The sequence below is a fragment of the Hermetia illucens genome, chromosome 2 (assembly GCF_905115235.1).
Source record: "Hermetia illucens chromosome 2, iHerIll2.2.curated.20191125, whole genome shotgun sequence".
Lineage (NCBI taxonomy): Eukaryota > Metazoa > Arthropoda > Insecta > Diptera > Stratiomyidae > Hermetia > Hermetia illucens.
This window is the reverse complement of record NC_051850.1, coordinates 175,015,349-175,086,870: the sequence shown is the minus strand read 5'-3', so window position 1 is coordinate 175,086,870 and position 71,522 is coordinate 175,015,349. Positions and strand designations below refer to the sequence as shown.

General features: G+C 43.0%; 4 protein-coding genes across 5 annotated transcripts; 3 read left to right on the top strand and 1 right to left on the bottom strand.

Moving 5' to 3' along the window:
* Positions 1–20,593: 20,593 nt before the first annotated feature.
* On the bottom strand, positions 20,594–26,433 carry LOC119649679 (ubiquitin-conjugating enzyme E2 D2B-like). The gene is made up of 3 exons (XM_038051939.1): positions 26,274–26,433; positions 26,029–26,214; positions 20,594–20,958 (listed from the first exon to the last, which is right to left on the bottom strand). Exons 1-3 carry the CDS (start codon positions 26,347–26,349, stop codon positions 20,702–20,704), a joined length of 519 nt encoding a protein of 172 aa, XP_037907867.1. The 5' UTR covers positions 26,350–26,433; the 3' UTR covers positions 20,594–20,701.
* A 46-nt stretch (positions 26,434–26,479) lies between these two features.
* Positions 26,480–35,208, top strand: LOC119649678 (cylicin-1). The gene is made up of 2 exons (XM_038051938.1): positions 26,480–26,604; positions 33,594–35,208. The coding sequence occupies exon 2, from the start codon at positions 33,604–33,606 to the stop codon at positions 35,128–35,130; it is 1,527 nt and encodes a 508-aa protein (XP_037907866.1). The 5' UTR covers positions 26,480–26,604; positions 33,594–33,603; the 3' UTR covers positions 35,131–35,208.
* Positions 35,209–40,162: 4,954 nt separating this feature from the next.
* On the top strand, positions 40,163–41,205 carry LOC119650029 (transmembrane protein 70 homolog, mitochondrial). 2 transcript variants are annotated; one of them, XM_038052509.1, is made up of 3 exons: positions 40,163–40,728; positions 40,796–41,010; positions 41,064–41,205. In XM_038052509.1, exons 1-2 carry the CDS (start codon positions 40,267–40,269, stop codon positions 41,006–41,008), a joined length of 675 nt encoding a protein of 224 aa, XP_037908437.1. In that variant the 5' UTR covers positions 40,163–40,266; the 3' UTR covers positions 41,009–41,010; positions 41,064–41,205. The 2 variants fall into 2 exon arrangements, with proteins under 2 accessions (XP_037908437.1, XP_037908436.1); XM_038052508.1 differs by lacking the exon at positions 41,064–41,205 and having other exon boundaries at positions 40,796–41,058.
* LOC119650030 (ubiquitin-related modifier 1 homolog) lies at positions 41,147–41,788 on the top strand. Its single transcript, XM_038052510.1, has 5 exons — positions 41,147–41,227; positions 41,292–41,359; positions 41,415–41,496; positions 41,562–41,610; positions 41,676–41,788. Exons 1-5 carry the CDS (start codon positions 41,190–41,192, stop codon positions 41,742–41,744), a joined length of 306 nt encoding a protein of 101 aa, XP_037908438.1. The 5' UTR covers positions 41,147–41,189; the 3' UTR covers positions 41,745–41,788.
* The last annotated feature ends 29,734 nt before the right edge of the window (positions 41,789–71,522 follow it).

The following is a 71,522-nucleotide window of genomic DNA, read 5'->3' as shown; positions in this document are numbered from 1 at the left end:
CTTTCCAAACACCCTTCCTCACTCGCTATGCTGCGTAGTCTGAATGCGTTTGCTTAAGCATAGCTGTTAGAGGTCTTAAACTGTTTATGGATGCAGAAATCGGTGCCACCGGAATGGGGAATTATCCGTGTAGTTCCGATTCCAAAAAAAAAACAGAATGGCCTACCGCAAAGCAGCTGACTTAGTCCTGTTTTATTCAATATGTGTAATCCGTTTCGGTCTCAAATTGTATCACAATGTGGCCCATTAGAAACCTGAAAGAGAAAACAATAACTTCAGGATACGCAATACCTCTAAATCCTTTTCGTGTCAGCGCTGAATAAAAAAACGAACATGCCGAAATGTGGTATCACAACCATTCATCATCATCATCATCAACGGCGCAGCAACCGGTATCCGGTCTAGGCCTGCCTTAATAAGGAACACCAGACATCCCGGTTTTGCGCCGAGGTCCACCAATTCGATATCCCCAAAAGCTGTCTGGCGTCCTGGCCCACGCCATCGCTCCATCTTAGGCAGGGTCTGCCTCGTCTTCTTTTCACAACCATTGCAGAGCCAAAGTCAAATATACCGAACAAGTACTCGACCCGATCCCATCACCCTTATAAATTTTCTCAAAATCATCCTTATGACTTCCCATACTCGAAGATATGAAAGCGATGTTAAGAATCCAGAAGGACAACACAGCGCCGGGAATCTCCTGAATCCCAACTGAACTTCTGAAATGACGCTTCTTCTGCTCCAAATTAATATAGACTTATGGATGGAAGTCTTCTTGAAAATTGGGTCAAATACATAATGCATGATATCGATGCGACCGATTCCGCATTATAGCTAACAGCTTCAGAAAAGGGCACTGGCTCCAGTACTCTTCCAATTGACAGTTGAATATGTTCACGGATAAGTCTTTGATGACCCCTGTAGACCTTACTCCTTTAGATAGCTTGGCACGTAAAATTGAAGGCATCTCCAAAACATCAAGCCTTATGAGGAGCACTATCCGTCGAGATCGGGGGCTGTGTGACTCGGCTCAATGAATCGCATCCACGACCTCCATAACATCCACCATGGATCTCGCTGTTCTGAACCCGAAATGCCTTGGGAATAAGTCCCCGGTAGCGCGGATTGCTTCAGCGACTCTACTCCTGATGAGCTTTTTGAACACTTTTCCGGCCGTGTCAAGCATACATAGTGGTCGATAGCAAGCGTTGAACGCCTCAAGCAGCAAGTCTGGCCGTTGGCGGAACACCAGTTTGTAAACTTCCGCCAGGATATCATCAGAACTTGGCGCTTTCTTGTTTTTCATGGTGAGAGTCGATTTTTCGAGCTCTTTCATTGTGAAAAGGCGGCAATCCTCGATGCTTAACGCGCTATTGGCATCAACTCATACGGGATGTCTGGGGAATCATGCCCGTACAATGCGGTTCATCTGGTCAGTACTTAATATGCAGGGCTTCCGCAGAGCCCCGATTTTCCGAGTGACAAATTTATAGCTAAGTTCCCATGGGTCCTCATTCACCTCGTTGACCAGGTTTTGCCAGTCGTGAGCTTTGCTTTTATTTACCGCACTGCGGAGTCTTCTTTTTGCTGATCTATTTGCCTTTATGGCGCACAGCTCGTGGCTGGCGTGTAAACGTTGTATTAAACGGCGGATTTGATGACACTCCTTCCGTAGGGCGGCAATTTCTGTCGTCCACCAGTACATAGAAAGCTTATCACGGCTTGGGCCACATTGCGCCTCTGCCTGCTCCAAGAACTTCGACGAACTTCACGATGTTCACCTTTGCGACATTCCACATGCAGGGCGAGCGCCAAGCAAGTATCGTCAACCACTTCGAATTCGCAACCTGACCACCGATATTTCCAAAGATTCCGACGCAAGAGATGTCAAGGATGCTTCCTTCGCAGCTTAGGTGCTGAAACGTTGGCGTGGATCCGATGGGTAAAACTACGAGCCTGGTCCTCGCCGCCATTTCCAGGATCTTTTTCCTTCTGGAGTCTGGCTGTAGCATGTCCAATTTAAGAGTCCTACCAATAAAATCACCGCCTACCAGAATTCGCCCCTCTATCCTCGAAACGGCATCCTCCAGAGCATCAAGCCGGCGCTGAAGGTCCGGCACCGCCTCATTCGGGGTCAGGTAAACGCAAAATAAACCTTATTCCCAAATACCGAATCCAGGCAAACCCATTCCCTCGGCCTTGGGCAAGAACACGAAGTCGAACGTCGTTCCGAACCCAAATAGCAGCGGTACCCGATAAGTCGAGATTCCATGAAGCCGGGTCCCTGTTCCGGAATTGCTTGTTGATTAGCACTAGACCAGCCTTCACCTCTGCGTCTTAGTCTTAGTCTGGTGAGCGGTTGCACTTCGGTGCATATTAATTTGTAGAATGCGGATCATGCTATTCGCGCAGCAGCCCTTTCCAGTTCCGCCCTAAAGATTGGACACCGTCCCGAACCTGCAGCATGTGCAACACTCTCATCAGACGCGTCACAATCCCTACAGAGAACGTAAGTTTCGCTTTCATTGCAGGTCTTCGGTCGATGACTTACCTGACCGCATCTGCAGGGCTTTGCAGGTTTTAGACACCTGTAGCACTAGGTGGGGCTTATCCGGCTTCGTACTCTGCGTAGTATCCAACTAATTTATTTTGATTTTCCTACTGCTAACGAGTTTCCTCGCATATTGCTCGGGGACTTCCACCACGGCGAGTTTTTGGCCTGGAGCATTTACAGAAGTGATACCTATCCGGGCATTGGTTACCGCTGGACATTCACGTTTTATGGGCTCCTCCACTTCGACCTTTTCAGTCAAGATTTTGCATTTCTAGAGAACACATAGGCTCTAAACCAGAAACGAAAGAACGAGAACTCCTTGACAGCTTTACAGAACGTACTCTTGCTAGTCGTCTTGGGACCTCGTTCGGCGAGGGCGCCACCCTTCGTTTTTCGTATGGAAGACACTTCCACTACGTTATTTTCGGGTTTTATCCTGTAGCGATTTTACTAAGGAGTTCCGCAAATGTCTTGCTTTCGATCGGCCGGGCAGAGCCGACGAACTAGTCTTTTTTCGGTTCCTCGTCTTTTCTGTTACTGGCTTTTGGATTGTAGTCTCCTTGTTTTTGAATAGACGGGTCTTTGGCGGAGTAGCCAGTTGTTTCCTTTTATCCTTCTTCGCCTTTTTTTTGGGCTCTGGAAACTACTTAGATAAACTCTCCTTCAGGTACGTCTCTCTCTTTCCGCTTTTCCCCAGTTCACTTTGCAGAGGGCTATCTGCAACTAGTCCTCGAAATACCGGTATGTGAGGAAGAAAAAACTCACTATTTGGCATTAAATATAATTTTTTTTTTTTTCATTATAAAATAAGTCGGAAAAACGACACACACAACCGAGGAAATATCTGCGATCCGTTTAGCGTCAGCAGTGTTCTCAGCGGGAAGTGCGACTGATTCTGCATTCCAAGCGTCTTTCGCTGCTCTCCACGTTCGCCTGTAGAATGAAATGCGGTCCAGTGGTTCCTCCAGTTCCATCAACCTGTTTTTTGGCGTCTTTGATGACGTTCCTCTGGAGGAACGTTGACGACCGCATATGCTTCATCACTGCCGCGCATTTCCTGATGAGGCTTTCCTCTTCAGCTCTAGCTAGGACGGTCGACTGTACTGCTATTTGGGTCGCGTCTGAATCCGCGATTTTGACTAGACTTTTTTTCGGAGTGCACATTATGAAATGCATTATTTGAGCAAATTAATTCAGGAAGATGTCCGGCTAGCTGTTCGCATATTTACTGGTGGCAGTGAGATTTGTATCGTGATTTGACACATCGGGTATTTTAGCTTTCGCTGCGTCTTTCGCTGGTCGCTGGGGGTGCAGTCAGCTCTTCCTCCTTCCCTGCTATTTCGGCGATTTATGTAAGGGAGCAAATACCACTTTGCAGCTACTTCGACCACGCTCCTCCTAGGGCAAAGGTGAGATGGCATCTGACGAGTTGCCTCTGGCTTGGACGAAACCGAAAGTCACATAATTTTGCAACTTGAGTGCTTGCCTAAGGCTGAAGACTCCGTGAACCCCAAATAGTGGAAGTAAGTTGCTTTTCAACTGGTCCCGCCCGCCATGGCAGACTCAGGGCTCCCTCCATTTTTTGAACAAAATTGTAGTGTGGTTTCTCGTCAGACGGTATTCGTTTTCCACGTCTTTGCCAATTGGCTGAACCTCGGGTGTTGAAGTTAGTTCCCTGTTTTTTGTCTGGAGGCTCGCAACTGGTGTCCGTTTCTCGATAGTGAAGAACCGATGATTATTGAAGGGAACGTCTGGGAAATAGGTTCAGGTTATTTTGAGGATTGGCTTTGTAATTGTGACCTAAAGCGTCCTTACAGTTTAGTCCATTTTGTCGAACCGGCTGGTTACTTGCACCAGTGCCCCTTCTTGGACAATGTCGGAGGAGCTGACTGGCTCTTGCGTCGCGATGTGGTTGTTGGGTTTGACCTTTTTTTTTTACAGTCGTAGTAGTTCTGTCTTGTATAGACTGAATCCTCCTCGACAGCTCGACCCGGGCACAATAAATGTGCTTCAGATCCCTTACTTATATGCCAAAAACAGCCCCCCGAGTTCTCTTTTAATTTTGTATTTATAGTATCTATAGTTGCTATATGAGAGTAGGAGAAGTTTAAATATGTGCGCGTTCAAAGGTTTTATTAGGACGAAAATTAAAAACAATGGATACCAAACACTAATATAATCACAGATATATAGAATTAGAGGGAAACTATCAATTTTACGCTAGTGCTTAAGAAACCTTGTACCTAAATATGCTATGTAAACTATTATTCTTTGGAATTTATACTGCTAACTCTGAGACTTTCTTGCTAAATCTCCCAAACATTTGACCGGAGCATCTAAAAGATTTTAAATTCCATAATTGGCATTATACTGTGCAATAAAAGTTCCTTCAAAAATTGAACTAAATAACAAAAGTAAGGTGATTAACATACTTCAACCAAAACGAAAAAAAAAACAGTTATAATGAAAAAAGTAGATAAATGTGTAGATTTGAACAAAAAAGAAAAAATAGTAAATTTGAAACAACACAAAAAAAAAAACAAATATAAAAGACAATCATATTTAACTCTATCAAAGCAGAAACCTTAAAATAGCAAATTTGAAAATATAAAAATAATAGCATAGAAAAGATAGATGCACCTCATATGAGATAATATATTTTGCTATTAGTTGATAGTAGCAACTACCAGTTAATCGTATTTTTTTTTATTTTCCCGAATTCGGTATTATCACATATTTTTCATGAAGATCATGATCGGTATGATAGGCGTGGTTTTTGAACCTCTCGGTTTTTCTACTTCGGATATGAGTCCCTTTTCGTCGTGGATGTTTGTGTTCGTCTTTGTGCTGTCCCGCTGCTGAAGGCTTATCACTTACATATCATTAAGTGTGATGATAGTGAAAATGAAGCCAAGTCTCATTAAAAATGAAATGTTGAAAAATTGGCAAAAAGAGAAAAGAAACAGGAACATGTTCGGAAGAAGTTAGTCAAGCGCTTCTTTCAGTACTTCGTTCAACCAGTTTAAAAAATAACGCCAACTACATATGATACCCAGTTCTCAAACTGCAAACCACTTCCATTTCTTTTCAAATAAAATTTAAGTAATTTTGGGAATCATATACTATCCCTCCGAAAAGAAAGCCGATTTCACCTAATTAGAATAGAAAGACAATGAAAGTAGAAAATTTGGTGTAAATCTTATTATTATTACCGAAGTGGGAGTAGATACATGCTTGTATACCTTAGCAAAGTTTTGCTTATGCCTTCTGTTTGCGTTTTTTGCGGATACCTTACGACCTTATTTTGGATTTCTTTCATTAAATTATTTAGATTCAGAAGGTTCTTTCCATATTTGGAAAATAAAGAAAGCGAACATAATATATTAGGGATGTTATCTGTGCTAATATTCTAACTTATTTAAAAAAGATGTAATTATAAAACAGGTTGGTTTTCATCATGAAAATGTATACCATTTTCACAAAATACTAACACAAGAAGTAGAGGGGAATGAGGCTGGTCGACATTGTATTTTATCCAGGAGTCAGGATTCATGAGAGGGGGTTGGAAAGGAGGAGATTCGCCCGGGCACAATATTTTCTCGGGGACTCGAAATAGAAATTTTACTTTGGACACGTATAATTTTCATCCTGGGCCCCGTTTTCCACAAAATTTTCACCCAAGCCCGGGTTTTCCCTGTATGGCTCTGGCAAGAGTTCAATTATTTCGCATGTCAACAACCATTTTCTTTCTCCCATCCTTTTTTGCTTAAAAATTCGAAACTTCCTTGACCATAGATTGCGTTGATGGATTGTCGGAACCATAGTTAGTGCACCTATTTTCTACAGCTCACAAAGCAGTTATCAGACTGTTGCCAAAAAGTTTTGTCGTTTGATAAGAAAAACACCATTTTATCGTTTGAAATGTATTTTATTGTTCAATATATTCTTCGTCAACTTCAATGTTCTTGGTTCAGTGATCTTCTAAGTTACATATTCTATACCTGATGTGAGAATTTGGAAGACTCTCGAAATATGCTTCCATGATTGCTATTATCTGTTTGCTTAATGAAAATCATCTCCCACCAATGAATTGTTGAGATGTATGAACGACTGGGATTTTGAGACGGTTAAATTTGTTATAACAATTCGTACTTTATGATGGCGATGATGATTTTTTCGTAACGACTTTTTGACCTCTGTGAAAGGGTACATTGTCTTGATGATGAATGATTCGTTCTTCTGCTAACCAAATCTTTCCTTGTAAATTTTTATATCCAGCTGGAGCAAAAGGTTCTAAATTCAGTAACCCCTCTTTTTACTGTTCTCAATGAAAGCGAAGAGTCATTTTACACTTTTAACAATTGTTCATGAATTTGTTTTGATGCTACACTTTCTGAATCATCACAGAATATTTATTTTTTTTCCATTATGAAGAAAATACTTTGACACTTCCATTTTGAACAGCTGTAAATACATGAATGAGTAGAGAGATTTACATGACATTTGATCATCAAACAGTGGTACCATATTCAGAAATATGTTGTTCTTGTTTAGGTTTTAGTTGCCCCACGGCGTCCCGGCAGGCTAACAGAGCATGCAAAGTTCTCTGGTCCGGCCCGCGATGGTACGTGGTGTCGAGAATTAGCCAGGCTTTCGACCTATGCATGCCAGCTGTTACTTGGTTTTTGGGCACTGGACACTATGCTGCCAGACTCGGTGCAGGTTAGATAACCCATGTATGTTTCAATACGTTTTGTGTCAACACTTGCAAGCACAATTGTGTCGGAGCCTGTCCGAACAGGCATGAGACGTGTTACAAGCTTAGATTCAGCTAACTTTTTAATATGATTTTAGTTAGGCTTGCTTTCTAGATTTTGTATTATTGATAATAAGACGCAAAGTTACGTGATTTGTTTTATTTGAACACAATATTTTGCATTACTCATTCACATTAATCTTAACCAGGAAGATGAAATGGGGGATATATAGGATGGGTGGAATGAATTAAGAAGGGTGCTTTGGGATATTAATTGCCTTGTGGCTTGCAATTTTCACATTTTCTCTAAAAAAACAAGATAAAAGAAATATGAAATAAAACGTAAGAGAGTCACAGTCCTAAAGCTTGATTCTTGATTCTTTGAGGAAGCTGGTCAACTCCTCAATCTGGAGTTGGTTTCTTTCTTTAAAAAAAAACTCTCAGGGAGTTGAAAGACTCTTTCCAGCTGAATTTGTTCCTAGCCACACTGTTCCACTTACACTCAAAAATAAGTTAGTCTATTGTTTCCTGCGCGCCACACTTTAGACAATTGTCTTTGTTGATTTTGCCAAACTTCCGAAGGAAAAGTTTGCTGTAGACATGATTCGAGTAAACTTTATTGAAAGTTTTTATAATTGCCACACTATTTGTTGAGACGAAAACTGATATTTTGATGGGCAGTTCCGGAAAGATCGCCGCGAAATCTTTGCCTTTTATTCTCGAGGTTGCCTGGTATTCGTCTTGCCAGTCCTTGTTGATTTTATTCTGCACCAGTCATAGTACATCCTCAGCTACAAAGGACGAAACCATGGTACTTCCGCCGATTAGGGCTGCCTTTGCTGGTGAGTGTGCCATCTTGTTGAACATAATTTCACTTTTAGCTGAGCATCACAGTATCCCTATCTTCTCCAGGTTAGAATTCGCTATTCTTCTTCTTTTTCTTCAGCCTTTGTTCCGTTCACAAGCGGGGTCAGCTCGTCGTGATTGGTTTCGTCTTTTAGCTCTATCTATTATTTCCCAGACAATGGGATGTCTGATGTCTTGCTGCTCCAGAAGAGTGCAGGCTTTTTTGGAGTCTGTGATAGTTTTAATTAATCTTATTTTTGGATCTCTTCTTTGCCATTTGTGTGGCCATCTTTATCTCATCCAGTTCAGCAGAGAAGACCATCATTGCTTGCATCCAGGATGACTTAAGGATGGTCAGAGGCCACCGCATGGCATCAGTTTCATATAGGGCAAAACCCCTGTTCCTGGTTGTTTAGGATATTGTTTAGGGCCAGACCAAATGGGGAACGACCTACTCCCACGTTTTTTGGTCCCGGGATCCTTAGTTTGGGGGCATAGCACCCAAGCATTCAAAAATAAAAAAACAACGAAAAAGGACTAACGGTTTCGTCCAGGGCAGAGGCAACTCTTCAGATGCTGCCTCACCTGCCTGTTCCTGAGTTCGGTTACTTCATTTTGGATTTTAACTACCCAACCATTTCTGTTCCTATTCCTTCCCTGCCCTGACCTACTCAAGACCAACAGGTTTCCCACTCCCCTTGCCTCTTCATAGATCCTGAAGTTATTAAAGGCTTGCTGAAAATTCTTATAAGTTACCGATAGACTATTTTTAGCCATGGGATTGTCTATGACGAAACTATAGGAGGAGGGAGCAGATGTTTTGAGCCTTATCAGCTTCTTAGCGGCCAATAGCACCTTTCTGAACTTATTGCGGGGGGTTCGCCCGGCAGCACATGAACCACATGATACAATGAAGACTTTATTAAATTTAAGCATCTTTTCAATTGAGACCTATAACCGTGGCTATTCTGTTGTCCAGGTATTTGGGCATCAAAAGCGTGGAGGCAACAGCATAATCAAACACTGGTCACAGAATGGTCCTAAACAGTTTTATGGCTCTCTCAGGTTTCAAACTCCATGAGAAATCTGAGGCAAAGTTTACTATCCTCGAAGCCTGTTTCGCATTTATGATTGTATTATTGACACAATGACGAAATCTATGAGCGATACCATGACCGTCCGGTTGTGGATAAAATCCGGCTCAATAGGTTACGGTGGGCGGGTCACTTAATCCGTATGGATGAGGATGATCCCACCCGGAAAGTCTATAAGGGCAATATCTATGGTAGGAAAAGAAGACGAGGCAGACCCTGCCTAAGATGGAGCGATGGCGTGGGCCAGGACGCCAGACAGCTTTTAGGGATATCGAATTGGTGGACCTCGGCGCAAAACCGGGATGTCTGGAGTTCCTTATTAAGGCAGGCCTAGACCGGATACCGGTTGTTGCGCCGTTGATGATGATGATGATGATTATTGACGTGATCTTTCAGGGATAGGGATTTCGTAATTGTCCTCCGGTACTTGTTTTAGAGGGGATTAATGTACCAAACTTTACATGGTTTGCCATTATTTCTTCTAAAAGCAATAACGCTAGACTTATCTCTGTTCATTGGGAGTTTCAGAGTGTTACATTTATTCACAAAAAGGTCAACCTGTTTTTGTAGTAACCTATCCACCTGATCATCTTCTGTCCCCATAGCAAGGTTGTCAAAGTCATCTGCCTATTGGAAGATGTCAGTTGAGTCATTTAGTCTGGAGTGAAGCGAGCTTGTGTACAGATTGAAAAGTACCGGGCTTCCTTGGGGTGGGTCACTGTTTATCGAGCACGACCATTCATCCAACTTCAGCTCCTTGTATTCCAGAAAGCATAGGGCCCAAGAGTATATGTCAGATGGCACGTTTTGCTCTCTCATAGATTCGGCAAGAAGGAGTAGGTCCACTCTTTCGTGCGCTTTGCTGACGCCAAAGGAAACCGCTTTTACGACTCTACCCTTACTTTTGGGTACAGATATTTTCAGTAGCAGGTCGTTTAAGCACGTCGTTGTCGATTTACCTTTTCTGTATGCGCAGCAATGCTCTGCAAGCACGTTTTTTGTTTCTAGGAAGAAGGAAAGTCTTTCCTTGACCATACCGTTGACAAAAAAGTTTATTAGGGCGATAGGTCTGAACTTCATGGTATTGTTCAGATCAATGTTGTTTTTGGGTATTGGAATAATCTTGATTATCTTCCATTCTTGTGGTGGTTGAGGGACTCTCCAAGCCCCATTAAGCGAGGCTCAGAAACTGTAATTTGGTTTCTTTATTCGGCCAGTTTAGATAAGAGTAAAGTTTTTGAACCCCCTGATCTTTAGCCAGAACTGTTTGGTGTCGGTCTGGCTCGACATTTTTTCCGATAAGTTATCCCAGAAGTTTCTTTTTTCCCTCCTGATTTGCCCCTTCCATCGTTTAGTTTCCTATCTGGTCCTGAGGAAATTCTCGTAGTTTGGAATTTGCCTGAAAGCTCTCATCGTCTCCACTTTTTCTTAGGTAATTATTCCACCAGTCCTTGGGCCTTGTGGTTCACCTAACTTTGTATACCCCCAACTTGGTCGGCTCTTGTATTTGAACCGTGGAGTTCCTCAGGTCATCTTGGGGCTGTAGGTTCTGAATCAATTCGCTTAGTTTCAGGGTTAGCTACTCTGAAGACATTTTTACGCTTGACATTCAGTCTCTATATGAAGATAGGTTTATGATTGCTGTTTGAATAGGATGTGTCAAGTGTTTCCCAGTTCCAGGACGTGGTTACTGTATTTGGTCCGACACTGAAGACTTGTACACTCCGGCGTATGTTATAGTCGAGAAGGTGATCTCCCCATTATTCAGTGGTCTGAGGTTGTTATTACAGACGCTATTTATAAGGATGTTACATTTCGCCAAGTTAACCGAGTCTCCAAAGGCAATAGGTCTGGTATTGAGGTCTCCCATGATAATAACATTTTGCAGGTTGCAGAGAATATTCATGAGACTCGCAATCTGTTTCCTGAAATCTGCACTGGATACCTGGGAGGGGGGAATATATAATGGGTTTAAGATTTAGTGTTTCTGCAATCGGTATTTCATGTTCAGTGTCGAAATTGAGTTTTATAAAGGTTATTCCGTTGTATAAGGCGAGCGCCACTCCGCCATATCCATCACCTCTCAACCTGGACACTAAACAATATCCTGTTATAACCTTAGAAACCGCAATAAAGTGAATGTCATTGGTTTCTTGCGGGGACATTATGTCAATGTTGGTTAAATTGTAAAATCTAGTAGCCTCATCCTTACAGTTAGCTATGCTTTGCACGTTATGTTGCAAGATTCTTACCATCGGGGTTTTCCATGAATAGCATGTCGCTAGAGTTGTTCAACTTTTCTGTCATAACTCTGATGTACTGTATCCAGGTGCTCGTGGCTTCATACAGTTTGTTAAATACCAGCATCATTTTATGCATAAGTTTTTGATACTTAGATACTATAAGTTAGTTAGTTTAGTTTACTGGGGGTAGCCGTAGCTCCGAGCACTCAGGCCATTGTTAGGCCCATTATACTATCCCTGTAAATCGCCTATTCAATGGCTTCGCGCCTTCGGTGTTCGCAGGCTGTAGCGAATCTGAGAACATTCTCCAGAGGTAGAGAGTCTGCAGATTCTTCATTGACGAAAACCTTACCAAGGTGTCTTTGTCTGAGATCTGTGCAGGGCCATCTCTTTCTCCTCCTCACATTGGTTGCACATAGGCCGAAACCACCACCCCAATCTTCTCCATATTGAAGGAGCAGTGTCCCGTTAAAAGCCCTACTAGGGTTTCATGTCTCACTTATTAAGGGACAACAAAAATGCCGCTCTAGTGATCCTAGGCTCTTTCACAAGCATTTTCGCCTGCTGACAAGAGTCCAAATTTCTCCACTCGGCTGCGTGAGTCCTTGCAATTTCACCCTTCAGAATACACTTGACAGTAGATGGTCGGATTCCAAGAGCTGATTCTGGCCCCACCATTGTGGATTGAGACCCTCGGCGAGCCAGTCTGTCAGCCTCCTCATTATCGACGATGTTAGAGTGCCCCGGCACCCACATCAGGAATGTTTCGTTCAGTCGACCAAGTTTCAGCAGCACCTAATGACAACTCCACACCAACTGGCTTGATATGTCGTTGTTATTTAGTGCTAATAATGCCGCCCGATTGTTTTCGCGAAGACTTTTTGTCCTCCAGGGGCCACAGCAGGGTATCCATTACCAAGAGCCATAATAGTGGATAGTCCCGATAGCTGAGTGGTTAGAGCACAAGGCTTTCGTACGGAAGGTCACGGTTCAAATCTCGCTGGCGGCAGTAGGATTTGTATCGTGATTTGACGTCGGATACCAGTCGACTCAGCTGTGAATGAGTACCTGAGTCAAATGAGGGTAATAATCTCAGGCGAGCGTAATGCTGACCACATTGCCTCCTACAGTGTTCTGTAGTGTACCGTTACGGTCTTGAATGAAGTGCTCTAACACACTTCAAGGCCCAGATCCAATATGGATTGTTGTGCCAACGATTATTATTATAACAGTGGAGAGAGAACTCCTCCCTGTGGGCGGCCCCTTAGACATTCTGTTTCAATAGACTTCCCGTCGACCGATATGTGGACTTTTCTCCATTCTAGCATGTGAAGGATCCAACCGATCTACTAGTCTTTCTAGTCCTTTTAGTAGAAAAGATGTGGGGGGGGGGGGGGTTTCCCTGGCTTGAGAATGAATAACATCTTAACATCACGCCGGTTAATTGGAATATAAGCGTGTGCTAGGCATGCGCGATATATATTCCGAATGTGTAGACCCAGGGCATCCATTCCCTCTATTACTAGCGCAGGAATGATGCCATCCGGACCAGCAGACTTGTAACTATGGAACGAGTTAAATGCCCATTTCACTCGCTCCAGTGATACTACTTTGCATGCCAGATTCCAGTCTCTCGGTTGAGGGCTGTATGCACCTGTTGGCCCCGAGATTATATTTTGAATACTGCCTGGGAAGTGCACTTCAAGCAAATGGTTTGCCGTTTCTTCATCGCTTTCTGTCTACCTCCCGTTCTGTAAACGTAAATAACCCACTTTCTGGCTACGTTCTTTAACCAGGATTCGCTTCCCCTTTGAGGTTGCTTCAAGAGAGTTGGTCTCTTCGCAAAAGCGTCTCCATGATGATCGTTTAACCGATCTTATGCTCTTTTTTGGAGCCTTCTGTGTCTCTTTATAGCGATTCCAGCTAGCGTCTGAATCCCTCTTCAGAGCACGATTGAGGAGCATCCTTGTCGTTCTCCTCTGTTTTGCCAAATCCGAGTTCCACCATGGTGTTTTACCCTTCTTTGGCATCTTGAGTGGACAGCTTTCTTGGAAAACTTCTCTCATTCTAGTTGTGATCAACTGGGTTATCTCACCCAATTTGTTTTCCGCGGATTCCAAAATGGATCCATGCCCATTACGAAATCAATGCGTCTATGATCCGAGAGTGTGATATCGTTTGATACTCTCCGAAAAGAGTCGCGATATCAGGAGATGTTGCGGTGATGTTGATGACCTCTCGCCTGACCACGTTGAAGAAAGTGGGTTCATTACCCAAATTAAGGATCTGCAAATCGGTCCCTACTAGATACTCCACTAGTCTCCAGTAGGTGATGACTAAAACACAAGATTGATACACAAGGGAAGATCTCACTGGTATTTTTCACATCCGAACCCTGTTACGGTCTGATCGAGGGTCGTAGAAATATAAAACTACACTATCTCTTATCGAACGACAAACCCTATTGAACAGTCTAGCATGTCATCCAATCTACCAGGACAAAAAAGGAGCAGCATTTGATGAGTTGCTTCTGCTCGGGACGTAACCGCCAGCTACAATGAAAAAAAAACATATGAGCGTTGTACAGAGCAAGGGATCCATTAATCAAGAAAGATGTTGGAGGCATTTTTTTAGTAATTGTTCTGGTTCTGGAGTGGATACAGGATACTACCATCTAGATTCTCATCCCCCACCACCTACGTTATTCTTTCCTTAATCACATTAAGAATTTCCAATGATTGTCGGCAAATTTAAGTTAGACTGAGGCTCTGAAGAGGGGAAAGTAATTTTTTCATTTAGAATTATGCTCCACTTAGAGGTTGTATACCTCTAAGTGTGTACTGTAAAAAGGACAGCAGACTTCTTAAGAAAAGACCTATTTTTGGGGTAATAATTAAGATTGCTTGAATTTTCTAATATCTTATGGAAGAGTAGGCGTTGAATTTTAATAAATGGTACACAATCATAATTTATAGCTGCAACAAAGATATTTTCCGTGAATTTGTTTCTATTGAATCCAAGTTTACTATTATTTAAATCATTTTTGTATTGTTTGATATTATTTTGCCTATCAAACATTTTGGATTGAATTTTAAAAAATATCAACTCAAATTTTTTTTATTATACCTTTCCCCGATTTCATAATTCAAAACAACAAATATAAACAATCGCAAAGTATATAAAAGCTATTTCATCGCCAATCAACTCTTCTGTTTCGCATTATACAACCATACGAAAGTTTACAAACGAGGAAGCAATTCTATAGAACAAACTAAAAAATTAGTCGATAAAAGATGACAATTAAATTAAGGTCAAAGATTATATACCGGCCATACATTTACATATTATTTATTTATATTAAATGATACTATAAAGTAAATATTAGAAAGAAAAATTGAGGAAAGCGAACTAAAATTATTGAAATTATGAAAAAAAAAAGCTATTGCTGACAATGTTGTTTTCCACCTTCAACAAAATAATTATTGTTAATATTTATAAACGCTTGAAATTCTGAGAGAGAACAAAATACAAAATGAATTAAAATTGAATAACCCAATTTTGAAAATACAAAAAAGATGTAAGAAAACGATCATGAAAAAATCCAAAGTTTATTCAAATTGAAGAAAAGAGCATGTAAAAACCAACAAAAACAACAAAAAAAAGTAAATACGTGTACTATATACATACATTACTAAAATTTATTGTATAAATAGTATATGAGTCTAGTATGAACAAGAAAGGATACAAAAGGAGAACATATGAAACATGTTGCACATGTAATATTACTTATATATATTTAACTAACATAATACTGATTACATTAATCACGGTATATTGTATTTGGTGGAAGTATATTAATTAAATATACGTAAAGATATAGAAGAAATGTTTTAATAATTTCTTTATTGAAAGAGTTTTGCGTCCACTGAAGGAGCAGTCCTACGTGAGCACATCCTTTCCACTACTGGCCAATCCGGTGAAGTGCTGAGAAAGAGCTTTTGGACATTTGTCCGAGAAGCGGTGGTAATAAGATTCTCGGTTTGAATAGCATTTCCAATCGAGCCTTCAAACTCGCTGTTAAGACCAGACTCGGCTAGTTTATCAACCTATTTTAGGTATATACGGCAAAACCATTTTTTTTCGCTCTGTGAAAGAGGCAGAGTGCAGTATTGTTACTCCCATTCCCCCTTCTCTTCAGTGTTTTCTCCCTCGAGCCCTCCACCCTCTACACCTTTTATAACTACAGACTCCTCCGAATCTCTAGCCAGTCCTCTCCTTACGTCCTCCTTGGTTGAGTTCCTCAATGGTAATCTCGACCACAATGTCGGACCTGGCCCCGATTGGCTTCCTAATCTCTTCCTCCTTAACTGTAGAAAACAGATTTCCCTCCCCCTGTGTATAATCTACAACAAAAGTCTAGATGAATGCTACTTTCCCCGTCTCTGGAAAGAGGCCCTTATCATTCCTATCCTCAAGAGCGGAGACCCTTCTCTTGCTGTCAACTACCGCCCCATTTCTCTTCTCTCCTCTTGCTCCAAAATCCTAGAAAGATACATCAACGACTGGTTGACCGCGCACTTCGGTCACCTCTGTGAACTGTGCTCTCTTACAGTCCAACCTTGATAATTTAGCCCGTTGGTGTTCGGTCAACAAGCTAACACTGAATATCACCAAATGCCACTGGATGCGCTATTCCCTTAAATCCTCCCCAACATCCTTTTCCTATTCTCTCAGTGGACAACCCCTTTCACTACTGACCTCCTTCAAAGACCTGGGTGTAATATTCAACGATAAACTTCGTTTTAATTTCCACTTCGTTGACATCATCAATAGAGCTTCCAAAATGTCTGGTTTTATCCTACGTTCTTCCTCAGACTTTATCTCAATCCAACTCTCCTTAACACTCTTCAATTCTCTTGTCAAAAACATCTTTGAATATTGCTGTGTAATCTGGTCCCCCTCCCTCCCTCCCTCCGCACCCCTCCCTACAGCAACGCCGTATTTTCCTTGATATATGTACTCTTTTCAAACTCTGCAATTGCCTGATGGACTGCTCCGCCAACTCGGATATTACTTCCCGCATCGCCTCGTCTCAAAAAACACGTAGTGCGGACATTTTTGAGGTACCCTTCGCGGAGCTCGAGATTTACGTTCACTCTCCGATCCCGAGGTTTTGCTCGTCCTACAATAACCTACAGCTTGAGTCCTTTGACTCTATGTCCCTCTCTAGCTTTAAGCCATTCACTTGCTCCTCCCTCTAAGGACAATATGTAATAAGAAATTTGCTTTCTGTGTATTGTCCTCATTAAATAAATAAATAAATAAATTATCATGCTGCCTACTTCCCCTTATAGATCTCTAGAGAAAATACGAAAGAAGGTCATTTATGACACTTTTCACATAAAAATAGGGTGGGCTTATCGAAGCGGAATTTGTGTTTTCGCAAACCCCACTCTACGATTGACATCAAAGACGGGATATTTAAGCTAGCTTGGGACGCAATATTCTCCAGCAAATGTGCTACCATGACGTTGGACATTAATGCGATCAATTTAGTTAGTTAGATAAAGAGCCCATTGGCTAAAACGAATGTGCTAGTAACTTAACTGAGGTTGCCGAAAGTCACCTCTCAGAAATAGTCGTTTTGTACGACATGGATGGGGCATCCAAAGAGTACGTCGTTACCGCAGGCGTAGCGGAATGTGGAACCACATTTTGATTTTGACTCATAGCCTAGTTGTTCATTTTGAAAAATCGTGAGGAACGTCGAACCACCTTGCGAATTGAGAAAATTTGAACAAATATTCATGTAAAACGTTTATTTATGACTTCATAATGAAACTATATACGATTTTAATGAAAAATAGAAAGAAAAAATCGATGTTGTTTATGTGTACATATTGCAAGTGAGCAGCTCGATCACACTCGTTGCAATGAATCGTGTTGTTTCGGTTCTTCTTCTTTGCGAATTTTTTGCTGCAAATGATGCAGGAATTCACGTCTTCATCAGTCGTTGGTGGCTCTTGCTGATTCTTCTTTGGTGTAACTGAAGCCCGAATTTTTCGTTGCTTTGCTTGATTTACCCTTGCATCATGTTTTTGTTTCTGCGCTTCTTGCGCCTGTTATTAGCTTTTTGTTGCAAATTGCTTACCACTTCCGGCGATGTCAAAATGCTCCTTTGCATCAGCTTTTCGACCTCGATTTAACTTTTTGGCCGATTTAGCTTGTTTTGCTAGAGCAACAATTTTTAATGCATCATGTAGAGAAGCAGATGATATACCAGATGTTTTGTGTGCTTCAGATAATGAAGCTTCAAATGTTACAACTTCTTCGTTTGCAACAACATCACAAGAGGATAAAACCACAATACATTGTTAAGTTTCTTGGTCTTCGTCTTCATTATCGGATCGGTTTTCACCGCTTAACTGTGCAGCTATGAAGTCGACATCGGTGAAGGAGTGATGATTTAATGGGAAAACTCCTGATGCCTTGAAGCGGCACGTAATGAAGATCTAATGTAACGCCTACGTGGCTCTTTTTCCAGTCGTGATGTTTCCCAGCATACATTGTTTGCTGCTTACCAAACACTGAGATGCCCAATGGCTGCATTCGGTGTGTGCAGGGGGGGGGGGGGGGGCATGTCAATCACTTCAATTGATCAGTGGGAAGTATGATTATCCAATAGCAAGAGGGTTGATGGAATGGAATCCATACGGATAAAGTGACCCGTCCACCGTAACCTATTGAGCCGGATTTTATCCACAACTTGATGGTCATGGTATCGCTCATAGATTTCGTCGTTATGTAGGTTACGGAATCGTCCATCCTCATGTAGGCAGCCAAAAATTGTCCGGAGGATTCTTCTCTCGAACGCGGCCAAGAGTTCGCAATTTTTCTTGCTAAGAACCCAAGTTTCCGAGGAATACATGAGGACTGGAAAGATCAAAGTCTTGTACAGTAAGAGCTTTGACCCTATGGTGAGACGTTTCGAGCGGAACAGTTTTTGTAACAACCGAGCGCGGATTTCATCATCGTAGCTGATATCGGTTGTGATTTTCGACCTTAGATAGGAGAAATTATCAACGGTGTCAAAGTTGTAGTCTCCTATTTTTATTCTTTCCGTTTGACCAGTGCGTTGTTGGTTGGTTGGTTTTCGGTACTATTTTGTCTTGCCTTCATTGATGTGCAGCCCAAGATCTCGCGCGGAGCAGACCAGAGTGCTCATATAGGAATGCGAAACCAAGCGCTCGAAACCTCAATTAGAAGCACCTCCGGGTCATAGTGGGAATACTCACTGGTCACTGCAGACTAAACTATCGCAAGCTGGGGAGATCTACGGATACAATTCTGTGGATTCTGTGACGAGAGTGATGAAACCTGGAACGCAGTCCGGCACTAGTGAAAAGTAGGTTCAGGCACCATGGAGAATACTTAATACCAGATGCCAGGTTAAAACACTTGGAAGTAAGGAACATAATAGAGTTCATGTTCGTTATATATTTAAACAGCATTATATAGTTTATAGGTATACTCTAACCAGTAACGGCCACAATAGTGCCTTTAGGACGTTGTCCCTTGACAATATTATTATTATTAGAAGATGATTCATTAAAACCTTGTATACAGTAGTTAGCCGATACCCTGTCCCAATATAAGGCTGAAGTAACAGCGTTACAAGGGATGTGCTGGACCAGGACCGGTTTCCTAGACAAGAGCCATTACAGCATGTATTATAGTGGCCATGCAGTAAACCATGTGCTGGGAGTAGGTCAGTCAAAAAATGAAACTTGCTGTTACCGGCTTTGAAAACATAAGCGAACGGCTATACATTCTGCGCTAGCGAGGCAAATTTCGAATCATAAACCTCAATAATGCTCACGCCCCTACAAAGGAGACTGCACCCTCAAAGCTTGCCCCAGGTATGAAATAAAAATCATACTTGGAGATTTTAACAGCCAAGTAGTGACGGATCCCATATGCAAGCGATACAATGATTCCTATAGCTTACATAAAAATACCAATGATAACGGACTGCCGTTTATTCAATTAGCAGTATGACACGAAATGGTTGGTGGAAGTGCCTGGTTTGTGCGGGAAACAGTCCACAAACAAACAAACACTTTCTCACCTATCAGTCTTGATGAATGTCACAACATATAGGGGAGGGGGTATATGGCTACATATATACTTGGCCCCTGTCCCAAAAAAAAATTAGAACGGCTGTTTCGACGAAAAATTTAAGTTTGCACCGGATAATGTTGCGCTTTCAAAGAACGCGGGTATCCGCAGAGACCTATCACGAACTTTGTCAAGCGGAGAAGGGACTTTACAACCAATCAACTCGAAAAGTACAGGGAGGAATCCTAAAATATGATTTCCGGCTGAATCGGCTTGTTGGAGCGATGGGTTGAGTATTTTGATGAACTGCTAACAACCAGAATATCGGCGAGTTGAAGGTTCCGCCAACTGAAGACGACGGACATATTGGCCTTAATTCCAGGTAAATCAGCAATAGATCAGATTTTCTCTTGCGGCAAGAGATGTGCTGCGTGTTGTTGCTGTGTGAACTGTTGGAATATGACCATCTTCTCATTGACTTCAAAGTTATGATGGCATAGAGTAAAATTTTACACGAAATTGATAAGACTCACTAGGTTAACCCTGACTAATGTCGAGGCCAGGTAAAAGCAGCAGCATGACTCTCGAGACGATTCGGCATTAACAACGGTTTAAGACAAGTCGATGCCCTATCATGGGTCCTCCTTAACCTGGCCTTGAAAAAAGTGATCCGTGATGCTGAGGTAAACACGAGAGACACCATCCCCTTTAAGTCCATCCAACTACTGGCCTATGCTGACGATATCGACATCATGGGAGGAACAACTAGAGATATACGAACTGCCTTCATTCAAATTGAGTAGGTGCATGATGGGGTGCTGCACGAATCCGTAGCCTATATAACGACGTAATCTATAAGGATACCATGATCTTCTGGTTGTGGATAAGCTACAATTAAGTAATTTAAGGAACAACTACATTCAAAAGTCATGCCTCTATAATTTCCACGAGATGGTGGGGTGACCGGGCAATTAAAAGTGTATTTAATGACACATTCGAAGTGTAGATAAATTTATTTTCATAATATAACATTATAAGAAATATGCAATATCGAAGTCATCCTAAATTGCAAACAAATAAGCTCCCAAATTCAACTGTAGGTTTTTTTCTTCTTTACCTCAGGTTCACAGTCATCTGTCGCATATTTTTCAGTATATTCTCGTGCATTTTTATAGAATGTTTCTCTGTCGTGTTTGTAAACGTCGGCAATGTTGCTCTGTAACGGATCATCGGGATTTGGTGACGCTAGTAGCAGTTGAATGGATAGTAAAATGGATTCTAATGTTATCGCTGGATTGTAGGAACCATTTGGAGGTAGTCGCAGGATATCTAGGCATATTTTCCCAGCTGAAAAAGAAAAACAATTGCGTATTCACTCGTGAGCACAATGCAGTTGTAACAGTCCAAATTTTCAAGCATTTAAAAGCTCCTTTCATCCTAATAGAAACCTGCTTTGTGTTCATTTAGTTCTGAAAGTTTAATTAGGTTTTGAATTTTTGTTTTCAATTGCAAATATGTATAGTGACCTATATGCGTTCATCTAATAACTTTCTTTTTTGTGGAGGATGCTGAGAGTCCTGGGTCCGCACCCACCTGGTGACGGACCGGACCACTTTCTGTTGTGATGATCCCATATAAAATTATCATTTAGCACCTTTCTGCTACATAGATACATTTAAAGTGTTAACTTCATCGCAGAGCGATTTTCGATCATTGGAATGATGAAATTATCATGGCGTGCCCCTTGGAGCAGTAAACAGAAATTATGCAATTTATCGTCGGTCTAAGTTGCCCGTGTCCGTGTTTAGCCTTTTCTCGGAGGGAATTTCCAAGATGTGGAGGCTCTTGTAGGAATCTAGTCTCCTAACGTTCGTTCACTTCCTTCAAAATATTGGCGTTGTCCAACGACAAGTGATGTCCCTGCTCTATTATATGTCTGGTAACCGCCGACCATATGTGTGGGTTATTCTTATTTCTAGCGGATTCGTCCTCCTTTAAGTGTTCTAAGTGATGTGGACTAAGTCTTGTCACAGTTTGGGCAAGAAATCCTATAAATGCGGCTTTTTTCCGTACACTCTTTTTTGTCCTTGACTGATTGTAACCGGATCCTAAGTAGGTATCGTCTGCTGGTCAAGGTGACCCGGAATCCTCGTTTATGTAGCCGCCTATTGATGTTCTGCGTCCAACCTGAGTAGGTTAATGTTATCCATTGCCTAGGTTCTGTGTTCACCTCCTGAAAGAGTGTTGAAAGTGGCTGCCTTGAGTCCTGGCGTAGTTTGTTTTTGATCCCATTTTCGATGAGGTTCCGTTGTATCCGTTTTTCTTGACTGTTCCAGGATGAAGCTCATTTCTTTATTTTTTCTCTCCTCATTGAGCGGTGTTGTGACCATCCAGTGAATCATAAAGTTGTACGCCGCCATCTTATGGTGGAAATCGTGGTTTGAGGTGTATGTGATGGTTGTGTCTGAGTCGGTTTCCTGTAGATGTAGAATTCAAAATCCCCTCTTTCCCGGATTATTTTTAAGTTTAGGAACGGTATCTCCCCTTTCTTTGCGACTTCCATGGTGAAATCAATGTTCCTGTGTGCCCGGTTGAGAATCTTGGGGTAGTTCCTGCTTCTCCAGGTGCTCCATAAATACCTCGCATAGCAGCGATGAGAGGGGGTTGCCCATTGCTGTCTCGGAGGTTGTTTTTTAAAAAATTTTCCTGAATGTGAAAGAGGATTCACTCATGCACGTGAAGGCCAGTTTCTTATACAGTTTAGCCTTCTTCCTTCATTCAGATGAGTTTTCGTGTGTCGTGATCCATTCCTCGAACAAGTGTAGAGCTTCCTTCATCGGTACACTTGGGAACAGCGTTTTAACGTCAAAGGATACTAATATTTTATCACTTTGTATCCCCCCGATCTTGTTGAGCCTGGCAATGACTTTTCTGCCGTTTCCAACTGCTCGTTTTCTTGTTTTTAGGCCTAACCTTTTGACTTCTTCCAAGAGCCACTTCACAATATTTTGGGTCGGTGAATTCGTTGCTGTGATTATCTCCCTGACTTCGTTGCCTTCTTTATGTATCTCGGGGAAGCATTTGATTCTGGGCAGAGATGGGTTAGGCATTCCCAATTCGGCTGCTTTCTTAATAATGGGCTTGCATTCATCCAGCGCCTTTTCCACTCTTTTAACGAAGTCTGGCAGAGGGTCCTTCCTGATGACCAAGGCAATCTTTCATTTTAAGACTTCGGCTAACAAACTACCTCCTAATTCAAACCATTGCAAATATGTATAGTGACCTATATGCGTTCATCTACTAACTTTCTGTTGTGATGACCCCATATAAAGCTATCATCTAGTCCTTTCTGATACCTTGGTTGTCACCATAAATTGCCCGTTTGTGACAACGATACATTTAAAGTGTTAATTTCAGCCGTGATTCAAATCTTACTGGTGGCAGTGGAATTTGGATCGTGATATGACGTCGGATACCAGTCGACTCAGCCGTGAATGAGTACCTGAGTCAAATCAGGGTAATAATCTCGGGCGAGCGCAATGCTGACCACATTGCCTCCTACAGTGTACTGTAGTGTACCGTCACGGCCCCGAATGAAGTACTCTAATACACTTCAAGGCCCTGATCCAATTGGATTGTTGCGCCAACCATTATTATTTCCGAGTTGTCACAATCTCGGTAGATGTCGGATTTTACCTAATACTAGCACTAAGTGCCAAGCATTTAGGCTCGAACGATCCTACCTACTTAAAAACTAAAGGGGCGCTGGTGGTGGCCAGTGGTAGGTCAACGGGAGAATCCGTCGAGAACTCCCTGCAATATGGAGCACGTATGCAGAATGGTGTACTTCTGCATGGTTTGAACCAGATTGTGCCAAAGTCTCCGGACATTAAGGGAAGCCGTAAGGAATTTAGGTACAATATCTGTAGCTGACAATATTATGGGAACTACAACCACTCGCTCGAGACACCAAATTTCTTTGATTTCCGGAGCCAGTGGCTCATAGTTCACCATCTTCTCCACGTATTTCCGTTCGATGTTGCTGTTCTGGGGGATAGCAACATCAATTATCATACATACGCGGAGCGGCCCGTCTTGTCAACAAACAGTACGTCAGGCTTGTTGTGTGCAGTATGGCGATCAGTCAGAACTTTCCGGTCCCGATACATGCTGTAAGCAGAACTATCAAGTACTGCTTGTGGCTCATATCGGTAAACCGGACATGTTCCCGTGATCAGCCCATGCTTGTATGCAAGGGTTTGATGGATAACCTTACATACAGCATTATACCTGGCGATGTATTGCACCGGTGCCATAACAGTACAGTCAGAAATGAGATGGTCCAATGTCTCTAACGCCGAACCACACATTCTGCACTGGTCGTTCTCCACCTGTTCTTTCATGATGAGCTTTTTATAAGCTCGGGTGGCGACCACGCCGTCCTGAATGGCACACATAAACTCCTCCGTCTCAGTAAAGAGTTCTCCAGGACCCAGCCATTTGTTCGACAAATGGCTGCCAAAGACAATTCACGTGTTTACCGTGCATTGCCTTCGACTTCTATTCATCGATCCGCTCTTGGTCCGACGTCACCCCACTCAGAGGATTGAAAGATCGATCCTGCAAGTTAAGTGGAGTCAGTCTACAGTCTGCCTTACAGACAACCGCAGGCAAGGGACTCGCCTGCTCTTTCCTGTAAAAATAAGCGTGCAGCGGGTCGACTTGGCGATGATGATGTGTCGGCACGTCAACCACGCCCCTACTTCCAATGTCATGAGCCAGATTCATCCGCTTCACGGCAGACTTTGGATGATGCATTCGGAATTTGGACATAGTTGTCCATATCCGCCGCTGGACGTTTTTCAGATCGGTCTTCGTCCACGGCAATATTGCGAATGCATAAGCTAGTGAAGGGATAGCGAATACATTCAACGCGCTTATTTTTTTCTTCCCCGAGAGATGTGATTTCAGCACCAGCTTTACACGTCGCAGGAATTCGGACAGCAGAGCATCCTTCAGTTCACCAACTCGAGCATGGGTTCCTTGCAGAATTCCTAAGTACTTGTAGAAGTCTGTCTCGGTCATAGCTTCAATGTGGAGTGTGGAGGTCACCAATGCTATGTCCGGCATGTGGCTCGTGATGACCTTTGCGGATGGCTTCGATTCGACATTTGTCTAATCCAAATTCCATCCGAATATCACGGCTGAACATGCCTATTATTCGCAACAGACTTCTAAGATGGTCGTCAGTACCAGCATACAGCTTGATCTCATCTGAGTACATCAAGTGTGTCAGTTCGCGCTTAGCACGGAGGCCATTTTTATTGCAAAACCATGCCCTCTTGCATCATTCAGTAGCTATGAAAGGGGGTTCAGTGCCATGCGAAAGCAAAGGGGATTCAACGAATCCCCCTGGAAGATGCCTTTCCCTAAACGGATGGGATCTGAGGTATTGGCACCCTCAGATGTATGCACTGATAAGGTGGAATGCCACCCTTCCATAACTGTCGCTAAAAACTTTATTAGTTTCGGATAAATGAGATACAGTTGCAGGACATCGATTAGCCAGGTAGACAGGACCCTGTTGAAAGGCTTGGCATCATCGATATAGCAACTAAAGAGGTTTCTTTGGCCTCTTGTTGTTTGTATTACACATACCGAGTCGATAATGAGTTGCTCTTTGCAACGACTTGACCCAACTCGGCAGCCCTTCTGCTCTTCGGACAAAATGTTGTTGGTCTCGAGGTGCGCATTGATCGTTCCACTAATAATGGACGTTATGAATTTGTAGAGTGTTGGTAAGCAAGTAATCGGTCTTGTGCCTGCGGGGTCCTGCACCGTGTGCTTCTTAGGGATAAGGTAGGTAATCCCCGCAGTGAGGAAGGGTGGAAATTCCTCCGGTCGACTCATTACCTGGTTTGTGTTGTGTGCCAACCGACTGCGTACGCTGGTGAATTTCTTATACCAGAAATTCTGCACCCGGTCCAGACCAGGGACCTTCCAGCTCTTCGAGCTGTTTCTGGCTCGTCGAACTTCCTCTTCGGTAACATCCGCAAAAATCATGCCAGGCGTATTGGCATGGCGGAGATCCACTCACGATGCTGGGCGGGTAACCCCCAAAGTCCACCCCAATAATCATTTGCTTCCGTCACCGAAAACTGTACTGTCTGGACGCTCTGTTGGGATTCGTTGAGAATTGTTGAGTTGAGTTCGTTATTATTATTAATTTCAGCTCGGAACGATTACTGATCATTGAAATGATGAAATTATTGTGGCGTGCCCCTTGGAGCAGAATACAGAAATGATGCTTCATTCGAGAGATAAACAGGCAATGAATTGATTTTAATAATTTCAGTGAGATAATTTTTGCTAAGCGGTAGGCATGAAGAGAAAATTTGCATCATAAAAGTTACTCACCATTATCAATGTTTGGGTGGTAAATTGGTGTAATAAATTTTACCACAGGCGGTTGAAATGGATATTGTGCTGTGAATTCTATCGATACTTTGAATTTTCCCCGTTGATAGGATGAATCCTTGGGTCCTGGCACAATGGCCTGCAGCTTTGTAAAATCTCCTTCGTCAGCCGGCTTGCAGTCAATACCTTAAAGAAACAGTTTTAATTCTTCAGAGCAAAACATTATCAGATTTTTTTGATTTTACAATGAACTTCATAGGAAGCATTTAATCGTTTCAATTCCACTGGCACTCTTTTTGTTCGAATATCTGGTTTACTCATGTTTAATGAACTTTTGAAAAACAAATTTGACGTTTCAGTCACCTTCGCGCGCTGTCGTTATTATAGTCTTTTTCAGCAGTGATACTACTGGTATGACATCTGTGTCGCATGCGATATCAATGACACTCTTCTCATATGCGATTCCCACCCGGCGGCCTGCCGCTGTTTTGACAGATTTCCGAGCAGTACCACGTGTGGAAGGTGTTGTTGTCTGTCTTTGATATTTTTGCGGTGGATTTTCTTAAAGGAGATTTGGTGAGTTTTTAAATGCAATTTTGTCTAGTTTATGTGCTGTATTTCAACTTCGAAAATCTTCAAACTGATACGCAGAAGGTGGATGGCGTTCGTGAGGCGGGTTTCCACAAAACTCACTTCTCCTTGGAAGGTTAACATCATGTCCCCGCAGCCCTTGGAATTAAGCTATTTAAGTGATTTTGCGATCTATCTGGGTCTTTCTACTATCTTTTCACCGCCTTTTGTGGTTTCCCTTTACTTACGAGTCGAAAAGCGTTCTTGGAGTTGCTTATTTCGTTTTAGAAATTTCAAGAAGTTAGCATGCGCTTTACCCGCCATCCAGTCGTAGAGGAATTTGGGCAATTTGGGCAATATTCAACTCGTTGTGTGCTCCCAGTTCACTATTTTCATGTGATTTCTATTTTATATATTTTTGATGAAACCTTGCTTAAGTCAAATGGATGCCTTGTATGTTGTTGAACTCTGCTAATAACAGGAAGGCCACGCGGGGGGCATTGACCGCAGCCCATAAATCATTCGAAATGTTTTTTAGTGTTCGACTTCCCGCTCTCTTGCAAAGCCTACAATATGTGCTGATATGGCGGGACGCATCAATTACGAACCTTCCGACCAAGCTCTTCCTATAAAAAACTTTATGGAAAGTAGATCTGGGCTCCACAGGGGCCCTTTCGTGTTTCCCAATAGCCCTTCTATCTGTGTCTCTTCTTTCACATGATCATGAGCTGTGGTTTGGGTCACTATCTTGTTGAAAAATGAATCCATTGACTATAAATGTTTTCCGAGAAGAATAAAATTTGTCTTCTTGCCTTTCAATTTGTATCAAATCTCGATTTCCTTGGGTAGAGAAACCGCCAGAAGTATTTCTTGGTGACTAACAATTTGACGTCTTGATGCCTGTATGCGCTACGTCGTGAACCGCGTGGAACACTTCCTTGCGAAAGGTGGCCGGAATGTATGGCTGGGGTCGAAGATTGGCAACTCTTGAAATTTGTATGTGGGGTTGGATTTGAGGCTCTAAAGTACTGCGTCATCCTCCTGCGCCTTGGCGATAGCCGAGAAATCGAGTGAGGTGGGGATGTTAACCTCGGAGATACGTGACAAAGCGTCAGCAACTGTGTTGTCCTTGCTGGACACGTGCTGAATGTCAGACGTGAACTGGATTATAAAGCTCAAATGTCGAAGCTGACAAGGGGACGCTTTGTCGGGCTTTTGTTTCAAAGCATATGTGAGAGGCTTATGGTCCGTGAACGTTGTGAACGGCCTGCCTTCAAGGGAGAAGCGGAAGTACTTAATGCTCAAATACGCGGCGAGCAGTTCTCGATCGTAAGTGCTGTAGTTCCGTTGAGCGGGGTTTAACTGCCTGGAGAAGAAGCTCAACGGCTGCCAGACCTGATTCACCTTTTGGTGAAGAGCAGCACCTACTGCGATGTCAGAGGCATCAACAAAAACGACTAAGGGTGCATCTTGTCGAGGAAATGCCAATGGTGAAGCATCAGCCAGTTGCGGTCGGGATTTATCGAACGCGCGGACAGCCTCTTCAGACCAAACAATCTCTCGTGTGTCCTTTGTTTTGGGGCCAGACAAGTACGCGTTCAAAACGGACTGGTGATGGGCGGCCTTGGGCAGGAAACGACGGTAGAAGTTTAGCATGCCCAAGAACCTCCTCAACTCCCTCACTGTTTTCGGACGCGGGAAGCTTGTAATTGCTTGCACCTTGTCTGGGTCGGGCTGTATTCCTTCATGGGAAATGGAGTGGCCGAGGAATCTCACCTGTTTTTGAAGGAATTTGCAATTCTCAACGTTTAGGACTAAACCGGCCTCAAGGAGACGTTGAAAAATGCACTCGAGATGGGCTAAGTGCTCAGACTCTGAGGAAGAAGCGACCAAAACATCATCCAAATATACGAAACAGAAATCGAGGTTTCGGAGGACCGAATGGATGAACCTTTGAAAGGTTTGCGCCGTATTGCATAACCCGAAAGTCATCCGTATGAACTCGAAGAGTCAAAAGAAATTGACTAATGAACTATATTTTGAGTTAAATACAATTGAAACAATAAATTGCAAGACAACTCTCCGTCCTATCCCGACTGTTTTCTCGTACTGACTAAATACTGAATTTATTTTACAAATTTCATTATTTTTTTTGTTAACGACCTTTGGCTATCGAAAACGGACTATGATTTGCTTCTGGAATGTGCGCAGGCTTCTTGAAAACGGTAGCGAAGTTCCTCAGAATGCTCACTTTCTCCAGTTTGAGCGGGAATTCCAGCGATATAAACTGGATATTTTAGGACTAAGCAGAATAAGATGGTGGGACTCGGGAGAGTACTCCCCTCCCTCTTGCAGCAAAGTGTGCTTTTGTACTCTGGAGCCAAGAGGTAGCAGACGCGAATCTGGTGTCGGGTTGCTTTTGACGGTTGAATTGGAAGCCGTTTTCTGACAGACTGACAGAGAAGCATCACAATTGAACAATGCGGCACACCAGCAGAGACTTCCGATATAGTGGAGACGGATGTCTTCTTTAAGTAATTAAACACGGTTCAGGGAAAGCTTCCTAAAGGTGACATTGTGATCGTCATGGGTGATCTGAATGTCAAGGTGGGATCTGCCAACACTTTGTTCGGAAATGTGATGGGGAAGCATGGTCTTGCCGATCGTAACGGTAATGCTGCTTTCTGCAACTTCCAACGCCTCGTGATTAGTGGCACACTGTTCTAGCACACAGCCTGCCGTAAGATTAGTTGGGTTTGAACTGACCGATGCCGTAAAAGTAATCAAATCGACCATTTCGACATCAGCAGCAGGTTTAGAAGTTGCCTTCTAGATGTGCGTAACAAGAGAGGCGCTGACATCGGCCGCTTACGTTTGCTTGCGTGTTGCGTCCGCCACTTCTCGCAGGGTTGGGGAGCTGCGACCCCCTAAGTTCAACATCGATCGCTTGTACGACCCCGCTGTCGCTGGACAGTGCGATCTTGCTGATCAAACGGCAGATCTACTGAGTAACATGCCTGAAAATATCGATGAGCATTGGGCCACTGCACAGGTTGGCAGCCACGTTCTGAATGGGCGTCATAAGATCTGGCGGCCTGCGGAGTTTCGGAAGCGGATTGATGAACGGAAGGGGTTGAGGGTCTACTGATCGCTGCGAAGGCGGGCGTGACCCGCTCGAACTTTGATACCGAGCGAATTCCCGAGAAGTTTAGCGTAGTTTACGCCGTGGCAAGAGAGAATTTGGTATTGCGCTGGTAAGTAAGGTAAGCGGAAAATCCCGCAGATCGTAATGATTTCAGAACTATATACCGCATCACGAAAGAGCTTGCATATGGTCGCAATTCTTTCGATGGTCCTGTAAGGGACGTTAGCGGAGCTCATCCACGATGATGAACAACTGAAAGAACATTTCACCCTGGTCCTTAATCGTATTACATCCGGGGAGATTCTTCCTCTTGTGGATGAAATGGCTAGACACGGTAAAATGTGATACGGACTGTTCGTCCAAGCAGAAGAGAAATCATTTTGACCATCAATGCACTCAAACGGAGTGACACCGCTGGGCTTGACGGTCCCTCCGAGTTATTTATAGCTGCACCTGCAGATCTGCTGCTTCTATTCTTATGGAAATCATGAGAGTCCGAGACTTTCCCAGAGAGTGGAAGAAGTGGGTGATCGTTAAGATTCCAAAAAAGGGCACCCGCTTTGAGTGCGACAATTAAAGGTTTATCCGCATGCTTCCTGCCGTCGTAAAGATAATAGCTAAAATAGTCCTGAAACGCATCAAAAAGCATCTCGAAAGTTTGATCGACAGAGAGCAGGTTGATTTTCGTTGGGGATCCTCCTACATCAACCACATCAACACCATACGGATCATTTGGGAACAGTGCGCGAAATTTAAATCTTCGCTGTACTTGCTCTTCACGGATTTCGAGAAACCGCTCGATATCGTGAACAGGGAGGGGTATTCCGGAGAAGCCAATAGTTATTATCAGAGCGACATATGATGGCGCAAAATGTCATGTGCTGCAACGAGTAAAAATCTCGGAGGGTTTTGAAGTCCAAAACTGATTCCGCCAGAGTTGTATCCTGCCACCGATATTATTTCTTCTTGCTATCGGTGACGTTTCTTCGTGCTGTCCTTTCCGGAGGACGTGGAGAAATTCAATGGACAATGACATCATTCTTGAAATATCTTGACTACGCTGATGACATCTGTTTGCTTTCTCACTCACCGGGTCATGGACCTTGGCCAAATGGCTTTGGATGTGGAAACAGAGGAAAGTAGAGTCGGACTGAAGGTAAACACCAACAAAACCAAGGTTCTCAGTTTGACGGATCATCGCACCCTCAGTATCTGCATTAATGGGCAGAACATTAACAGCGCTAGATCCGCTTTCGCTGCCCTGCCTAAAGTCTGGAAATGCAGTTATTTCAATCCTAAGATTAAATTGAGATTGTTCTGGGCTAGTGTTATTTCTGTGTTGTTATATGGGAGTAGCTCATGGAAAGTGAACTCCACTGTTAACCAAAAGTTCCAAGCTTTCGTCAATACCTATCTGCGTCGTATCATCGGAGTACGCGGGCCGGACACTATTTCAAATGAACAGCTTGGCCGGCGCCCATCTTGGCACTCGTATGCTTCTGGCTGGCAATGTATGTATGCGGCAGGGTGTAGTATATAGTATATATGGTTTGGTCTTTTAAGTTTGTGGGGTATTGAGTCAAATGTCTTTTCTAGGTCATGGAAGCCAAAGCAGGATGAAATCGTGTTACATGTGCTGCGTCAAACGTGGTCTAGTTGATGGTAATTTTAACAATGTTGCGGATGGTTGTGAGGCATGCGCTCCAAAGTCTTCGTTGTATAGAATTTTCTGTTGAATTGCTTTAAGGCGACTAAACAGGATGGAAATCCGTAGGTCAGCAATTTACAAAATTCGAAACTTTTCTGCAATTGAAACGTCCACCGGATAGAGATTGATGCCAGGGTTACATACGACTTTTGGCTATCGGCTTATGATTGATTTCTAGGATATAGACACGCTCCTTGCTAACGGCATTGAGGGCTATCAAATGCTCCTTTTCTTCAATTTGCTCGGAAGTCTGGGCATCAGTAAAGTGAGATGGTGGGAATCTGAAGAATACTCTTCTCCTTCTTGTGGCGCTGTGCGTTTCTACTCTGGAAAGCCAAATGGTAGCAGATGTCATTCCGGAGCGAGACTATTGTTGACAACAATCACATCATGACCTAGAAGCCGGTGTCCTACAGAATTTTAACTACGGAACTCCGGTCCGGGCTAAAGAACATCACAATGAACTCCCCGTCTTGTTTGCATTAATGGTGGAAACCATTTCTACGATTCAGGTGCGCCAAAAATTCAATAACCCGATAGCTTACGATTAACATGAATAATTGAATTCTACCTACTAGGCTGTCTCCATAGTTTTTACGTTTGGATCTTGCATAGCCTCTGAGCACTTAGGCCGTGGTGGCCCATTGAACTGGACTGAATATCCCGGATTCGTTTATGCCTCGCAAGATATCCGTTAGTGGATCTGATACTACCCGTTGCAGCAGGATGTCTGATGTGTCCATAGGTGGGGCGTTCACATAGAAAATGCTTCGTGGATTTCGCTATTACAGCAGAGACACGTATGATCTTGTATAATTCTTAAACTATGGCCTGTCAGAATGACCACAATAACACTTCGGCAAGTCTTCCTGCTTTTCGGCATGATAAACTTTGCAGCATCCGAGATTTCATTTCTCTCTACATCACAGTGACTAGACCTGACTGACTGTAACAGATTCGGGGTCGATTGATGAACCTAAGGAGTTGTGGGCTGTTGGTTGTTGCGAACAGGAGTGGATGCGACACATTGGAGCTGTGATAAATGTTCAGACCAAACTCTCATCCTCTATTGCCCAATAACTCGCGATGATTGGGGTTTTAGAGTTCTGGCGTCTCGATCTCGTTGTTCTGAGTTCGACTTCCTGTCATTGTGGAGGTTTGTGTTTGACTTGCTGCTGTGAGCTTATCACTTGCGCAGCGTTAAGTGTGATGATAATGGAACTGAAGCAAAGCTTCAGTGTGTGGATGCTCTATACTCCGCCAAGGAGTTAACAGGAGATAAACACGAGGCTCTTTCAGCTTCCATGAGCCCTAGTTCAGCGGCTTTCCGTTAGTTTTGGATTTTCCAAAACGCTTCATTCTCTGTTGTCTCATATCCAGTATCGACCCCTGAGAGACTATGGCAGAGACACGGTGAAGTAGGAGTATGATTGCCGCTTCTTGCCTTCTATGGTAGTGACTTCGGTGTCTATCATCACATTTGTTGCACTGACAGTGGAGTGCCATTTACAGAACAAACTGCATATGAGATTGAGATCTTAAACTTTCAGTTTTTTCTAGCAATCTATCTGCAATTATTTCTTTTAGGTTGTTTCCCATACGATGAGAAAGGCATATTGGGCGACACGATGAGTAACCTCCAGGTTGTTGGTTTCCTTTTGGTAAGAAAGCCAACCTTTGCTGTTTCCATTTTTAGCGAACATCCTTTCATCGAGGCCTTTTTGTATGTTAGGTGGTTGTGAGTTTACACCTGGCGGTATCCTGATTTTGGACTTCTTTTCTTCTCGTTCGCACATTTCAGTTCACCAGCAAGGTTCGCGTGTGTGATCACTGCATGATCCCTTGGATGTGTGTGTGTGAGGTCTTGTGCTTAGAGGCAATCCAGCGTTTATTAGGTATGGTCCATCTGGCTATACATTAGATGTTCCTTTATATTCGGTTCATACGCAAGATCCGAAACGATTGTCTGCAAATCCGTTCAACTAACACCTATTATTGCTCGTTATCAAGGCCAGGCTTTATCCCCGACTTTTTTCACCTATCTTTTTCTTGATAATCAGCGAATAGCATTAATTATTCACTTTTTCTCTCTTGGTTCTATTGTGAAGTTGCAAGGCGACTCTTAACCTCTTTTTCTTCCAGATAAATCATAATGTCGTCGTCGGAAAGTGACTCAGATATCAGCCAAGACCAATATGAAGAAGAGGAGTCAGGGAGTCAGAAGTCGGAGTCAAGTGGGGACGACCAATCTCCTGAAGACGACCAAAGCAGCGAGGAAGAAAAACCAACCAAAAAGAAAGGAAAAGAGAAATCGGTAAAGGATAAGAAAAATAAAGAAGCATCGAAGAAAGCTAAAAAGCAAAAACCGCCAGTTCCCACCCAAACACCAGAAGAACGTATAAAGGAGAAATATAGTGCCAAGAAAGGCAAATGTTTGTGTCTTCGGTTTCCGAAAAGGGTTCCTGAAGACGTCAACTTGCTTGAGTCTAACGTGAAAGAACTTTGTGATCGAATCATTAAAGTCCATCGACCTAGGCAGCCTAGCACAAGAATTTGTCTGGTCGATTTCGCCACTCCGGAAGATTGCAAGAAAGCCTTCAAGCAACTAAAGAAAACTGAAGTTGATGGAAAGCGATTGTGCGTGACCGTTCCAAAAACCGATTCAGAAGATTTCATCGCAAAGTTAGTTGCACGTCGACAGAAAAAACTAGCACAGAAGCGGGCTCAGAAGAAGCTGAAGAAATCTGCAACAAAAACAGAAGGAAGAATCTTCACATCAACAATTATTGTTGGAAAAATCCCAGCCAGTGTGAGCGTTAATGAAGTTAAGGATCTATTCCCAAATGCCGTCGAGTTTAAATTCGTTTATGCTAAGAAACCAGGAGGACATAATTCAGCGGTTGTAACTCTTCCCACGCCCAAGGATGCAACGATTATTAAACGGAAGAAATTAGAAATTGGTGAAAATAAATTGAGTGTTGCATTTGTCGGTGCAGATCAAAAGAAAAAGAATAAGAAAAAGCAAAGCGCTGAGGAAGGTGAAGCAGGAACTTCGGAAAATGGTCAAGCAAATGAGGACGAATCCCATTCGAAGAAGGGTAAGAGAAAACTCAAGAAGGAAAAGTCAACATCAGACGATAACACGGTAGACGTTCCCGCTAAGAAGAAAAAGAAGGATTTAAAGAAAGTCAAGGAAGAAAACGATGAAGATTCGTCTCCAGCTAAGAAGAAAATTAAGCAAAAAAAGGCCGAAAAGGGCAAACGAGAAGCTGATGATTCATTTGTAGTGCAAGATCAGCCGCAGAAGCAGAACAAGAAAAATAAAAACAAAAACAAACATGAAAATTCGCCGATAAAACAGGAACACAAACAGCATAAATCGGACGGCTCCAAACAGAAGGACGACCAACAGGATGACCAGACAGTATCATTCAAAAAGTTCCAAGGCACCGCTTCTTTGAAGGATGATAACAAGAATTCATCTCCGAAGAAGAAACATCAGAACCAAAAGTTCAATAAGAAACACAATGAGAACACACACAAATTGGAAAATGGTGGCGGACCAGGAAAGTCTTTCAACAAGTTCAAAAATAAAGATAATAGTAAGAATAAATTTATTAACAAAGAGAAAAAACCCTTCAAGAAGGGTGGCTTTAAAAAACAAACTAATTCGGCGTAAGATTGAATAATTGTTTAATGTATGGATGAATGCGTACATTTGTTTTTAAGTTTATGAAATATATTATTTTTAATTAAATCGTTACTGTGTTTTCGTTAGTCCGATATTGTTAACCAGTCCCATTTTTGATGTACTAGCAGAAGCTAGTAAGTAAGTAATGTAAATAAAGATTTACCTGAACATCGAAGTCGATGATAAACGACCAAGAGGCAGACCGAAACAACGGTGGCTTGATACAGTGGATGGGGATCTAAAAGCCTCGAGATTGCATCCAGATCAGGCAGTTGATAGAGCCAAAAGGCCAAGGGTCACGACGAGCCGACCCCGCTTGTGAACGGGACAAAGGCTGAAGAAAAAGAAAATAAGGTACAGCTGTTTCGAAGGGTAACAGCTAAGTGTGGTAATATCAAACGTATCCTGATATTTTGCTAGTGTCCGGTTGCGCTACCTTAACGGCCAACAAAGCACCGAGAGATCCCAATTCAACAGCATAGTCTGGTCACTCGTAACCGAGTAAATGTTCACTGAGGAGAAAGCTTATCCATTTGACTATGCGTGAATATCTCCAAAAAAGTCAAATTTGAAATTGTTGAAAGCATTGGATTCATCGCACCTCAAGCGCTCGATTTTAGTTATAAAAGCAAAAGTAATAACTATTACAAACCCGGACAGTGAAAGAGACGAGAACCTTATTCGACTTTCCGAAATTTGGTGCGCCGCATGATCTAAGAAAACAAGAACTGCTCGGAAAAGGACCACTGCTAAGCAGGCAGAATTATTTGAACAAGCTTATTAGCGTCTCTAGAAAAATCAAGTTTACCGAAGAGCATTAGCGCCATTAGGCGAATGGGACTAATTTTTTTTTAGGTCAAAGTTGGCCCATCTTAACTCATCATTTCCATAAAATGACGTGAATTTAGATCAAGAGTGAATGAAAAATGTTTAAATCTTTACTCTTCCCACATTTGTTTCGGCACAATGAAATACAGCAAACCTGGTATCCTCCTAAGTAACAGACTAAGCTATCCTCCTTGCGACGCATCATGGCCAATTGATTGATGTGGTAGGATCAAGCTGGAATCACACGCTCAAAGGATTATTAACCACAGAGATAGACTCTAAGAAACAGGAGGAAAAAGAACGGCATATGCAGGATATCGTGCGAGGATTGCCCACGCACCAACATAGGGTAAACCAAGAAGCTTAATTAAGTAAAACGACGAAAGAGTTTATATACATATATGGTTACCATTCACCTCTTAATGGGGCATGGCGCGTCAACCACGCTCACGCGTCATCATTCACGGTTCATTGAAATTCGCTTCAACTATTTCTAGGTGTTTTCGCGAGGCTTGCATATTTCCTCTACTGCGCTACGACAATGCAACTGTGGCGACCCACTCGTTGGCTATTTTGGGAGAGTGGATTGCACTGCATGAAATAACCAGCAATGGAATTGTCGCCCCTCTTTAATGTGTTATCGATCCATTGCCACTCGACCTTATGAGCAACTGGGCCTATTTGCCGAAGAAGTTGCTCGTTCGAAACAGAATCAGACCTATGTATCCTGAAAGCATGTCGAAGATTTGGAGCTCTTGAGTAACAGTGATGATTGCTTTCCATGCACTACTTTCTCTACTCCTCCCTTAGAACACAGAAAGAACATTAGCAGAGAACGGTCTCAACTTAATCTTAGTTTAGGCAAGGCAGCGAAGACGGATCTAGCGCTATTAATGCGTCGACCGACCTCAAGTTCGCTACCACCATTGGGAGAAACCTTGCTTCCTAGATATACAAATTGATCAATGCCCTCGACGCTCTGCCCATTAAACCAGATAGGAAGAGTATGATGTCAGATCGAGAATCTTGTTTTTTTGTGTTTATCTTCAGTTTGACTCTCCATGCTTCTCTATTCACAGCAAACGAAAAAAAAAATTAATATCATTGGCGAAATGCAACCCAGACAGGTTTCGCATTGGACCTCAAATTCCTTCTAGATTTAACCTCGATGCAGCACGCTGAATTTTGTTGCTTTGATAATAGCTATTAGTTTCTCCGGAATGTCCTTCCTGCATAGAGCGCTTCAGATGCACTCCCTGCTCCACGGTATCGAAAGCTTTTTCGAAATCGATGAAGAACAGGTGCAGCAAAGATCTAAACTCCGTGCACTGTTCCAAAATGATCCTCAATTTGTTGATGTGGTGAACACAGGAGGATCCGGAGTGGAAACCAGCCTACTCTCTGTCGATCGAGCTTTCGAGATTTTCTTTAATACATTCCAGGATTATTTTAGCTATTATCTTTGCAACGGCAGGGAGCACGCAGACTCCTCTCCAATTGTCAAACCCAAAACGGGTGCCCTTCTTTGGAATCTTAACGATCATCCCCAATCATTGATCTTTTTAAAAAAAAACTGATTTTTTTTAAATTATGAGCATTTTAAACTTCAATCAAATTCAAACGCGCTGAAAAGTCCGCGCCATGTTACGTGACGTCACAATTCAAGTCAAAAAACTTCAGTTAATTTGGGCGGTGAAATGGCAGGAAGGACGATAAAATGTTGTTCCGTGCCTTGCTGTACAAACAGCTCTACAAAAATCCCGCTGAAAGTCAGTCAGGAGGATCACAATAACTTAAATTTCAATCTTAATTAATAATATATGACTGCGTTCGAATTTTGCGTCACTGTTATTCATTTTTCATGATTCAGTTAAAGAACTGCAGTTGCCAAATTGCAAAGAAAGCATATCTTGGCAAGGAGATAAATGAACCTAATACAAATAATATCAGATACCGCAGAATACCTAATCCGCCCAAGGTTTGAATCCTGCTCACTTTTACGCTGGCCCCTGTGAGTCAATTATTTAACAATATGTCGAAGATTTCCATTAATTTACACACTACAGAGAAGACTGCAGAGTCGGAAAAGGAGACCTTCTACGAGGCAATAGAACGAACCCTAGAAGCCTTTCCCGGGTATGATATCAAAATCATACTTGGGGATTTTAACAGCCAAGTAGGGACGGAACCCGTATTTAGGCGATACGTTGACTACCATAGCTTACATAAGGATACCAATGATAACGGATTGCGGATTAATCAGTTAGCAGTATAATACGAAATGGTTGTTGGAAGTAGTTCCCACAGAAAGCGGTTCATAAACAAACGTGGATTTCTTCAGGCAGGACCACTTTCAACCAAATTGACCACGTGTCGATCGAACGCCGCCACCTCTCAGCCTTAATAACGTCAGAACATAAAGAGGGCCAATATAGACTCGAATTACTATCTCGTTAGCATGATGTTCCGGGTTCGAATAACAACACCACCTAGAATCCTCTCTGACAATCAAGTGATAGTTAACACTGAAGCCATCCACAGCACAGCCCTCCGTTACATCTATAAGAGGAAATGGATGCCGCAATAACCGCAGTCAACATATAATAGTTCCTGAAGATGAAGCATCGACAAATGATTTTTACAATCACCTGAAGGGCGTTATGATAAATACGGCTACACACATACTTGACCCCGGCTGCAAAAAGAAGCGGAACGACTGGTTTGACGATGAATGTAAGTTAGTACCGGAACGGAAGGATGCCGCATACCGAGTAATGGTGCAATCTCAATGGACGCGCACACGCGCGGAGCCTTACAACCCTCGACAAAGAGGGAAATCTGATTTCCGACACAATGGGCATATTGAAGCGATGTGTTGAGTACTTTGATGAACTACTGAACAACAACAAGAAAAATTGGGAACTCTAGACTGCTTTCGAGAGAAGAATAGTCCGAAGAATTTTTGGGCCACCTACATGAGGATGGACGATTCCGTAGCCTTAATAACGATGAAATCTATGAGTGATACCATGATCGTCTGGTTGTGGATAAAATCCTGCTCAAAAATTTGCGGCACCTACTCCGTATGGATGAGGATGATCCAGCCCGGAAAATGTATAAGGCAATGTCTATGGTACAGAAAGAAGACAAGGCAGACCCTGCCTGAGATGGAGTGATGGTGTAGGTCAGGACGCCAGACAGCTTTTAGGGATATCGAATTGGTGGACCTCGGCGCAAAATCGGTCGTTTGTCTGGAGTTCCTTATTAAGGCAGGCCTACATCGGATACTGGTTGTTGCGCTGTTGATGATCATAATTAATAAATGAGCTTTCCGAATCGAGCTGTCGGACTACCAACGAAACACCTCTCTGTCATGAGAGAACTAGTCTGGCACCGTTTGATACACTATTTCGGGCTTTTTCAACACAAGGCTTAAACCATGAGCAGTCTCCATCCCGCTTACCCGTGGCGTCAATATGCCAAGTCTGCTTTGCGCCTGTTCAACAGTGCGTCCGGCAACCAGTGCCGCAACGTCGTCTGCATAACTGACCACACGCGACTCTTCAGGCTTACCGAGTCTCAGCAGGCTATCGTAGGAAGCGTTCGAAAGGTCCGGCCCTAGGACGGATCCCTGTGCTACTCTTGACGTGATTTGCATTTTTCTCTGTTCTTCTAGGGTCTCATAGAGCAGGGAGCGGTCTTTCAGATAATCCCTCAATATCCGCAAGAAATAGCGTGGAATGAGTTTTCTAATGTGCCGAGCATATCTGTCCATCTTACGGAATTGAAGGCATTTCTGATCGCTGATCGCTTCAACGAGTCTACTCCTGATGAGCATCTCGAGCACTTTCCCGGCTGTTTCAAGCATATGTACTTAGCGGTCGATATGCAGACTGGAGCTCTGGGTGTCCTTTTCCCTTGCTGATCAGCGTGAGTCTGGTCACCTTCCAGCGACAAGGAAAAATGCCCTCCTTCTGTTGCGTGGCTATAAGAACATTTACTGTTTGTTAGAATTCATTCATTCATTCGCTAACAAAAAATAATATCAAATAAATTAGCTCTCCGGGCATAGCCGTTATAAATCATGCAAAAGGCAAGTAGATCTGCATCTACATTAAATATTTTTGGATTGCATCTTGGATTTTGGACCACCACTTTCAAGGAAAGTTTTCATTTACAGTTTGAGGGCATCTGAAATCAGTTGTCATTTCAATCGTAGTTGATTGCAAATCGCCTGCAAGGATTGCCTTATTCCCCGTTTTCGTGATATATATTCGGTGATATAGTCCTGAAACTATGTTTTCGTCGCGTATTTTTTCGATAACAACCTGTCTCGCCCGAAATCATCACTCGATTGCTTCAATTCCATTAAAATCTAACCTGAAGCAAGGTTATGTGTCCCGTCGAATTGGATTTGCGCTTAGAACTTTGGCAACAGAACCTGGAAAATCCAGTCCAGATAAACCAGAATTAATCTACCATGGCTCCTTAACATCTCGAATGAAGGCAGTGAAAGTCTTTTCCCTCACAACGAGCCTCACAGGATTAGCAGCGCAACCTGTCATCTACGAACAAGCCGGCAAACTCGGTGGGACCCCGATCATAGTTTTGATGTGCGGATTTGTTGGGTTTTTCACCTTTGTAACGCCGGTCCTGCTGCATTTTATAACGAAAAAGTATGTCACGCATATACATTACAATCCGAGCACAGAGGAATATACAGCCACAACGATATCAATCTTCTTGACAAAGATTGAGGTAGGATTTTGTGGAATATATTTTGTCGTCCTGGGACATTTTTTATCGTTTTTTTGCTTGTTCACAGACAAAATTCAAGGCGTCAGATGTGAAAGTGCCAGACGTGCCAGGAATGTTTACCTCATTTGTAGTAGGCAAAGTGCCGCTCTTCGTCGAGCCCACAATGTTCTCCGACACTGAACACTATGTGAAAATCATGGGCTACGACAAGCCAATCGATTTCAGACTCAACAAATCTGAACCAATCGAAAGTAATCGCAAAGGCGGGACTAATAATTAGCGGTAGATTATAGGCCAAAGTAGTTCAATAAAAGCAATATAAAAACCTCATTCAGTTTCATTCAAAGCGACATCCCGCCTGGGTATGTTTCCAGCACGACAGCAAACTTCACTCTATTTTGGTTCATGCCGTGGACACTCATTGCAGGTTATGAGGTAGCTTTGGATTCGTTTGTTTCAGTATGGGCGGCACGGATTTACCTTTAGTTTTAGAATTCGGGTGAGTTTGCTTTGATTTGATTTAATTAACTAAGACTTAGTCTGTTCTGCTCTTTTTTTCGTAGTGGCGGCGCTGAGCTCCTGTTCGATAACGTGAAAAAGCGGCAAGTTACGCTGGACGGAAGCAAAACTTGTAAGTTGCCCTGACTCCCCTTCATTTCTTGCATTAACTTCTTATTTCTTTCCAGGGAAAATAAAGGAGCTATTGGGGTGGATACGAGACAATCTGCTAAGAGAACGGCCAGAACTGTTCCTCCAGAATGACTCAGTGTAAGTAAAAATTCGCAAATATCTTGCTTGAGAGGAAGAGAGTTTTTCAAGTTCAATTTTTCCAGGCGACCGGGAATTTTAGTTTTAGTGAATGATGCCGACTGGGAATTATTGGTAAATGAATTAATAGAGAAAGTCCTTAAACAAGTTTCCTGAACAGTTTCTCTGTTTTTTTTTAGGGTGAATTGGAATATGAGCTGCAGCCGAATGACAACGTTCTTTTTATTTCAACTTTGCATGGTGGATAACTTTTTTGATTGGTGATTAATAAATAAACGGAATTTAAGTGCAATTTATGGTTATTGTTCAGTTTGGGGTAATCTTTGAAGTGAAAATAGGAGGTTAGTCATAGTTTTCTTAGGCAAGAGTAATGTGCCGAAGAGATGGGGACCAATTTTTCATTATGGGTGATATTTTTAAATGTCAAATTATAATATTTTGAGTTGAGTTTGTTCTATGGAAAATTTGACATGAATATAATTCGTAGGTACATATTTTCAATGAACTTGTAGATATAGCCTTGGTGGGATAATTGGGTTTCATGCCGTTGTTGATGACAAATTTCTTCCTGACTTCCTGAGGGCCTTGCTTTGCAAGGGACGTAATTCTGAATTCGGTTTTACCTTTTTGATGAGTCTTTTTTGCTTATAATGATAAAACGTGGAAGATGGTAATAAATCGACTGTATGCAGTGCTACCGAAGAAGAAAAAATATGTTGCAGTAATCGTTCGAAAATTAGAACTCCAAAAATTAGAAAAGCTTGGCAAAGCAATTTATTTATGTGTGCTCTGAAATTTGAATAAATGGTTTTAATTTCCAAGCTCAGAATTTTGTTTTCTGTTTACAAAGCACACTTGCATTGGGGAGAATTAGACCTGCAAGAGAAATAGGTTGAGGGGTCTAGGTTGCTGGAAAATGTCCGGAAAGTGGAGGAATCTTTGGAAAAATTTTGAACGCCCGTATCTTCGTTAATATTGAGAATTTCGCGAAAAGGAGGTTAATTCGTCATCATTTGTATTGGGGAGAATTAGACCTTTGAAACGGTATATGTTCCAAATTTTTACAAATTAATTTCAGAAATTTCCATACAAATTTTACTTTTTCAAGTCAATTTTGGAATTTTCCGTTTCAAATTTTGATTTTTTTTCAAGACTTTATTGCGTCTCTTTGATGAATTATTGTAAGGAATAACATTGTTTATTGAAAATAGTAATATACAAACATTAAAAATATTTCAAACATAAAAAAAAAACATTTCATATTCTGATCCAAACAAAATCCGTGTTCGTACACTTAATTGGATTAAAAAAAACACATTTTCTATGGGAGTCTACTTCGGTTTCTTATTGTTTTGGATTCTGTCGGTCTTTTTGTAAATCACAACGAGACTTTGGATGGTAGAATGACTTCTATGGAAAATGTTTCCTATTTTCCTTAAGGATTTGCCGTCCTTGTGCAATTGCACCACTAGTTTTCGCTCCCTGTTAAGCAGTTCACCAGATTTCCTACCCATTATAATTCTTTTTTTAAAAAAAAAGCCATTTTTTAACTATGCTTTGCTCGAAATTGCTTATCACACTTTACTTGAAGTTAACAATTGAAATTTTACAGGGTGGCATAACAAGTATTGTACTAAAAGCATATTTTTGTTTTGACTTAAGCAAAATATTCCCATTCCTGTTAATGCAATAGTGGTCGGAGCTAACATACTAATTTCGAATATTATCCGAAAAATTGATAAAATGTGTAGTGTACCAATACGAATTTTGCATAGTGTATATGAAACAGTAGTTCCACCTGCCCAATTAACATATCCGTTGAAAAAGATAAATTCGGAACGCGCATTTATTATTTGATTAATTTTTATGTAAAATAAAACTTACTAAAATCGATTCACTGTCTGTCTGCCTGGCACATGCACTTTTTTTCCAAAACGACTAAATCGATCCGAACGAATTTGGTGGACAGATGGTAACTGTGAAATCTCACGGATACCGTGAGTGACATAAATTTATGTAGGGTTTTTAGGGGGGTGGGCTTTCCATATATGCAAAAGGGGGATTTACAATTTTTTTACCGGATATAGCCGTGTAGGGCATCAAATGAAAGGTCTCGGTTAGCACTTTCCGAAACTGATAGTTTTGATGTAAAATGTAAAGAACTCGAGTAAGGAGTCGAAATGTACTCGAGTAAGGAGTCGAAATGTAGACACTTAAAAGTGATATAGGACTCATTTTTTTCAGAAACTACCCAACCTAAAAATAAAAAAAAAAATCTGGGTGATGCGCTTAGATGAAATCTAGGCCTCAAAATATGTTCCATTCCGATATCTACTGATATAAACTTATTAATATAATAAACTTCGAGTGTGAATCGTATGAGGTTCACTATTATCAATGTAGTGCTTTCTATCAAATAATTTATTTAAATGGCTTTCTAAAAAATAGAAGACAATGGAATTTTTATCTACATACGTGCGGAACTGTCATGCACTCATCGCCCCTCACATAGGGAAACACAAAACCTTTTATACCTGGAACGTCCGGTCTCCCGACATTGCAAATGAGCGAGCGTCCAGATGGTGCAGGTCTGTATCGAATTTTTGGCAGTTTTGGTGGCATCGATGATGGAAGAAAAACTCCTCTGGTCAATTTTTGCATGTTGTCTTGCGAAGAGGAAGAAGGAAATGGGATGTTCGAAAAATACTCGGCGCTCAAAGTGCTCGAGGAAATGGCTTCTAAAAAGACAACACTTTTCTCACAGCAAACTGCTGTGTGAATTACGAGATGAGCTTAATGATTTGCGCAACTACTTGGTATATACTTAAGGTATACATCAATCTTGACAAGCTGTGCTGGGAGAAGGTTTAATATATAATACTTACTTAATTAAACTTAATCTAACTTAAACTAATATAAAATAACAACTTAACTACTTTTTACAATTAGCACATTACAATAGCCTATGCTTACCCCCTATGTACTCTTACCTAGCCAAGAGTGTCCTAGAGGGGAGGAATTTTAGATTTTAGGGTTAGATTTACTATTTAGGAGGGCCTTAGAAATGTGGTTAATGGGTTGAATTTGGCTCGTCTATATATTTCGCAAATACCTGTCTCTTTGCTACAAAAATGATTTGCAGGTCCCAATGTAAAAGACAGATAGAGACAATGCAGTGAAGTTAATGCATAAGGACAATGTTTACACAGTTTTGGTAGAAACAACGTCCGAACACAGAGACTTCAATCGCGTCTTTACCTGGGCTGCGATAGAATGTATTTTTTTGAAAATTCGTCAAAATATCGTTTTTGCACTGAGCGGGGTTCGAACCTTCGGCTGGATGAATATTCAGTGGAATTTGTTGCATGATACATGACAACATTCTAACGTAGTCATATGTTATAAATTAAGATTAAAGTTAAAGTTTGGTTTAAAAAATGTTAACTCGCATTGGAATGATCATCAAAATTTAAATATGATTAAAAAAAACTGAATTTAGTCGGGCGATGTCGGTCCGAATATTTCCTTTTGGGCCAAGAAGAAACTTCAGTAGGCTGCGACTTGTGATGCCCTGGTAAGAAACCGTAAAGCCGTCATCGCCTAATTTTTAGAAAGTTTGGGTGCTAAGCCCCAAACGAGGCGTCCGTGGACCAAAAAAAGAGGGAGTAAGTTGCTCCTCATTTGGTCCGGTCCAGCAATTCTCAAAAAAAATGTTTATTTAAAAAATGCACTATATAAATTGTTGTGTGTACTTCACTAGATAATGAAATGAAGGAGTGACAAATAAATTTTCAAGTCGATGGTTAATGAAAACGCTTCGAGTTCTACTGCGCGCCGATTTCAATAATATGATTTTGAGAAAAACACGTTTGAAGTTTAAAGGCCTTTTAACTCTTCGAAATCATAATAATATCGCCCATCGAATTTTGTTTAAACTTCACTCTGCTATCTTAGCAGCATGCAATTGTTCTCTACGGCCGTGCTTTGCTCCTTCAGCTGTTGTTGTATTAAAATGTAAATATTCCATTGACAAAATTCAACGGCGCGTCTATATAATTATGGCTATGTCATAATCCGAAATGATATAAGTCGAAGCTGTACTATTTTTAGATGGCTTCGATATGGTTTGAATCATCACTAAATGGTTCGATACTTGGGTATAGTGATAATGTGAATGATATGAAAAATTTCATATGAATATAATTCGTAGGTAAATATATTTTTATGTCCGTAACTATTAATACCGTGAGGAGCCACCAATCACCACGGAGTGAGTGATGATATGGTTTCTCTTGATCTAGTGAGAGCCTTCCAATTCTGACGCACCACTTTTTATGATGTCGAAATTAGATGCAAGTCGCATGTAGGTCTTACTTGTGCGCGGGCGCGTACTCAGTGTTATCTTTTACTTTCAAAAAGTTTTTTTGGAAATAAAAGGTGTGACCTGAAATTTTGTAGTGTTCTGCGTAAAACAGTCCGCAACTTTCACTTTTTTAGCTTAGATTATAGCGATGAATCGTGGTAAAATGTTAACCGAAGAAAAAAAGGCCAACTTCCCAGAATGGAAGATTCGGGCTGCGCAATGAGAGCGATGTTGAGGGAAAACGGTAGATCCGACGGAGTTGTGCAGAACTTGTTTAGATTAAAGGTAAAATACGGTACAAAAAAGCATCCGCGTGGCTGTAAAAAAGTCGGGAAAAGAGAAATCGCCCTGATTAAGGAGGAGGCTACTAGAAAGATTCGTTCCAGATCATGTCGAAATTACTTCTTCCTATTAAAAAGAGACGGGTGCGACAAATTTTCCATAACAGCATTAAATATTAAAAGCTTACTAAAGCACCTCATTCAACACCGGCAAATAATAAGGCTTGTCTCAAATGTGTTAGATCGTGGATGAAATAGGAAGAAGAATGGAAGGCAGTATTTTTTTCGAATGAGAAGAAATTCAACCTTTATGGCCCAGCTGGATTTAGGGAATTTTGGCACGATCTAAAAAAAATGAAGCTCCTTGAATGAGTCGCAACTTTGGAGGCGCCAGTGTTATGGTTTGGGGGGCATTTTCTTTTCCCGGTAACCTTCGACAGGGAATCGTACCAACCAAACTGAACTCAGTAATTTATACTGAGCTTCTGGAAGCCATTTTGATGCCGCATTTAGATGAGAATCATAACATTGACTGGAATTTGCCACATGACAACGCCGCGGTACACGCTTCTGCATATACGAAATCATTTTTAAATGACAAACAAATAAAAATTTTGTAGTGGCCACATCGAAATTCTGATCTTAACCCCATAGAGAATATATGGTGGATACTTGCAATGCATGCGAATGAACGCCAATTTAGCTCTGTACTTGAGTTAAAGAAAACAATTTTAGAATGCTGAGACAAAATCGAAGAAAATACTTTAAAAATTTAATAGTCTCAACGCCAAATCGAATTTTCGAAATCATAAGGTCTAATGGGATGCAAAACAAAATATTAGTAACTAGTCAATATGCGTTTATTTATTTTAATAAGCTTAAAAGTGCAAGTGCGTATTTAGAATTGCGCAATAAAAATATAATTTTTGTAAATTTAAAAAAAATTAAGATGTAATTTGCTTATTTTTTCCATTGTTCTAAACTTAAATAAAGATACATTTACTATCATATAAACTTAATATTTCTCAAGGTTTCTATATAGACACAACGAGCAATATATGGGGTGCGTATATAGAAATTGCGCGCACTGTAGTAGTTTCACCTGCCCAAGAACCATCATCATCATCATCAACGGCGTAACAACCGGTATCCGGTCTAGGCCTGTCTTAATAAGGAACTCCAGACATCCCGGTTTTGCGCCGAGGTCCACCAATTCGATATCCCTAAAAGCTGTCTGGCGTCCTGGCCCACGCCATCGCTCCATCTTAGGCAGGGTCTGCCTCGTCTTCTTTTCCTACCATAGATATTGCCCTTATAGACTTTCCGGGTGGGATCATCTTCATCCATACGGATTAAGTGACCCGCCCACCGTAACCTATTGAGCCGGATTTTATCCACAACCGTACGGTCATGGTATCGCTCACAGATTTCGTCATTGTGTAGGCTACGGAATCGTCCATCCTCATGTAGGGAGCCAAAAATTCTTCGGAGGATTCTTCTCTCGAACGCGGCCAAGAGCTCGCAATTTTTCTTGCTAAGAACCCAAGTTTCCGAGGAATACATGAGGACTGGCGAGTTACCGGTTGTGATTTTCGAAGCTAGATAGGAAAAATTGTCAACGCCCTGAAAGTTGTAGTCTCCTATCTTCATTCTTTTCGTTTGACCAGTGCGATTCGATGTTGTTCGTTCTTTCGGTTTTTGGCGCTGACGTTGCCACCATGTACTTCGTCTTGCCCTCATTAATGTGTAGCCCAAGATCTCGCGCCGCTTGCTCGATCTGGATGAAGGTAGATTGTATATCTCGGGTTGTTCTTCCCATGATGTCAATATCGTCAGCATAGGCCAGTAGTTGGGTGAACTTGAATAGGATAGTACCTCTTGCATTTACGTCGACATGGCGAATCACTTTCTCCAGGGCCAAGTTAAATAGGACGCATGATAGGGCATCCCCTTGTCTTAGCCCGTTGTTGATGTCGAATGGTCTTTAGAGTGATCCTGCTGCTTTTATCTGGCCTCGCACTTTGGTCAGGGTCAGCCTAGCCAGTCTTATCAATTTCGTCGGGATATTGAATTCTCTCATGGCCGTGTTCAGTTTCCCTGGAACAACTTGGTGTGTAGAATAAACTCAACACTTCCACCTGGATGCTGCTAGGCAGCAAAACAGGAGAGAGCCGATAGGCCGGGAACTTTTCTCACTATCGGCCTTTCCGAACCCCATGGTAAGAAGGCTCGGGAAAAATCGGTCTGGCGGCTCTACTACGGGCTGGGGACCGTCACGTTACAATTGTCGGCTCCTAAAATCATTGAAGGGGACGTGCAGCCCTCGGCATCGTAATTTCAAACGTAGATGAGGTGCTTCATTTCCTGTATTGGAATTGAGAAAACAACCCAAATGATTCCAACTAGACTAACTCTCTTGAAGCAAACTCAAAACTGAAACGGTTTCTGGTTAAAGAACGTAGCCAGAAACTGGGTTATTTATGTTTACAGAATGGGAGGTACACAGAAAGCGATGAAGAAGCGGCAAACCATTTGCTTAAAGTGCACTTCCCAGGCAGTATCCAAAATCTAATGTCGGGCCCAACAGGTGCATACAGCCCTCAACCGAGAGACTGGAATTTGGCATGCAAAGTAGTATCAGTAAAATGGGCATTTAACTCGTTCCATAGGTACAAGTCTGCAGATCCGGATGGCATCATTCCTGCGCTAGTAATAGAGGGAATGGATGCCCTGGGTCTACATATTCGGAATATATATCGCTCATGCCTAGCACACACTTATATTCCAATTAATTGGCGTGATGTGAAGGTGTTATTCATTCCCAAACCAAGGAAACCCAGCTACACAGACGTAAAAAGCTTCCGACCTTTCAGTCTAATGTCTAAAAGGACTAGAAAGACTACTAGATCGGTTTATAAGGGATATACATATTCCTAAGTGGCCACTTCACCATAGGCAACACGCCCATCATGAAGGCAAATCAACGGAGACAGCACTTCATGATCTTACGGTAAAAATTGAAAAGGCGATGTCCGAAAAAGAATATGCCTTAGGCGCATTCATGGACACTGAAGGTGCCTTCAATTATGTCTCATTCGCGGCAATTTGTGATGCAACAAGACAGCATGGAATTGAACCGCTGCTAATCAGTTGGAACCTTCACATGCTTGAGTGGAAGAAAATCCATATATTGGTCGGCCAGAAGTCTATTGAAGCAGGATGTCTTAGGGGCTACCCACAGGAAGGGGTGTGGGACCGCTTGAGTGCAACTCTGCATGAAATTCACAGTTGGTGCCTCCGGAATGGACTCACGGTGAACGCTAGGAATACTGGACTAGTTATGTTCACTAGGAACGTCAGGTGGGGCAGCTGTACGCTACCCATCTTCGCAGGGGCGGAAATCCAGCTGGCACAAACAGTCAAGTATTTGGCAGTATATTTCGACTCCAAGTTAACGTGGAAGCAGCATATCCAGGAACAATATCTGAAATTTCTCTGGTGCTGTAGGAATGCGACACTGGATGTATACATCCATAATTAAACCCATTTTGATGTATCCATGCATCATCTGGTGACTGAGACTGAACTTTGCTAACAGCAGGAAGCTGCTAACACAGATTCAGAGGCTTGGTTGCTTAAGTATTACTGGAGCAACGAGCACTACGCCGACTGCGGCACCTGACGCTATCCATTTATTTGGAGGTGAAACAGAAAGCAGCCAATGACGCATATAGACCCTACACCATCGGAGCATGGAAAGGTGGCCAATCACACGGTCATGCGTCTATCTGGAAATTCGTTGACTAACATCCGATAGCTCTGATGCCGACCGATCATATGATTTTCAGATTCGTCTTTGAAAAGACATACACTGTCGTAATCACCGAAAGAGAAAAAATGGTCGACAAATGGTCATGAGTCTTTTCAGATTACAGACTTAATAATCTTCACCGATGGGTCAGTCATGCAGGGCGGATCGAATGCAGGGGTGCTCTCGGGGAATCCGATTATGGAACGGGCCCGACCCCTCGGAAAAATGACGACCATATTCCAGGCGGAAATATATGCCATTTCATTGGTAGCAGAAGAATGTCTGCGACAAAAATGGGGCATGAAAACCCTAGTAGGGCTTTTAACGGGATATTGCTCCTTAAACTACCATATGGAAAAGATTGGGGTGGTGGTTTCGGTTATGTGCAGCCAATGTGAGGAGGAAGAGACGGCCCTGCACTTTTTATGTAACTGCCCGGCCTCCTTAGATCTGAGACGAAGACACCTTGGCAAGGTTTTCTTCAATGAAGGATCTGCACATTCTCTGCCTCTGGAGAATGTTCTCAGATTCGCCAAAGCCTGCGAACGCCGTAGGCGGGAAGCCATTGAATAGGCGATTTACGGGGATAGTACAATGGGCCTAACAATGACTCGGAGTTGCGGATCCCCCCAGTAAACTAAACTAACTAACCTTGGCATCTCAAGGTCATATTGCATGAAGATACTCTTTAGTATGGAGTCCTCCCTTTTATGATTTTAGGCAAGATTGTGATAGAGCGGATAGAGATGGATATTTGTCCGTTCTACGTTTACATCTGGTCACAAATTATACAAACCGGAGTTGACCGGGAGTGAACGTTCGGGGCCATGTAGGATAACTCCACAGGTGGGATACCTCCACTAAGCCGTGATACTATATAGTATGCCAAATTCAAGGCACAATAGACTCCCCGCTTTACATTCACTAATGGCGGAAATCATTTCTGTGGTGCGATCTAACAAAACTATAAAAGACCGTGTTTGAAAAAAACTGTATTTTGTAAATTATCAGCATTTTACATTTCAATGAAATTTAAACGCACTGAAAAGCCCGCGCGATTGTGTGTGACGTCATAAGTCGCGGCAAGAAACTTCAGGAGACCGGTAACTGACAAATTAATTTCGCGTGTGAAATGTCAGGAAGGATGTTGAAATATTGGTTTTTGCCTTGCTGTACAAATAAGTCCGTAAAAACCCCATTGAAAGTTTTTTTGCTATTCCAAAACGAAATACTATACTTCTAAGAAGTGGACTGCCATTTTTAAACTTGAACTCCAATCTTAATAGATAATATATGACTGCGTTCATTATTATTCATTTTTCATCTTTCAGTTGAAGAAGATCATAAGAATTACAATCCAAGTGATTTCGCAATATATTCATCCGACCCAAGGTTCGAATCCCGTTCAGTGCAAATAAATTTTTTGTGGCCTGTGAATTTTCCAGAAATGTATGGTTTATCGTTGCCCAGGTAAAGATGCGAGTGATACTCCCTGTGCCCCTGTGTTCGGTCATTATTTCCGCCAAAGCCTTGTAAACATTGTCACTGTCTCTATAAATAGTTACGCATTAATTTAATTTCTTAATCTTGTAAAATGGAAAATATGTTGTAAGCAATCGATAGAGACAAATATTAGTCAACATTACACATTACATTCTACTTAGTATAATTAACATGCGGTAAAAAACTTATTGAAGTTTCCGTATTAACGCCTTTTGTTTCGGAGATGTTGTACCTGCCAGGATCTGCTATATAGCTCGTTACCATTACTGCCGAAACGTAAAGTAAATTATCAGATTTTCCTTTCTGTTAAAAACTGGTTGATTACTTCAAAAGTCAGAATTAACAAACACCAAAGGGTAACTACACCTACCCGCTATCGTTGTCGGTTTTTGGTAATGTGTTTCAGCCCCTCCCCCCAAACACTTTGGGCAAGCTTGCACTTTGCCTGCTGAAAGGAATTCCTTTCTAATTTTCTTTTCCTGATTTTCGCCAACTTGCTGAATTTGCCTCAACGTCAGTTGTCTTCTGCATCATATGAACTTGCTCAACTTTACCAAGATAATTTTAATCCACATAGTTACCTTCCACATCAATGATTTTGAAAAGTCACGTTTTTCATCTCCCACAATCAACGTTTAGGCTATTTTCAGGCGAAGTTATCATGACTTGAAATATTTCAAGTTTTCAGACTAATTTTAATCGTTGAAGTTTTTGTATGGAAAATTTCACATGAATATAATTCGTGGGTACATATTTTTCATACCTCGGTAAGTATAAATAGCAAAGAGGAGGACCTGCACCCAGTGGTGTGGATGACGAAACTGCCCATTCGGATCAACTGACGAGAATGAGCCCAACAGCCCAGCCCAACCCGGCGCCCGGTGCCCTTCAGACACATATAAATCTTTTTTTGTCATAGCGTCGTCTTGGCCGTGGATGCTGAATCAAGTCTATGGATTTTGCTTAAATGGGTATTGACGCTTGATTTCATGTATAATTTCAGATTTACTGTTGCAAATGCGTTGTAGCTTTATAATTCAAGAACAAGCGAACCGACAGTCACCAAAGTTGAAGAGTACTCAAGAAACCAAACTATAAGATTTGATGATTTTTTTTTATTTTGATTTTTTATGTCAACATCGGATTTCTCCATATATGTAAGTAAATGCATATAGGAAGTTGGGGGAAGATAGTTGCGTATAAGCGTCTGCTGTATGTGTACTATGTGTTGATGTCATGGACACGGCAAATACAGGACATTTGTCTGATGCAGAAAACGATTTTCTCTGAAACGGAGATTTGTCTGACATAGACATTTGCCTATCTGATGCCGATCAAGACATTTGTCTGACTGATGGGTGAGACAGACATAGACATTTGTCTGATGGAGAAACATGTTTTGTCTGAAGCAGGCATTTGTCCGACGTAAACATTTGTCTGTCTGATGTTTAATGCTGACTCGGATATTTGTCTGGCTAATGTGTGAGACAGTTGAAAGCATTTCGGTTCGCCGAACCAGATAATGACCTGCATCTAGTCGACGCCCTCAACGGGAAACAGGAGATGAAGATCGATAGTCCAAATCATGCTAAGGATAACGCAGATAAATCTGCAATACTTGAAGTGCGTCTCAGTTAATCTGCTTATCTTCCTCCTAGGGAAAGACATCGACGTCGCACTAATACCAGAGCCCTGGATCGGAGGCGACTGACCCTTCGAAGGGCTCCAAAACAAATATTATAATTTATTCCACAGCAGAGAAACTGATCGGGACCGGTCTAGATCTTGTATCCTCGCCAGGAAGAGCCTGCACGCTTCTTAGTGTCCGGACCTGAGTTCCAGCTACGCTTTAAGGCAGCTCGCAAATCAACGGAAGAGGTGAGTCATTCTTTGATTTTAATATTAATACATATCTAATGGTGTGTAATAGGGACAGTACACCAATCTTCCATTTTCCCAGTTCGGAGAATTATGACGGTTATTAGAAGATCCTTGTTGTCACCCTTCCAACTGACAATGGGATTTTTAGGATGGAGAACTCAGAGAGAGAGAGAGCAGTTGGATACTTTTCAATGTAGATTTTGCCGCAAAGGCTTCCGAATCTTTTAGAGATCCCAGGAGGATCGGCTGGAGAAATTTTGGTCAAGTTATCAAGAACAAACTCTTCAGTGCAAAATTGGTAAGACTGACACGATATACGAAATGAGTCAAAGGTAGGAGCTTTAGAAAAGGCATTCGAAACCGCCTTTAAAGTTTTGTGTCATGCTATATACAGCAACACAAAACATTGCCTCCGTGGTAGAATGAAGATCTGTCTAGCCTAAGGAAGCTGACCACGGAGACCTTTATCATCTGCTGCAGGCACAAATCGCGGCAGCCATGTAACGACTGCCTGAAGAAGTACACGTCGGGCATCGAGATTGCCAAGAGACGGTCCTCGTTGGATTATTGTCAAGACATTGAAAGCTCCAGCGAATCTGCTAGACTCAGTAAGATTCTGTCCAAAGAACATAGGAACCCGTCCTTTCTTAAGAAATCGGTAGGCTCCTGAACGAAATCTTATGGTGAAACCCTGACGCTGTCGGCTCAGACGCACTTCCCCACAAGAGAGAAGGAATATGAGTCAGAACCTTGCTTGGAGGGTATGCAGCCAAGATGCGCAAGACTATCAATTCCGACTGGCATTATAGGCAGCTAGCACGACACAGCGCAGCGTCATCCGTCCAGTACTCTAGTTGCAAATGATAGGCGAAATTTTACAGACATTACACAGGGGAAAGTTGAAGATGGTGGGGTATGCCGACGACTTGGTTATATTAGTGTAGTAGTGATGTTTCCCTCCATTATCAGTGTCAGTGAAAAGTTGTGCCTGTGGACCGCAAGATGCGCACTGGAAATAAATCTAACCAAAACGGAACTGATGCTATTAACTACCAAGACAAGGTGGCAGGCTCTGAGTAAAAAGTTCAATAGAAGAAAGCTTAATAGGATAGAGTGCTGTGAAGTCGAGGAGAATTTGGTCCGCCTATAACAAAATCCGATTATGGGAGCTCTTGAGCGTACATACAAGATTAGGGCGATCTGCACGGGTCATCGGCCTATGAGGAACCATGCCGTCAGACTTAGCATACCCTACAATTCTCATTGCGAAGCTACGGAAAAGAGCAAAAAACCCTCAGGCGCCTCTTTTACGGTTGCCCAGCCCTAGGTAAAGCCAGGCTACTAGTCTTTGAGGACCTCAAAGAGATCTCTAACTGAAGGGTGGGAGAACTCCTTTTATTGGTGAATGCTACAGGCTAGTTCTGAACAAGCCTTCCAGAAAGTGGAAGAAAAGTTTGAGCCACTACCCATATTGGTATAGGTAAACAGGTCGGGCACTGTGCACCTGGGAAACATCCAAGCCGATGTGAAGAAAATGCATTGTGAAAGAATGCTCGGAAATAAGGACGTGATATACGAGGACATGCCACCAGGTATGCCAACATCCTCAGAAGTTGAGCTAAAAGAATGGAACCATCGGGAATTGCAGGCGTAGGATGAAAATTATCAAAAGACATTGGCCTGGACACGCCAGTTATCAGAACCAACGCCAACAGCTCTACTACCAAACCTTATCTCCACATCCACGTGGTGATCGCTGGGAGTTCTTTCTTAATGAAAAACTGTAGACGGAGAGAATGAAGGCGAGTCTGCCGCGCCTAAAAAACAGGACGATTTATACCAACTGGTTCTCCAGGTTGGAGGTTGGGTAGGGTTGACAACCCTACACGGAAAAACCAAAGTTACAAAGCCACAGAAGGAGCCTCGGATAGGATGGACTTGAAAACGACGAACCTGCAACGATAACGGAATAACGATTTGCGCATCAGCCAAAAAATGGAACCTGCTGTTATCGGCTTGGAAAAGATAAGCGAAAGGCTATGTATATGTACTCTGCCCTTGCGAGGAAAATTTAAAAATATAAGCCTCATTAAAGTTCACGCCCCTACAGAGGAGACTGCAGAGTCGGAGAAGGATACCTTCTACGAGGCAGTTAAGCGGACCCCCGAAGCCTGTTCCAAGTATGATATCAAAATCCTGCTTGGAGATTTCAACAGTCAAGTAGAGACGGAGTCGGAATTCAGGTGATAAGTCCCCAGCTCCCACAGCTTCCATAGGGATACCAATGATAACGACTGCGGGTTATTCAGTTAGCAGTGTCACACGAAATGGTTGTTGGAAGTACCTGGTTTCCGTGGAAAACGGTCCACAAACATATGTGAGCCTCTCTAGACGGGACCACTTTCAACCAAATTGACCACGTGCTAATCGAACTCCGCCATCTCTCAGCCTTGATGAATGTCAGAACATATAGGGGGCCAATATAGACTCGGATTACTATCTTGTTGGCAAGGTGCTCCGAGCTCGAATAACAACACCGCCCAGAATCCCCTCTGACAATCAGGTGAGAGTTAACAGTGAAGCCTTCCACAACACAATCCTCCGCAACACCTCTAAGAGGGAAATGGATGCCGCAGTCAACAGAGATCCTGGAGATGAAGCATCAACCAATGATCTTCACAACCGCCTGAAGAGCGTTATCATAAATACGACCACAAACATACTTGGTCCCAATCGCAAGAAAAGTCGGAACAGTTGGTTCGACGATGAACGTAAGCTAGCAACGGAACGGAAGAATGCCGCATACGTAGGAACATTACATTCTCAAAAAACGCCGGCACGCGTACAGACTAATCACGAACCCCGTCGAGCGGAGAAGCGACTTCACAAACGGAAAAAGGAAGCCTGGGAGAATCAACAGGTCTGTGAACTCGAAAAGTAGAGGGAGCAACCGCACCAGGCTTGTAAGTTTTACCAACAAGTTAGCAGGATGAAGCCTTATATTCCTCGATGCTCATCTTGCCGAGACAAAGAGGGAAATCTGATTTCTGACAGAACTGGCATATTGGAACGTTGGGTTGAGTATTTTGATGAACGGTTCAACAACCAAAATATCGACGAGTTGGAGGTCCCACAAACTGAAGACGACGGACAAATACTGCCACCACCAAGTATAGAAGAAACAGTCCGTGCAATTCAGTGGCTTAAAAACCATAAGTCGCTAGGAGCCCATGGAATTAGAGCCGAATTGGTCAAATATGGAGGCAACCAACTACACCAAGTGGTTCATCAACTGCGAATCAATGCCTGACAACTGACAACGGGGCATTATCTGCTCCATACATAAAAAGGGGGATATCACGCAGTGCAGTCACGTTGCAGAGCACCATCTATAAGATATTCTCTTCTATCTTGCTAGGTCGGATAGCCCCATACGCCCACAATATCATTGGCCCATACCAAAGAGGCTTCACTCCAGCAAATCAGCAACAGATCAGATTTTCTCTCCCGGCAAGCGATGGAAAAACTGTTGGAATATGAACACCAGTTGCACCATCTATTCATCGACTTTAAAGCCGCCTATGATAGCATAGCCGGGGTAAAACTGTACACGGCCATGAGAGAATTCGGTATCACGACGAAATTGATAAGATTGACTAGGCTGACCCTGACCAATGTGCGAGGCCAGATAAAAGCAGCAGGGTCATTCTCAGGACCATTCGACATCAACAACGGCCTACGACAAGGGGATGCCCTATCATGCGTCCTCTTTCCAGCTTAAAAAAACTGTTTCGCTCGAAACGTCTCACCGTAGGGTCGAAGCTCTTACCATACAAGACAATGATCTTGCCAGTCCTTATGTATTTCTCGGAAACTTGGGTTCTTAGCAAGAAAAATTGCGAACTCTTGGCCGTGTTGGAGAGAAGAATCCTCCGAAAAATCTTTGGCCCCCTACAGAAGGATGGACAATTCCGTAGCCCACATAACGACGCCAGACAGCTCTTAGGGATATCAAATTGGTGGACTTCGGCGCAAAACCGGGATGTCTGGAGTTCCTTATTAAGGCAGGCCTAGACCGGATATCGGTTGTTGCACCATTGATGATGATGACGAAATGCTGGTCGAAGGTCTTTGTAATGAACAACAAATAATCCAGATATACAAAGATTTGATGAGTCAGTCAGTCGTTGTATGGTTTGGGGTAGATTGCAGAGCCCAAACGGCATGGTCATGAACTGATAGAGGGGCCGCCCTGGAACGGTCAAGGCAGTCTTATCCTTGGACCCCTCATCCAGAGGAATTTGTCAGAATGCATCCTTCAGATCGAGACTTAATAATGAATTTAGGCTTCGGGAGGCGACTGAAAATCCCCTCGAAGAGAGGTAAAGAATAAGTGTCGTTCACGATTAAATTGATCACCTTACCCCCTTCAGGTTTCACGACAAGGGTGACTGGTGAAGACCAGACGCTTTGCGATTCTTCAATGATTCCCAAAGCCATCATCCGACCAATCTCTTCATAGAGGAGCTTTTCGATGGCGGGAGAGACTGAGAAGTTCTCTGTTTAATCGGTTTATTATTCCCGACATCGATGACGTGTGTCGTTAGACTTGTACGTCCTAAGCCCTCCGACTCGAAAGACGAAAAACTGCCAATGACAGCCTCGAACCTTGCTCGCTAGTGTGTCGTCAACTGGCCGACCGACTTGTAAGAACGGCAGAGTAGTAGAGACGACGGTTGTGCATTATTTGTCGCCAATATTGAAGTAAGCGAAGAGTTGAGCGCTTAGGCTTTTTCGTCGCCGTCTCTGCCATTCCGAAGATCCGTTCTCTGGCAGCTTGGTATTGTTACAGTCTTGCGTGCAACGGCCTCAGAACCAAAAGTATCGGTTCACGATTTTGAATCTCCGACTGAGGATTTCCTGAGATGTTTCTTATGTCAACAACCTCTTCAGATTCAGCAGAAAAGCTGCACAATTGATTAGAGAACCTGCTTGAAAGATGTACCTCTAAAATTTCGCGCTGCTGCCGGAATATAGAGAAGTTGTCTCTGGACGTCGGGTGTCAGCCCACGATGTGGCAACTCTGCAGTTAAGGAACTCTTCCGTTAAGGAATTTTCTAGCTTATTGGCTAGCGAACGCACATCTTTATAGAACCTGTCTAAATCTTCGGATGGACCTTGCATGCGCTCTCGCATCAGTTCAAGGATATTCCAGTCATCTAGAGAATCCTTAAACCGGTATCCGATCTAGGCCTGCCTTAATAAGGAACTCCAGACATCCCGATTTTGGGCCAAGGTCCACCAATTCGATATTACTAAAAGCTGTCTGGCGTCCTGACCTACGTCATCGCTCCATTTCAGGCAGGGTCTACCTCGTCTTCTTTTTCTGCCATAGATATTGCCCTTATAGACTTTCCGGGCTGGATCATTCTCATTAATACGGATTAAGTGACTCGCCCACCGTAATATATTGAGCCGGATTTTATCCACAACCTGACGGTCATAGTATCGTTCATAGATTTCGTCGTTACGTAGGCTATGGAATCGTCCATGCTCATGTAGGGGGCCAACAATTCTCCGGAGGATTCTCTCGAACGCGGCCAAGAGTTCGCAATTCTTCTTACTAAGAACCCAAGTCTCCGAGGAACATATGACGACTGGCAAGATCATTGTCTTGTACGATAAGAACTTTGACCCTATGGTGAGACGTTTCGAGCGCAACAGCTTTTGTAAGCTGAAATAAGCTCTGTTGGCTGACAACAACTTAGCGCGGATTTCAGGGTGGGAGAAATCAAAGCACTTACAAGACCCCCCTATGTTTGCGAGCCTGGCTAGCACAGAGGCGTGCAAGAACGTGTCAACCAAACACTTTGGTGGAGCTCCAGTTTTTGCGGGCGGACCGTCACAGTCAATTTCGCCAACTTTTTAGGTTTCTAGGACAGCTCTTTCCTCTAGATTTCGAGCACTTAGGATGATCGTCTGATCCTCCTATGCCCCTTAAGTTCATTACAAAACTTTTCTTCCCTTCATCAGTGTGAGGTTTTCTCGCACCAAAAAAGAGAACAAATGGTTCCCGAAATACAGTACACGTTATTAAAACTCAACTGAAATTTTGTTTAATTGTTCCATTTAAAAGATTGGTTATAAGACACGCCCCCGAATCAAAATGCATACAAGCAGATTATTGCTACCCGCATTGATGTTCATAATCTTTGCCTGAACAGAATAAATTTAAACTGTTCCGCTTTTTCATTGTTGCATTCATTGTTCCTTCAAAATATACTTTTTCTTCAGTCTTCCAGGATTCCCTTTTTCGAGATAATGTTCGACAGAAGTTGAATGTAACTATAAACAGGCATTCGATTTTTCTACGTGTCTGGCATTGATGATTTGATCGGATTTGTCAGGCAATAAATTAGCTTAACATCCCCCAACGAATGCTACACGAGTGACAGGCGACAGGAGCTGGGAAGTAAGGGATGAAATCTGCATCTTGTATACTTGCGCTCTAGCAAGAGTAGAAGATATACAAGGATACTCGCAGATACTCGCAGAAGGATAGATGCAAGTCAATAAAGAAACCGGATGAAGATATATCTGATGTGGTTGTGTGCAATGCTAATGTATTGCATTGTGTTGACGATATGTTTATTACAGATAGTAACATGGTTGATTCTGTTGCTTTCCGTCAGATATATCATTCAGTTAAAGGAGGTCTTATTGCTAGAAAACTTAGTGAAGCTGAATAGAGGACTATCTCAATGAATAAAGTCTATTTTTATGAGTTAATCTATATAGAAATGTTTAGAAGTGGCTAGTGACTTACTTTACGGGCACGAGGTCCCTTTTCTACCACATGATTAGTTGGTTATTTTTCTAGTTTCAAGGCTACAATTTTTCCTTGTCTGGTATATACTGGGCCGTAGGGAGAAAAGTCGGCCCTGGGTTGAAAATGATGCAGAAAAAGGGGAACCTGAGGTGAAATTTATGTGGCTCCTCCTATTATCCCCTTTTTTATTAAAATTTTCATTCTAGCGCCTCGAGCAAATCTTGGGCCGGGAGAATCCCTCGTCCCACCGCTCTCGTCAGGTCTGGGTATATATTAATTGTTCTGTTTCTGACGGATATAGCAGGCATTGACAAGCAGGCTGGTTCAAGAACATCTGCGGGGGTAGACTATGCACGCTGCCTTATGCAGGAGGGAGTCCTATCACTTCTACGGTAGAACCTGGTAGATGAGAAGCTAGTCTTGCTCAACCAAGCAGAGTGTCATGCTCAAGGATATCCGGATGACATCAGCAAATGAATATTGGGAAAATTATTGTAAAAAATGTTAGAGCAGGTCTCGGGACAATTCCTAATAAGATCAGGATCCTAACGATAAAAAAGGTGAATGTTGGACGAACCAAATAATTAATAATTTTTCCTGACGAAAAGGGTTGTGGGTAAGACATAGGTACTGAAACCAAATATGGAACCTTGGATATGCAAAGTTGTGATATTTACCCTTGGGACATTGGTTGCCTGTGTATCTCTGGTTCTCCCTATATACCAGCTCCGTGGGATATGCGCCAATTGGCTGTTCGGAGGCCAGGTAGAATGAGTGGCAGCGATATTTTATTGGCTTTCAGCGTCTTGTGTCATCTTTCAAGCATTCCATTGTTCTGTAGGTGGTACCCGGTTGTCCGGTGGCGTTTGAAGTCGAATTTATCTAACTCCTAGAAAAGAGAATTCAAAACAAAATTCTTTGATGATTGATTATTATTACCGTCAATCCACTCTCAACAGAAGGTCTCAGCAGGGGCACTCAGTTTAGCCCAGTATCCCGAATATAACCCAAGTTGGCCGAATTCAAGGCACTCCTGATATCTAGCATCATCACCACGCTGCACTTACTAACGGCCCACTCCTCCCGAGTTAGTTCTATGACCGTTGTTACCGCATTGATCATAGATCTGGATCGACTAAACCTATACTGCATCCCAATAGGCCATCTGCTAACTCGACAAATGGAAGCAGTTTGCTGCATTTCACTAACGTTAAGATCTTCCCCATAACTGGTAAAAGACAGATAGGGCGATATAAAGAGGGTGCACCAGGTGTCTCTGTAACTGGACGGCAAACATCACTTCCACTCCATGAATCAAGATCTGAATATTCTCTCTCCAGCACTCGATACACTGATTTCGCTCTTGTCCTTTAACAAAATCTCCTTGCTTCCAGACAAGATAATCTTGACAACGCGATTTCCTGGTTCCACCAATAATTTATTTTCCTACTATGGTGGAAACCTCGTTGCGGCATTGTAGAGTCGCATGCCTCATTTACTCGCTGACATAGACCATACCCTTTGCCAACGAGGTACCAACGTAAGTCAAATCGAGTCTAACCCTCTGTTTCGAAAAGTTGATACACATCCAACGTTGGCTAGTAAAATATTCAAAAATATTCGTGGTGGTTTCAAGTAGGATTTGGTCCCTGGTGTTCGTCACTCGGCTTTCCGACTCCAATGACCATGCTTTGAAATCGCAGGCAAAAATTTGAATAGCTTGCGAGCTCCCTTGTAGTGGTTGAGGTTGATTTGTGCCAACCGCCATGATTTAGCTCTTTTTTATATGTGGGCATCTATCATCACCTGTAACGTGCCGGTCGTTGACTCCATTTTCTCCTTTCCTTCATGCGTCACCAATCCACTTGCGCCCTGTGAGTTGGACCTTAACTATATACTCATAGCCTTTCCTGCTTGTCGTAAAGGGCGGGATAGAAATTTGTAGGCTAGTAACCTTTAAATTTTGAATGTTTATTGCCATCGAAACATCAACAACGCCTCGGATAGGGACTGACCTCACGGCTACGATCTTTGGCTATCGAAAACGGACTGTGATTGGTTTCTCGACAACGGTAGCGAGGGCCTTCAGAGTGCTCGTTTTCTCCAACTCAAGCAGCAACGATGTAACCTGGACGTTATGGGTTAAGCGAAGTAAGATGGTAGAGAGTATTCCCCGCTCTCTTGCGGCAATGTGCTTTTGTACTCTCGAAAGGCAACTGGTAGCAGCAAAGTGCGCTCTCTTGACCTGGAAGCCGATTTTTGATAGACTTCTAACTGCAAGATTCCGGTCCAGGTTAAGGAGCATCATAATTGTTCGGTGCTATGACCCAAGGGAGACTTCCGATTTAGTGGAGAGCAATTAAATGCGATTCGCGGTAAGCTTCCTAAAGGTGACATTGTGATCGTGATGGGTGGTCTGAATGTCAAGGTGGGATCTGACAACACCTTGCTCGGATATGTGATGGGGAAACACGGTCCTAGCGACCGCAACGGTAATGGTTGGAGGTTCGTTGATTTTTGCAACTTTCACCTTTTCGTCGTTAGTGGCACATTGTTGGAACATGGAGAATGACATAAGGTCAGTTGGGTTTCAACCGACCCTCACCGTACGAGCAATCAGATCGGCCACTTAACGATCAGCAGTAGATTTAGGAGTTGTGTCCTGGATGTACGTAAGGAGGGATGTGCTGACATCGGCCTCGAAAGTGATTAACATGTGATGGCCGCTTCTGTTTGCTTACCTGTTTAGTCCGCCACTTCTTCCAGGGTTAGAGAGCAGCGACCCCCCGAACTCGAATTCAATATCGGTCGCTTGTATAACGTAGCTGTTGCTGGACAAAGGGAGAGCTATCTTTTTGATCGGACGCAGATATACTGAGTAACCGGCCTGGGAATGCTGATGAACATTAGGTCGCCATAAAAAATGCCTTTTTTCGAGTATTAATCCGGTCATCGGCCACATCCCAAAGGGACATCACAAGATGCGGCTGACTGCGGAATCGTCAAAGCGGATCGATGAACGGAAGGGATTCACGGCTCTCTTGGCCGCTTCGAGTGATGACGGGCGTGACACACTTGAACTCTGATACTGTGTGAACTCCCTGGAATTTCAGCGTAGTGTACGCTTTTGAAAAGGGTGAATTTGTTATTGGTCAGGGAAGCAGAAGATGCCACAGATCGCAATGATTTCAGAAGTGTATACAGCATCACGAAAGAGCTTGCATGTGGTCGCAAATCGTTTGATCGTCTTGGGAAGGACGTAAACGGTCGACTTCTCAGCCACAATGACGAGCAACTGAAGAGGTGGAAAGAACACTTCACTTCACTTCACATCTGGTGAAGTTCCTCCTCTTGTGGATGAAATGGCTCCAAGAGAAATCATTTCGACCATCAATGCCCTCAAACGGAGTTAAGCCGCAGGGCTTGACGGTCTTCTCGCATAGTTATTTACCGCTGCCCTTGCAGTTACTACAGATCTGCTGCTTCAACTCGTACGGAAATCTTGGAAATCTGAGACCTTTCCCAGAGAGTGGAAGAAGGGGATGATCGTTAAGATCCCAAAGAAGGATACTCGTTTTGAATGTGACAATGGAGGGTTATTTGGTGCTTGCTGCCGCTGCAATGATAATAGCTAGAATAATCCTGGAACGCATCAAAGAACATTTCGAAGACCTGGTGGACAGAGGGCAGGTTTCTGCTTCGGATCCTCTTGCATTGATCACATCAACACCCTCCGGATCATTTTGGGAACAGTGCGTGGAGTTTTGTTTTGATTGTCGCAGTACCTGTTCTTCATCGATTTTGAGAAGGCTTTTGATAGCGTAAACCGGGAGTTTATCCGGAGTGTTCTACACAGGAGGGAGGAGAAACTAATAGCTACTATCAGACAAAATATGATGGCGCAAAATGTCACGAGCTTTACCGAGGTAAAATTTCAAAGGATTTGCAGGTCCAAAGCGGAATCCGCCAGGGTTGCATCCTGTTCTTCTTTTTTATCGGTGGTATACTTCGTGCAGCCCTGTCCTGGGGACGAGGAGGAATTCAATGGACAATGACCTTTTTCCTCAAACATTTCGATTACGCTGATGACATTTGTGTGTTCTTTCATGGAACTTGGGCAAATGGCTTTGGATTTGGCAAGAGAGGCTGGTAGAGTTATATTGAAGCTAAACACCAACAAAACCAATGTTCTCTGTCTGACGGGTCATCGCACTCTCCTTGGCAGAACATTGAAGATGTCGATCAATCTGTATATCTAGAAAGCGTGGTTCCTGCCGACGGTGGCACCGAACTGGAAGTTGTCCAACACATTAATAGCACTAAATTCGCATTTCGGCAATGCAGTTAAGTTAACGCCAATTAAAAGGCGAGACCGTTCCGTGCTAGTGTTCCTTCTATGCTGCTGTATGGAAGAGGGAATGTGGCCCTCCACTGCTACTCAAAAGCTCCAAGTCGTCATGAAAATTTCCTCGCGACATGTCATCGGGGTATGCTGGCCTGACGACGAACCCGATCGGCGCACAGGCTACTCACCAGTAATGCATATAAGTGTGATTGACGCGCTGTACGCTACCAAAGGCTGAACAACAACCAAATATGTAAACTTTATAGGACCCAAAGAACCTCATCTGCAGGTGTTACTGCAGTCTTACTTGGTGGATGTCCGTAGTGTATTCTTTAATATCATACTCCCGGCTCCCAATGTTAAATACGTTGTATCGTCTAGAGCTGCTAGATTCCGTGAGTTTGTATGTTTGGTTACGGAACTACACAGCCTAGGGCGTGGCAATTCTAGATGAAGTATCGCGGGAACTCAGGCATTTCCAATGGACTAGGCCACACACAAGCTAAGCTTCATGAGAAGTTTTGAGGTGGGATTCCTAACCAGGACAGAATAGAAAACCAGCGATTTGTGGCGGTGTTAGGACTTGGGATACTCCCAGCATAGTTGAGTACTGCGGCGAAGATACGGGTGAAACTGAAAGCTTGTCGATGGCTGGAGTATGATTCGAGTAGCCATTCTGACCCACAACCAAACAGCTATTAAGATTTTGTGCTCAGTGGTGAAATCCCTCACGCTGGTGGGAGCAGAGCAAAGATGAACTGAACAGTCTGGGCGACATTCTCAAAATCACCTTTCTCTGGTTTCCCAAAGTTAAGTTGAATGACCAGACCGACAGATTGGTAAGGCGGGATTCACCTCTTGACAGTCTCTTGTTGGGCGTAGTCTGTGTTTCGCTGGCGCTTGTTAATGGTGGGACCTACTCCCACTATTCGACAGTCGCTGACTCCAGATGACGAAGACAAACCATCTGTACTGGGACGGGGAGGATTTAGCGCTCCTACAACAAAATCCAGCCGGATGCGCAGACGTTTAGAGGATTATTGTGGTCTGCAAGGGACAGCCTATAGGAGACCATGCCAGCAGACTTGGCATACTCTTCAATTCGTATTGTCGATGTTGTGAGAGGAGAAGGGGAGAACTTTGGGCATTTCCTTTGCTATTGATTAGCTCTAGGTAGAGTCAATCTTACACTGGGTAATTAGTTCTTCTAAGAGATGTCTGGTGTCACGGTGGAAAACCTGCTGCACCTGATGCACCTAGTCCCAATTGGGCTTTGCGGAGGGGTGACTTGTAGCCACCTACCTCATCCTAGTTTTCAATTCATAATTCTGCATTTATATTGGTATGGGAAAAGTCGTTGAAATAGATTGTGCAATCACAAAGATAAAAAATAAGTTGCTAACACAAGACCGAAGGAAGAGGACTTTCGAAAGGACTTCTTCAAATGTAAAGTATATCATTTGCCAGCATTTAATATTCAACGGTTGAATCTTGTGAATAAACAGATACATATATCTAGGAACATTCAACTGCTTAAACCTTTTTTTTGCTCCTCTACTTGACTATGGAGTATAAAAAGGATAAGAGCATTGTATTTACCGAGTGCACGTGACATAAACTCGATGTTGTTTCGTCCAGAACTAATCCGACCGATGACAATGGCCAAATTGCATTTGTTCCCTATACACAATATTGTGCGCTTTTGCATCCTACATGGAGTGAATGCAACATTGTAATTAGTAACGTTCTGCTACCAATATCACAACCATACAAGTTGAACTCATCTCTGTACAGCAAGTCCTTGCGCTATGGTTTCCAAAATGCTCGCACACATTTCGTTATGATATGAAATGGAATGCGGAGAAAGGCAGCAAAACCGAAACGATTTAATTGAAGTGAAGGAAAAATTTAATTCAAATGAGTCGTGTGCAAATATCACGTGATATTGAACAACATCACGTGGCCCGGAAGCCTCACTCATTCTTCCATTTAGCAAGGGAACCATCATGGAACGAGCAGAAACAAATGGATGTTTGCAATCGTTTCCTTGCTCCGTTTGTCCCTTTTGCAATTTCCTTGAACTGTTTTGAGTATTTGCACAGATTCATTTTCTTGATATTTCTGCAACATTCGGGTTGTGTTGGGTTGATGGGGTTGTTTAGGGTGGGTATGTGTATGGCAGTGAGTGTTTGTTGGCGTTGTTGGGCTTCTGTGGCCGATCGTTGGGGTTTTCTTTCATTTCCACTTTGCAGGGAAATTACCGGTATTGAGGTCCATTTCATGGTGGTGTTTTCCAACAAGGGTTGATACTGAGTTCAGGGTTTGGTGGACAAGTGCATAGGCATTTCACTTCTGAAGAAAGAACTTTTAACCATTTTGATAACTAGAACCTGTGTACAGTAGCAAGTCGGGATATTTAGCTCCTTTTTCGGTGGGATTTAGGCATTTGCTCCATAGATTCAAGCAGGTAATGAAACACCCCCTTTTGCTCTCTGGATATCATCTTCCATTGTGATAGTTTCCGAACCAATTGCGTCTTGAATTTTTATTCAGGTCGTGGTAGTGTTTTTTTTGGGGTAGGGTAGGTGAATGCATTTACGCACACAGTGTTGGACTCCCGATTCGGTATGTCGTCGGACTACCAACTAGACACCTCCCCATCGTCAGAGAGCCAGCCTGGAACCGTTTGTCACATTACTTCGGGCTAGTCCCCAAACTCTCCCGCCTTAGGGAGCCTTCAAATCAGGGAATTTCTTTCACCAACGGGAGGGGAGAGGAGGAAGGGAACTGTCAGTTCAAGGAACCCCCTGCAATCCGGCTCCTCCATCGGTCTAGTTCTATCTTCTTAGCAACGAGAAGGGCCCGAACGTAATGGGCAACACGATCCATCTGTCAGCAGTCCTCAGCATCTCTTGGACAATGTTGTCTGGAGAGAGATCTCCTGTGTTTAAATAGAGCTACTGACGAACTCCATCCCACCTTCCACAAGAAAAAAAAGTGTGGTGGGCGTCGTCCACAACTCCATTGCAAAACACACAATCCGGAGATGCCGCCTTTCCAATCTTGTGCAGGTCAAACTGAAAACTTCCATGCCCACTTAAAAATTGGGTAAGGAAATAGTTAGTCTCACCGTGCTTCCGATTCAGCCACGCACCTAAGTTGCCGATGAGCTGCGCAGTCCATCTGCTTCTAGTTTCATTTTGCCAAGAGAGCTGCCACTCGTCTAGAGTGTGTTGCCGTTCTTCGCGAGGAACCACCTCCTTGACTCATCTGACTTGCGCTTGTATATGGCCTGACGCTCCCTAGCAAGAAGGGCAACGGGGATCACTCCCGCGATCACCATCACGGCCGGTTCAGAGACAGTACGGTATGCAGACGCCACCCGTAAAGCTCCCCGTCTCTGTACTTGCGCGAGGCGTTTACGATATACCTCCTTGTTAAGAGCGCCAGCCCATACCTCTGCGCCCTAGAGCAGGGAAGACTGCGTTGAGCTCATCAGGAGACGTCGCCTACTAGACGTAGGACCCCCAATGTTTGCCATTAGCCTACTTAACGCCGAAACTCCAGCCGCAGCCTTGTTCGTTCCTGCTTTGATTTGCTCAGGAAAGCTCATCTTTGAGTCAAGAGTCAACCGAGGTACTTTACAGCAGATTTTGACTCGATTATCGGCTCGCCTAACGATATGGGACGCAGGGTCGGAATTTTTTTTTTAGTCAGGATGACTACTTCGGTTTTTTCCAGTGCAAGGTTGAAACCATGAGTAGTCATCCATCCGCTTACCCGTCGCATCAATATGCCGAGTCTGCTTTGCGCCTGTTCGACATTGCGTCCAGCAACAAGCGCTGCGACATAATCTGCATAGCCGACCAGGCGCGACTCTTCTGGCATGTCGAGTTTAAGCAGACTGTCATAGGTAGCGTTCCAAAGGTCCGGCCTTAGGATGGATCCCTGTGCTACCCCCGACGTGGCCTCCATCCACTTTTGACCCTCTAGTGTTTCATAGAGCAGGGAGCGGTTCCTCAGATAGTCCCTCAAAATCCGTAAGAGATAGTTCGGCACGTTGAAAGTATTGTCTAGTGTGCCTAGAATGTCTTTCCATCTTACGGAATTAAAGGCGTTTCTAACGTCAAGTGTTACGAGGAGCACCACCCGTCGAGTTCGGCGACTATGTGCCTCTGCTCGCCGAACGGCGTCCACGACTTGCATGATAGCATCAATTGTCGATCTCCCTGCTCTAAAACCAATCTGCCGGGGAGATAAATCTCCGGCAGCGTGTATCGCTTCAGCGAGTCTGCTTCTGATGAGCTTTTCAAGCACTTTCCCAGCAGTGTCAAGCATACGTAGTGGGCGGTATGAAGACGGCAATTTGGGATCGTCTTTCCCTTTATGGATCAGCGCAAGCCAACGAGCAGGGAAAATGCCCTCTTTCAGGCAAGCGTTGAATGTGCCGAGCAGTAGGTCTGGCCGGTGTTCGAATACCAGTTTGTATACCTCTGCTGGAATACCATCGGGTCCTGGCACCTTCTTGTTTTTCATGGAGACGGATGCCTGTTCCAACTCTTTTATAGAGAAAAGTGGACAGTCCTCTGCGCTCTCCGCGCCGACGTCACCACCCCATATGGGCTACGCAGGGAAGAGTGCCCTTACCATGCGGTCCATCTGCTCGGCCTTAAGTGAACAGGGTTTTCGCAGAGCCCCGATTTTTCGGGTTATCAGTTTGTAACCGAGTCCCCACGGATCCCCGTTCACCTCGTCGACCAGATCTTGCCAGCAGCGAGCTTTGCCCTTGTTTATTGCGCTGCGGAGTCTCCTTTTGGCTGATTTGTACTCCATTATTTTAGTACATGCCTCCTCCCGGTCGCCTAGACGTTGTGTTGTGTTAAGCGGCGGAGCCTGTGACACTCCTTCCGGACCTCTGCGATTTCCACTGTCCACCAATACATGGAAGGTTTGCCGCGCCTCGATGTCTTCTTGGGCATGGAGGCTCCGCAAACCGCCGTTTTCAGGCTCATAACTGAATTTGCGACAGTGTCAGCTGCGGCGCCACCGTCCCCAGGAGTACGCTCCAGCGTGGGCCCACTTGTTCCCAGAGTTTCGACAAACTTCCCGGTGTTCACTTTTGCGACGTTCCATGCACAGAAAGATCGCTGGGGTGGCTCACACCGAGAGTTTGTGTCCACCACTTCGAAAGCAATGTATTGGTGGTCACTTGCCGAGAAGTCTTCCAGAACTCGCCAGTGACACCACTGATTCCGGTGCGAAGGTTACGTCTGGAATGCTTCCTTCGCAGCCCGGGCGCCGGAACGTTGGGGTGGATCCTGTGTTTAGAACTACCAGTCCTGTTCTCGCCGCCATTTCCAGAATTCGTTTCCCTCTGGAATTTGTGTGAGGCATCCCCCTTCAAGTGCCCTAGCATTGAAGTCACCCAAGACCAGGATCCGCCCATCCGTGCTTAAGATAGCGTCCTCCAAAGCATCAAGCCTCCGACGAAAGTCCGGCATCGTCTCATTCGGCGTAAGGTAGACACTAAAAAACGTTATCCTTGAACACCGAATTCAGACAAAGCCGTCCCCTTGGCCTTGAGCAAGAACCCTAAGGAGGGTGGCGTCCCGAACCCACATGGCAGCGGTACCTGATTTGTCTGGGTGCCATGAAACTGGGTCCTTGTTTCGGTACAGCTCACTGATGAGTACTAAATCAGCTTTGGTCTTCGCAGCGAACTGCGCTAGCAACTCGTGAGCGGTTGCACTCCGGTGCATATTGATTTGTAGGATGCGAATCTTGTTGACCGTGTCCTAGCTCTTTCTAGTTCTGCTCTGGAAACTGGAAACCCGTAGTGTGCGCAAGGCTCTCATCAGTCGCTCCACGGTCCCTGCATAGGACGCAGCTTTCCTTTTCATTGCAGGTGTTCGCTTTATGGCCTGCCTGGTGGTGGTGTTAAAAGAAGGTTAAATGATTTATAGTAGGGTAATGTCCATGTTATCCCAAAGAATTACATCTTCAATGTTTCAATGGTATTACATCCTTCATTGATTCTATAATTTCCACAGAATTCTACAATAGATATTCACTGGAAGTCCTTCCGAGAAATCCCTCTGACTACCACCTCTGCTCATTGAGCAGGTCACAAGTTGAGCAATCATTATTATGATGGTGCGAGTACCATCCTTGACTACTATTTATTTATGCATTCATATTTTCAAACACAGAAAAGTTAGTCCTCCAGTTCGGTATGGTTACATAATTCCTTCGTCCTTTTCAGCATGGAGGCAAAAGGATTGAAAACGTGACGAGGAATAGTCATTTTGCTGGCAATGGGTTCCGGAACTTAAATTCATTTAATTTGTGATTGCATATCGATTACTTTGACTCGTTTGAATCAGAGTCCTTTTTAGAATCAACAGGACAATAAATATGACTTAGTCTTGACGCAATGCAATAATTTGTCCCATGCACACGCCTGAGTCCATCAAAAACATTTCACCATAAAAATCGATAATTGTTACTATTTTTCACTAAAAAGCTTTCATCCCTTATTTCAGGGGGTCTACGTTCTATTTTTTTATGCTCGCTCGATTGTAATCATTCCAAATTTTTATTTTCATTACAAAGTGTACCCTTGAGGCATGGCTGGTTCACTCGGCTTTTATGACTTGGATCTATTCATCCTAAATTGCTGGACAATCTCTTTATCCATTCATCAATTTTTTTTTATAATTACCAATAACTTTTAAGGGCAATGGCTGAATACAGCCGCCGGAAAGGAAAAAGGGTAGAACATTGAAGTGGCCATGAATACATTGGTTCAGTGTGAAAAGGCAATTGATTACTCGTCGTTCTGTTGGTCTATTGGATGGGGAGGGCCAAGTGGTCGTTTGATTGCAGGTTAAAGGCAAAATGCTCAATTCATTTTATTCCCTTGGACCATGAAATATTGTTTTAGAGATTGTAAACTTTTTTTTTGTCGATTTTAGTACTGATATAAATTTTTGGGGCAGGGGGTGAGGCTTATT

What these genes read in the sequence shown, in the direction of transcription:
- LOC119650029 (XM_038052509.1), top strand. Translation starts at nt 40,267, where the DNA reads ATGTTTTCGTCGCGTATTTTTTCGATAACAACCTGTCTCGCCCGAAAT. An exon ending in TCTTCTTGACAAAGATTGAG is followed by an intron (nt 40,729 to 40,795) that starts GTAGGATTTTGT and finishes GCTTGTTCACAG; the next exon opens with ACAAAATTCAAGGCGTCAGA.
- LOC119649679 (XM_038051939.1), bottom strand. Translation starts at nt 26,349, where the DNA reads ATGAGTAAACCAGATATTCGAACAAAAAGAGTGCCAGTGGAATTGAAA. An exon ending in TGCTTCCTATGAAGTTCATT is followed by an intron (nt 26,215 to 26,273) that starts GTAAAATCAAAA and finishes TGTTTCTTTAAG; the next exon opens with GTATTGACTGCAAGCCGGCT. An exon ending in CCACCCAAACATTGATAATG is followed by an intron (nt 20,959 to 26,028) that starts GTGAGTAACTTT and finishes TTTCTTTTTCAG; the next exon opens with CTGGGAAAATATGCCTAGAT.
- LOC119650030 (XM_038052510.1), top strand. Translation starts at nt 41,190, where the DNA reads ATGGGCGGCACGGATTTACCTTTAGTTTTAGAATTCGG. An exon ending in TTCCTCCAGAATGACTCAGT is followed by an intron (nt 41,497 to 41,561) that starts GTAAGTAAAAAT and finishes CAATTTTTCCAG; the next exon opens with GCGACCGGGAATTTTAGTTT. An exon ending in ATGCCGACTGGGAATTATTG is followed by an intron (nt 41,611 to 41,675) that starts GTAAATGAATTA and finishes GTTTTTTTTTAG; the next exon opens with GGTGAATTGGAATATGAGCT.
- LOC119649678 (XM_038051938.1), top strand. Translation starts at nt 33,604, where the DNA reads ATGTCGTCGTCGGAAAGTGACTCAGATATCAGCCAAGACCAATATGAA.